This window comes from Aulonocara sp. 'chitande type north' Nkhata Bay, linkage group LG15 (genome assembly GCF_057382095.1).
Source record: "Aulonocara sp. 'chitande type north' Nkhata Bay isolate Kocher_YH1m ecotype deep benthic linkage group LG15, A_spYH_male_GT1.1, whole genome shotgun sequence".
Lineage (NCBI taxonomy): Eukaryota > Metazoa > Chordata > Actinopteri > Cichliformes > Cichlidae > Aulonocara > Aulonocara sp. 'chitande type north' Nkhata Bay.
In genome coordinates, this window is record NC_141358.1 from 27,384,591 (window position 1) to 27,436,873 (window position 52,283).

General features: G+C 44.2%; 2 protein-coding genes across 4 annotated transcripts; one reads left to right on the plus strand and one right to left on the minus strand.

Moving 5' to 3' along the window:
• Positions 1 to 12,043: 12,043 nt before the first annotated feature.
• LOC147313266 (pleckstrin homology domain-containing family G member 3-like) lies at positions 12,044 to 41,857 on the minus strand. Of its 3 annotated transcripts, XM_086265314.1 has the most exons (21): positions 41,721 to 41,857; positions 40,324 to 40,400; positions 40,138 to 40,189; positions 34,476 to 36,478; positions 31,692 to 32,164; positions 25,742 to 25,851; positions 25,036 to 25,105; positions 24,906 to 24,952; positions 24,660 to 24,810; positions 22,632 to 22,763; positions 21,820 to 22,002; positions 21,633 to 21,725; positions 21,460 to 21,546; positions 21,346 to 21,379; positions 21,146 to 21,247; positions 21,034 to 21,066; positions 20,619 to 20,629; positions 20,152 to 20,406; positions 17,357 to 17,458; positions 15,711 to 17,169; positions 12,044 to 14,824 (listed from the first exon to the last, which is right to left on the minus strand). In XM_086265314.1, the coding sequence occupies exons 4-21, from the start codon at positions 34,633 to 34,635 to the stop codon at positions 13,953 to 13,955; spliced, it is 4,374 nt and encodes a 1,457-aa protein (XP_086121440.1). In that variant the 5' UTR covers positions 34,636 to 36,478; positions 40,138 to 40,189; positions 40,324 to 40,400; positions 41,721 to 41,857; the 3' UTR covers positions 12,044 to 13,952. The 3 variants fall into 3 exon arrangements, with proteins under 3 accessions (XP_086121440.1, XP_086121438.1, XP_086121439.1); XM_086265312.1 differs by lacking the exons at positions 20,152 to 20,406; positions 34,476 to 36,478 and having other exon boundaries at positions 41,721 to 41,856; XM_086265313.1 differs by lacking the exons at positions 20,152 to 20,406; positions 34,476 to 36,478; positions 41,721 to 41,857 and having other exon boundaries at positions 40,324 to 40,595.
• Positions 41,858 to 44,092: 2,235 nt separating this feature from the next.
• Positions 44,093 to 44,800, plus strand: LOC147313267 (uncharacterized). The gene has a single exon (XM_086262927.1). The coding sequence runs from the start codon at positions 44,093 to 44,095 to the stop codon at positions 44,798 to 44,800; it is 708 nt and encodes a 235-aa protein (XP_086119053.1).
• The last annotated feature ends 7,483 nt before the right edge of the window (positions 44,801 to 52,283 follow it).

A 52,283-nucleotide genomic window follows, 5' to 3' on the forward strand; every position in this document is an offset into this window, starting at 1 on the left:
AGCATCAGTAAATTATAATATATAGAGAGAAAACCTTTTCTTTTTTTATTCTTAATGCATGCCTCCTCTATTTTTGTTAATGGTGGAAGTTCAGCAATCCTTTGCAGTTTCGATGACAAATAGTTTTTCAATTGTAAATATTTAAAAAAGTGCTTTGGGGGTATTAAATATTTTTTTACATAACTGATCAAATGTGAGCAGCATGCCGTCTGCATATAGGTCTTTAAAATTTTGAATGCCTTTATTTTTCCATATTTTAAATCCTTCATTACTTTTACCAGGCGTGAACTTTTCATTTCCCCAAATAGGGGTAAATTGCGAAAGCGATGGAGGATCGCCCACATATTTATGAGCTGCATGCCAAATTATAATTGTATTTTTCAAGAAAGGGTTCCTTGTATTTTTTCTTAATGTCTTTGTCACGGCTGGGGTAGCAGTCGTGTTGTGGAATGAAAAGGACCCAAAATGCAGGCAGCTGACTGATGAAGAGTGTGACGTTTATTTACAAGTGGCAGTGGCAGAAACAGACAACGAAGCATGAGAAATACTAACAGAAACCTAAACTGGGAAAAACTAAAGAGCAAACTTGAAATCCTCAGCAAACGGGTTGAAAGGCAGAGAGACGCAGACCAACGAATAGGACACCAAGAAACGCAGACGAGCCAACAACGAGCACAGACCGACACCCACTGAATATACATACACAAGGTAATCGGGTAATCACACACAGGAGGGGAGAACAGCTGATCCTAATACACACGATGGCTGTGTCCCAATTCAGGCTCTGCACGCTTGAAGTACGCATTTTAAGTGCGGTTACGTCACCGCCACGCGACGACGGCTGTCCCAATTCGAAGTGTACTTCAGATGCATACTCCAAATGCGCCGTCAATTTCCCCAAATATCAAGCGTGGTCCGGTGCACGCTTCATGGTCCCATATATCCCACAATTCATAGCGCGGCGGTGGGTGTGGATAATTTTGCTGCAAAATAGGGCTTTGGAGTTGACGTCACGCCGCAGTGCATTGTGGGATCGCGGCGCCATGTCAGTAGGCCAGAAAGCAAAACAAGCGCACAGTGTTGGAGTGTTGGATTCGGGACTGCCAGAACCATGCTCAAAATCAGCGCAAAAGACAAAGGGCTGTATCGCGACTGATTGTGCCCAGACGCCAAGAGACGGTACTTTGAAAAAATTGCGTGCATTGGTAATGTGGACCCATATGAAATAAGGAAGTGGAGTGGAAACCCAGACGACCTACCGCCTTTGTCCTATCCCGATATCTTCGCATACCTTGTCTGTGGAGTCAGCGCATACACAGTGAACCAGTTTAAGAATTATAAATCCCTGGAGGCCCACATCCAATTCACGAACGGCTGGGTGCAAGATTTGTCCATCTTTAAGCCTCCACGCTGCGAGTACGTTGTCGTTAAGACAAAGGTAAGTCGCTTTGAACTTGATAACTTTCTAAACAACTTCCTTGTTACAGTTTTTGATTTGCACGTACAGCCAACCCATCTATATTAGCCTCTGTTAATTACAGGCCTTTTATTAATCCCTGCTGTGGATTTCTGGCAACCGCGCTTAAAGCAAGCACAAGACTTCTTTCGTAAAGTGTGCCTTCCTGAAGTTGTTGGGAAATACTTCTGGAAACAACGTGCTGCTCTAAATAGCCTGTAATGTTTCATGTTGTGCTTAAAGATTGATGACAGCTGTGTGGTGCGATGTAAATAGTTTGCATTTCATTTTTATGTGATTGCTGTGTACATGTGAATAGATCTATAATAAAGAAAAACAAACAAATATACTATTCTATTTTGTTTTATTAAAACAACTTCACACAAAGTACAACTATTTGCAATGTACTGTACATAAAAAAAAAAACAGCTTTAAGAATACTCAACAGGAGCAAGTGTCATTTGGCCCTGGTTTGACAACAACACTGGGGCACATATTAACAAAAACACAGCAAACCTTAACGATCTTATCAAGAAGTGTGGTGTCTTCAGCCTCACATGATAAGAGTAATCGGATTGGCATTGTAGTGTGTAACATTTTGAACTTGTTGTGCAAACTACCTATTACTCGAACCATAGCTGAAGCTGTATCCTTTGTCTGGCCTACTGTCATGGCGGCGGGGGGCGTGGCCCGCCTCCTCTGACATCACGCTCCAAAGCCCTATACGGCAGAAGGGAGCGGCCGAAGAGGTTTTTTTTTTTCCCCCAAACTTTATTGAAATTATAAAGCGAACAGTCAGTCATTCCAGTTCAGTTTGTACAGTAGACATACAAGGCAAATAAAAGTAACAATATACAGTACAATGAAATAAGAAGGATAAATAAATAAAGGATAAAAAAGAAAAAAAAGGGGGGGAATGTGACAGACTTCATAACAACTTTGTACTTGACAGTTGTGACAGCTCATTCGTTGAACATTTCTGAATGAATTTCAATCAATGATAAACCTTTAAGAGAGTTTAAGTAATATTCAATTTCAATCAAAAACAAATTAAATGATGGGGTTGAGTTTTGAAATTTACATTTATGTATATGGAATTTCCCTAATAAGATGGAGCGGCCGAAGAGTGAACTGTCAAAAGTACTGAATATGACGTCACTTATTTATGTGCGAATGTTTAATAATTAAAGTCAGTCATATATCCACAAACACAACAAGCTGAAAGTCAATGATATATGCATATGTGTGTATACATATATGTGTGTGTGTGTATATATATATATATATATATATATATATATCTCATAATAATCTGACAATGCTATAATATTGGCCATGTTATATTTACATTACCACAGTGAGATGACTTTAGTCTCATGAACAACATTAACTAATTGTTATTTACTAACTAATCTTAAATAACTGTTCAGCACAGAAATGAAGCCCAACAATCATGTTTTCCAGTCCTGTGGTCTCAGCCTCAGATACTCAACTAATCAAAGTGATGTCATGACAAAAATGAATGACCAACAAAACATTTTTCTCCTTCATTTCTGTCAAACAAAGCTGTATGTAACGTGTCTCGCATTAGTATCATGGTTGCTAGGCAACCTGAACAGCTCGACGAAGCGTGTACTGTCCCATTTCACAAGCCTCTCACTTCCGTACTTCTCGTACTTATAGTACGCACCGTACGTAGTACGCATAGTGCGCGTACTTCAAGCGTGCAGTCTCTTAATTGGGACACAGCCGATGACTGGAGAACACAAGCTGAACACAATGAAAACAGACACAGACCTTCAGAATAGAACAGGAAATCCAGAACACGGGCCTTCAAAGTAAAACAGGAAACACACAGACTGATTTACAACACAAACACGGGGACATGAACAGAGCACCGAGGACAGACACAGGTAGGGCTGATAAAACACTAAACTTCAGGTTCAACCCTAAACTAATACAAAATCAGAATAAACACAAGGCACAAAATGAACTTCAAGGAAACACAAAACGCTGGGTCAAAATAACCCAGGATCATGACAGTCTTAGTGTCTGAAGAATATAGAAAAGTGTGTAAAGGAAGATCTGGAACAGATTTTTGCTCAATGTCAACTCAGGCTGTAGGTGTTGTTAGGCAGAAGTAATGGGTGGCTGATGTTAGTTGGGCAGCCATATAATACCATCTGAGGTTGGGGACTTGGAGACCTCCTCTTTCATAAGGCAAGTAAAGTAGTTGTAAGCGGAGCCTTGCCTTCCAAATAAATTGGTTAAATAGTTTGTTTAAACTCTCACAATATGAAGTTGGTAGAGGCAACGGAAGTGTTTGGAAGTAATATAAAAATTTGGGTAAAATTGTCATTTTTAGATAGATACAGGCAGGTTTTTCCAACGGTTTAGCATTTCCGTGACCTCTTCTACAAGGGGATCGTAATTTATTGAGGTTATGTCCTTGAGGCTTGGGGTGATCCTAATGCCTAAATATTTAAAGTTGTAGTTGTTTTAAATGGGGTGGCCACCACAGGGCTTCTTCTTTCTTCTTCATTAAGAAACATTAATTCTGATTTAGAATTGTTAATTTTGTATCCTGAAAATTCTCCAAATATTTTTATTAATGTTACTAAATTAGGGATACTATCTTTCAGATTAGTCAAAAAATAATAATAATATCATCTGCAAATAAAGAAATTAGATGGTCTCTTCCTCCAATTCTTATCCCTGATATTCCTGCATTTGCTTTCACAGCTATGGCCAGAGGTTCTATTGCTAACACAAAAAGAATTGGTGACAGGGGGCAGCCCTGCCTGGTTGATTGCTGTAAATTAAAGGGTTTTGATACGTTATTATTAGTTAAAACTTGTGCTGCTGGATGTGTATACAACGGATGTGTCTCGTTTTAACAAAACCTTGTTGATCGTCTGTTATCAAATTAGGCACATATTTATCTAGTCTCCTAGAGAATGCTTTACACAAAATCTTTGTATCACATCCCATAAGACTAATTCCCCTATAAAAGGAGCATTCAGTCAGAGGCTTATTTGGCTTCAATAAAAGGGTTATTGTAGCTAATCTCAGTGAGTCTGGGAGTATTCCGGACTTATATGACTCCTCATACATGTTAAGAAGTGGCTGTATTAATTTATTTTTAAATGTTTTATAGAATTCCATTGGAAGTCCACCAGGACCAGGCATTTTACCGCTATTCAGGTCGTCTATGGCTTCTGACAGGTCTTTTATTGCTAAAGGACTATCAAGGGCTGTTTTATCCTCTTCTGAAATCCTCTTTGAAATTTTAACTGATCAAGAAATGTTTGTGTTTCTCTGTTTCCTGTATATTCAGATTTGTATAAAGATTGATAAAACTCTCTGAAATTTTTGTTTATTTCTAAAGGGTCTGTTGTTATAATACCCGATTTGGACTTTATGTGGGTGATGGCTTTTTCTGCTTGCATCTTTTTTATCCTCCAGGCCAATAATTTTCCTGCCTTCTCTACTTAGTTATAAAATAATTGTTTGGTCCACATTAAACTTTTTGCCACTTTCTCTGTTGTTAATTTATCATACCTGGCTCTTAGAATAGTCAGATTGTTTAGTTTAGTGGGATCATTGCTCTGGTAAAATTCTGTTTCATTAGATTTAATTTGCCTTGATTTTAATTCTTGGTTATATTTGTTAGAGTGAATTGTTAAATGTTGTCATTTTTATGCTTGCCATCTCTACAAAAGGAATTCCACTGTCCCCCTCCCCAGATTCTTGAGGTTCTGGGTGGGGGGCAGTAGTGTTTTATTGCAGATACATCCTATCTGGAAGATCTGTTTCTTGTGATGTTGCTCCTGCTTTTATGACCCTTTGGTCAGCAGGAGGTCACACACACACATTCTTACACACACACACGCACACACACATTCTCACATAACACACACACCACATATACATACAATGCCTTGTCTTAGAACCATGTGGGCATTGCATTGCTGTGATGTGTTTTGTGTGAACTGTTTCTCAATAAAAGGCAGCAATCGGAGGCTGGATTTGGAGTCATTTTTGTGGTGAACACAAACAAGGCCTCCCTTGCGAGTAATCGATCGATCGCTGATTGTCTTGTTTTCTTTCATGATGAATAAGTCTCTAAAACCAGCGGGGCTTGTGGAAACACAGACCCAACAATATTGCTTAATCTTGTTGCTACTGTAGCTTATAATTTCCCCTCTTATGTAAGCTTTAAATGCTTCCCACCTAATACTAGCTGTGGTTTCATCTTTATTTATTTGAAAATATTGATCAATGCAAGTTTCTATAAATTTGACAAATGATGGGTCCTTTAACAAAAATGTTTGCATCCTTTGGGTGAAGTTGATCAAGGTGCAATCTAATTGATAGACATACTGCTGCGTGATCACTAATCACAATGCTGTTATACCAACAGTTCTCAACACATAGTAGTAACTCTGTAGAGATAAGAAAGCAGTCTATCCGCGAATGACTTCGATACGAACTAGAATAACATGAAAATTCTCTGTTATTTGGATTCCTTGTCCTCCAGACCTCATTTATTCTCAAATCTTTCATATAGTTAAAAAGTATTTTTCTAGTCTGGTTATGAGTAGTGTCAGTATGAGACGACCTATCCAGGATAGGGTCCAGGGTGCAACTGAAGTCCCCTCCTACGATATAAAGGCCCTCCAAGGTTGATATTGTGAGAAAAAGATTTTCATAGAAGGATGGGTTATCCTCGTTGGGGCCATAGATATTTATCAGGTTTATTTCTAACATGGAGATACGGCCCTGCACAATTACATATCTCCCATTTGGATCTGTAATCACCCTCGTAGATGAAATGGGATTGGCTTATGTATAAGAGTAATGACTCCTCTGGCATGTCTAGTAAAAGAAGAGTAATATACCTGACCCTGCAATCCTTTGGTTAATAAATGTATCTCTGATGCAGTAAGATGAGATTCTTGTACGAAAATAATTCTAGAGTTAAAATGTTTTAGTTGGTTTAATACTTGTTTCAGTTTAACTAACTTCCGTATCCCCCTAACGTTCCAGGTCGTAATGTTAACGTTCAAATGTTTTCTTTAGTTGTCCTCTCCATAAAATATTGTCAGACTGTTTACTTAAATAAACAAAGTAAAGGAAAAATTGAAGAAGCAGGTTTGCACATACATTCACACACTCACACATACCAGATAAAGAACTTGTAAACAATTTCTGATTGAACATTTGCATTTCCTTGTTGGAAGGAAATGCAAATGTTCAATCATTAGAAGCACCAGTTCCCCCCTCCCTTGAACAAATTATTTGGAGGGCGTTAATCCACATCACTGAGGAGTAACTAGTCAACGCGACCTCTCCAAAACCCCATAAATCAGACAGTGTACACTAACCATATAATGATAGTGATTTTTCCCCATAATAAAGTAAAGTTTACCCTTGGTAGGACAAAACAAAACAAAACAAAAAAGACTTAGAGCTGTTAATATATAACCCAAAAACAATTGCGATTAAACTTAGAACGAATATTTATGTTAACATAAGTTCCACATAAATTCGAGCTCAAAATTGTATCTGTCTCTTATCAGTGACTCAATTACTGGTCGGTTATGTTGAAGCAGAGGCAGTCTTATGGAGTGTGTTAATGGTTAACCTATTATTTAACAGACTCACTGGTGATGAGCATCCTCTGCTGTTTCCTTCGGCAGATTCTTGTAGAATTTTTCAGCTTCTTGAGGTGTTGAGAAGAGGTGGCTCTTTCCACCGTACAGGATCCTGAGTTTGCATGGGTTGTGCTGGAATCCCAGCCACTTAGGTAGCATGATGTTAATAAAGTCGAAGAGTGATTGTTGCCCCTCTGCTCCCTCTTTTATGCCGAAGAAACTGCATTTCAGTACGCTGTATACTGTGTATGTTGTTGTACTGACAATAAAGACCTCGAATCCTGAATCTTTATAATACTGGTGGTATAATACTGGTGACAGTGCAGAAAACACACATTCATCTGATTTTCTTTTAAGGCCCCACAGAGTTGAGATGTACAGGGTGGGCCATTTATATGGATACACCGTAATAACATGGGAATGGTTGGTGATATTAAAGTCCTGTTTGTGGCACATTAGTATACAGTAATATCCGCCGAAGGGATGTTCGACTAATGCTACTCTCCAGTGACATGCGGCGAGTGCTACGCTGTGGGCTCTTGCTGAATGAAGCTAGGTCAACCACTGATGTTTCTTCATTAGTGACAGTTTTCTTGCGTCCACATTTTGGCAAATCCAACACTGAACCAGTTTCACGAAACTTAGCAAGCAGTTTGCTGACTGTAGCATGGGAGATGGGTGGTCTCGTAGGGTGTCTTACATTGAAATCTGCTGCAATGACCCGGTTACCGCGTTCACCAGATATCAACACAATTTCGATCTGCTCCTCACGTGTTAACCTCTTCGACATGTCAATGGCTGTGAACAAAGAGAAACTTGTAAATAACTCATGAAAGAATAAAGTTACATCGAAACCAAGCACACCATTGTTTTTCTTGTGGCATTACCAATACGTTCGATGTGTCACATGGCCCTCTTCCTATTGAAAAAACAAAAGTTGTATCCAAGATGGCCGACTTCTAAATGGCCACCATGGTCACCACCCATCTTGAGGAGTTTGCCCCCTCACATATACTAATGTGCCACAAACAGGACTTTAATATCACCAACCATTCCCATGTTATTACGGTGTATCCATATAAATGGCCCACCCTGTACTTTTGTATATTGCATTATAGTTGAGCTGTGTAAGTCAGGCTTCCACATGATTCCTCTGATATTATCTGTCAACGTTGGTGAGTTTGGACAGTTAGTGAGGAGTACTGTCACTGTGCTTGTTTTTATTACTAAATCATTTAAAATTAATCAATCTATAGCTCTAGTTTTCATGTTTTGATATTATTTGCTTGTCATCCTGTGAAACAATTGATCGTTCAAATACCAGCTATAGCTGGTCCAGAACCAGCAGAACCAGCCCTCAGTGAGTTTGTTTCTGGGATGAATTTCTGATCCAGCACTGATTCTAGCAAAGTTTCCCACCACAAGGTCAATCTACCCACAGACTTACTGCACGATGAGGCTAACAGATGCCTGTGTTAGGCCGAGACGCTCTGTGGAGGACAAATCTACTTTCTTACTGATGTCTTTTCAATGCTGAGCATATTAGCCTGTACAAAGGGAATAAATGGGCTAAACTCCACTAGAAGCACCAAATCTGTGCCATCTAACTGGCTAGCTGGAGGCAGGGCGACTTATACTATTGTATATTCAGTAAAAAGGACTAGATGTTACAGTCCCTGTTAGTGCATTGCTTTAAATGGGGAGACTCTTGAGGAATGGCTGTTATGAGGAAAGGCAGCCCAGAACCTTCACCAGTAGGCTGAAAATAAAACATTTCATTTAGTTTAAAGGTTTATGTGCAAGACAAAAACTGAAAACACTGAAAGTCACAAATGTAATGTGCATAAAACGAGAATTCAAACGTGGTGATAGCGCCAGGTGCAGATGTGTGTCACAATAACTCTGATTATCAGGGCTGAACGGGACAGGCGAAAAAACCCCCCAAAAAAACAAAAACAAGAAAAAAGAGAATAACACTGAATGTATTTAAGCATTTACAGAGCTTGTGCAAACTGCTGGATTAACCAGTACAAAAACATGAACGTTACTAATGCTGTTACTTTAGGGCAGCTGGGGTGTAAACTAGGGGTGGGTTTTGATTATCGATTTATCAATTAAAATCAATTCTGACTTGGATAACGTGATATCAATTCATTAAAATCCTGAATCGATTTTTAAACATAAATGTATTTTGCCTAAAACGCCAGGATCTCAGGTTAAACCTCACAAAATTTCTACAACCACCAAACAGCAAAAACAGTAAATGAGAGCAGGTACATGGATTCTGCACAAAGACATAAACACAAAACGCGGACCCAACGCTAAAAATCTGTTTTTTGCATTATTCGCTTATTTATTAGCAGTGTTGGGTAAGTTCCTTTAAATGATTAACTTAGTTACATTACTAGTTACTTCTATCAAAAGTAACTCAGTTACTTCAAGTTACTTGTTACTTTCAGAGTAACTAGTTACTAGGGAAAGTAACTTTGGTTTTACTCAGAATTCTCTTGTTAATGTGTTGCTTCCGTAACTGGATACCCAACAAGATTACCAGTCCTCTAGCTTGTTACTCGCCACAAGTGCACTGTGCCACCTACCAATAGAAAGGAAAAAATAATGTGCATATTTCCACGAGAGAAATCCCACGCCTGGACCGCCGTTGACTGTGCCAGACCCGCCCCTACGCAGTTACCAGCTGTCAGCTAAGTAAAAAGAAGATCCTGGTGTTATTTGTCTCTCTAAAACAGTTCATAACTTCCCTTCAGCTCATTCATGTCACCCAAAAGGTAAACCTATTTCTCCATCACCTGTTCAGCTCTGATGATTCAGTAAGGACATCTCCTGGTCTCCTGGGGTTTGGAATATGGGGCCTCCCTGCTGCTGCGGAGTCGGAGTGGTCTGTTTCTCCCCACCCCAGGGAAAAGGGTAACACCACCTGGGTCTGGGTGCAGCTTCCCCCTCCAGGGGCAAGGGTACCTAGACCCGGGGCTTAGAGTACGCTTGGGGAGTGTGATCGTGTGTACAGCGTCTCTTTATGTCTGTCTCCACGTTGGGTGAGTGCTGAGTAATTGCATATGAGAGCATGAGGGTGGGAATGGATGTTTGTATCTGTGTGTGCCTGTTTGTCTTTGTCCATATGTCAGGTCGGGTATCAGACGCCACCTCTCTGGGGACATCTCGGGCCCTCCAAGGTTTGGAGGCCTATCTCCCCCCACCACTTCCCCTGCCAGTGGCGGACTTCCTCAGACATCGGTGCGTTGGTGGTTCTTTGTGTCCAGGGATGGGCGTCCAGGTACACACCGGCTCACTCCTTGGTGGCTGCTTGTTGGGGCTCACTCGGGCCACTTCGGGGGTGGGGTGCCCTCGGCCTCTCGGCCTGGGGCTTGGTCACTCTGGCACCGCTGGCTGCCGGTGGAGCTGACGGGCACGTCACTGCAACCCCCCTTGGCTTCTGCTGCTGAGTGAGTCCTCATCTGGGACTCTCCTCAGCTCTTTCTGGGACAGTGGCGCGGCTGCCCCTCTGTTGGTCTTCCTTGGTCTCTTGTGTTCTGGGGGCCTCTGGATGTCTGGAGTTTTGATCGCCTCCATATCTGCTTCATGCCCTGGAGGACGGGGCTGTGCCCCCCCCCCACACACCCTCTAGCAGATCATTACATGAAGGAACCTTTTAAAAACAAGCGCGTTCATGCTCACAGGTGTACACACGGGTGCTCACACACACAAACTACACCCTTTTTGGCTCCTACCTCAAAGCACACTGTGCGCTGTCGATCTTGCATGCTGCAGAATGTTTAATATTTAGTATTTACTTTTTTCTTTCTCAACAGGTGATCCAGGTGATTGATATATGTATTTTTTTTGTCTGCTTATTTTGTTGTTTTTTGCCCTTTATCCCCGTCCCTCTTCTCTGCTGTTTTTCTTTCCCTCTTTCTTTCTCCCTTTTCTTTTCCTCATTCAAGTCTGTCCCATATCTAACAAGTGAAAATGAAAAATAAAATAAACAATAAAAGGTGAATCAAATAGATATTACGGCAAGGCTGGGATGGTCCATTTGGTATAGTAAATCCGTTGGGCATCTTTCTTCCCCTTTAGACAATAATTCTGATGGCAAAAGAACCAAACGGGACAGGCAAAAAAAACAAAACAAAAAAAAAACAACAACTTTGCTCTGCTTGTCTTCGTTTTTGACTGCACAATATTTTTAAGGTCATCTGATATAAAAACCGAGACCAGGAAAACCGCCTTCATGTTTTTCCTGTGTTTTATCCTCAGTTACTTTGCAACAAAGGCATCTGCTGTGATGCTTACACCTTTGATAAAGTCTCACAAGTATCAGCTTTCTTTTTATCTATAAAAATATAGATATGTACTGATAAGTACAGAATTATAATATTTCTGACTGTCTGAGGCAAAATTTCCCCTATTCAAATCGAATCAAATCGATTCAGGACCTTGTGAATCGGAATCGAATCAATTCTAGAAATCAGTGACGATACCCAGCCCTAGTGTAAACCTTACACACTGGGTGTGTAATAAATGTCTGTACAGGCTTCTTTTACAGTATTGATGACAACCACCATCATCATCGCGGAGGGATGACGCAAAGTAATTGATGATGGTTGTCATCAATTACTTTACGTCATTCTATCATACTTAAAAAAAACAACACAAATTTAACATCAAATTATGGCGTGCACAGTGTTTATCAGCATGATAATTCTGGGTGAGTAATGTGAGAGGAGCAGTCTGAGCGCTAACGTTAGCTGGCTGCACGACTCTGAGCTTCTTCAGTATGAAATCGAGCCTGCATCCATCAACCAATGAGCAGAGTCGTTGTGACCGACAGGGATGCTGCAGGAAGAGAACTGTGTGCATGACACCAACACATAATACTGTGTACATGTAAAGAATGTACGCGCTTTTTCTTCTATATTTAGTTTTAATGCAGAACAGACGTCATACAAACACATTTGTAGACACACACGCACACATTTATAGAAAGACAGGTGATGTGTTTCTATTTACATCTGATCAAATAAATAAGGAGTAAATGACATCGTCACATTACTGTTGACAGTGGACTGAGGAGCAGGATATGCAGGTGGGAAGTCACATGTTGAAATCTGCCATGTGCCTCTGAACAAAGTGCTAGCAGCAGAGTCCAACACATGACTTATTAGGAAAATATTGACTTACATAAAATATGATGAAATACAACAAGGCACAAAAACTGAAATTCCTTTAAATATCAATTATTGAATAAACTACTAATGACTTTTACAGTTGAATATTTATGATTGTTAACAGGAAAAAGAGAACTTGGCCAAACAAAAAAAAAATCATTTGTACTTCACTTATTTACAGTTTAGTAATTACTGGACAGTTAATAAATCCATCACCTGTGTTTATTTATTTATTTTTTCTAATGAGGCAGGTTTGGGGCTCTGTGCACTGCTCTGGCTGTCGTGAACAATTACTCGTGGTTATGTCTTTAAAGTTCTAGTCACTGGAAGGAACAGTCTGACTTTAACATGGTGACCACAATCAATCAGTGTGACTGGAAGCTGATGATCAATAACTGACACTGTGTGCAGGTATCAGGTGCGTTCATGTTGGCTTCACTGAACCGTCTTCTAGTCTCAAAAGTCTGAATCTATAGCAGGCGGATCCGGGAGAGGAAGTCCTGATCGTGACGAGGCCTCTCACCCCAGCCCTCAGTCACGACCAGCTTGGTCAGCTCCTCACTCTACTAGTTACCAACTCACAAAGTGCAGATCACACAAACTCTGAGGGGCTTTTCCTCTTCTTTTGGAGCCAACACATCCCCCTACAGACAGTCTAAACGCAGCCAGTCACAGAGAGTTCAATATAAAGTACCGCTCCTTTAAAGGACGGTTTGGTCTTTGTGGTTGTGTGTCACGGAGGGATTAAAGCTGCCTTCATATCAAGCAGACATTAACACAAAGAACAATCTGACCTCACCGAACGGTGGCGTTACCAACACCCCGCTGCTCCGGGTGGTCCAAATACCCCAACCAAGCTCTGGTGATTCAGAGGTGACTGTTCAAAGACTCATTATCACCAAGGAATGGGTGGTCTCTGATAAAATCACCATCAAACAAGTGAAATATGAAGGCTGTAATTTCTGCAACAAGACCTCTGAAAACAAAGAGGTGAGTCTGGTGCTGACAATGTAGACCTCCATATTTTTAAAATCCAAAAATCCATATTCTGAAATTTAAAATCAGTGATCGAGTGCTGCAGTAATTCCAAACGACTGCATCAGTCTGACCTCTGAGTCACAGGAGTTGGGGCTTCAGGGAGGTCAGGTGAAGAGGTGAAATGCTTGGCACACAGCACACACTCAACCTGGTCGCTTTTTACACCGGGAATGAATGTGAGTTTAGTGGTTAGTCCTCTCACAGTGGAGCTTTAAAGTTTAAGTTTAAGTGGCTGCAGTTTGGAGCTTTAAGCGATCCCTTAGTGTAGTCCTGATTCCACCTGGACAGAAAATGATGTAATAACCCTGTGTAAAACATGGCATCCTGCACAGAAAGGTGCTCCCATCAAGATTTCCAATAAGATATTTACATTTCTCAGATAGAATTCTTTCTGCTAACTGCAGACTTTATATACACATATGATAACTTCTTTGTTTTAATATTTCACCCCCCTGAACATTTGTGCCATTACCACATGCTAGAACAGCTTTTCCTTTCATGCTCACATAAATTAAATAATTATGTCATCATTAAAACTTGAGCAGCTTGTCATTGTTACATCTTTGGTTAGAAACTGAGAGTCGTAACATGTAGAGGAGAGCTCGGACAACTCTCTCTTCAGCTCAGGCTCTGAAACCTTTCCCTCAGGTTCTTCACGATGCTCTGCTGACCTTCCGCCTTCGGTCCTGAGGTTGATCTCGTTTTCTGGGAAACATCTTGATCAGCAGACAATGCTGTGGACTTGTTCTGCTCGGTTTTGGCCTTCAGTTCCTCCCTCTGTTGGTATTCGTCAGACTCCTGGTAGGCCCGGCACCGGTCGATGACAGCCATGATGGAGATCTTCTCTCTGCTGGTGGGTGAACGGATCTGGACGTAACTTTCATCTGTTTTGTCTCTGGCTGTTTCTTCTGGCTCTGGAAACTTCTCCATGACAATGATCTTGTGTTCGGGGTCGTTTGTTAGGGGGGCCTCAGCTGCAATGTAGTAACCGTCGTTTGCCACCTGGTCCTGGAGCTTTTGCAACTCACTCATCTGAGATTCACTCAGCCGAGGATCCAGGGAATTGGCTCTGAGGAGCCGTCTGCTGCGTTCCTCTTGGCTGGCGTTTCTGTGAGGCCTTTGTGAAGAAACCCTTCTGGGAGCTTCATCAGCGAGGAAGCAGCCTGAGGAGCAGCTGGAGTGCCTCCTCAGACTGCTGTCGAACTGCTCCGGGATGGATCGACTTCGACTGACTGCGCTCTTCTGGGAGCAGCTGTTGGCGGAGTACTTGGAACGGAGTTCCTGGACATCGGGCCAGTTGAAGCCTTCGAGGGGAGGAGGTGGACTGAGGGGGCTGCGAGAGTGAGGCCGGCCCGAGGAGACGCCCCTGGAGTTTCCCGCTGAGCTGGAGGTGAAGCCGAGGGTTAAAGACCTCACGTGGTTTACGGGACTCAGCGGCAAAGAAGTTGCCTGCTTATGAGAAACCAGCGGCAGAGTCAGGCTGGATTTACCTGCCAGAAAAAAACAAAACAAACGAAACATATTTAAATCACTCTTAAATTTGATCGTTACAGTGTTCCGATAACTGACAGAAATGATTAACAAAAGCCGTAATAATCCATAAACATATGTTTGGCTTCTACATAAATCAAACAATGGTACCACATGCAGCTGTGATATTTTACTTCAGCTTCAGGAAAGATGGGCTCATCACTTTAGGCTGTTCAGATTATAATCTGCCCCTAAGCAGCGCATTTTACCATCTTTACCTGAAGGTGGCAGTACAGTGTTATAACTACATGTGGTACCATTGTTTTTTTGTTTTTCTTTTCATGCAGCGGGTGCAGACTAAGCATGTGTGGGCAGGTTGGACTGATCGGTTGCTCAACAGGAAATGGTTTATTTAAAGAAGCAGAGTTTGCTGAAGGCAGGGCAGGCTCAGGCTGAGCAGGACTGAATATATACCCAGTTTTGCAAACACACAGAACAAACATTTACAACAATTAATCTCTTAACATCCAGCAGGTCATCGAGCCCGTGCAGGACTCAGAGTATGGTCAGGGTTAACATCACACTTTTCCCGTACATGGTATATAAAAAAAGATACATTTTTAATCCAGTCTCTCCTTTGTGTTATCACCTTACAGGTGTACTATCTGATTTTCTAAATTAGAATTTCATATAAAATGGATAGGTTGACGATCGATAACCCTAACTGTACCTCAAAAGGTCACTGATGATCTGGTGAATGTCAAGAAGTCAAAAGAGAATTAAATACAGTTTCTGAATTGCGTTGATTGAAGATTTAGTGGTCCTATGGTCACATAGACAATCAATAGATAGATTTCCTTGAGGATTGCTGGTTTGAAATGTTAAGCAGTGTGCAAAGTGACGTACCCGAACCTTCCCTCTCCTCTACCACACTGGCTAAGCTCTTCTTTCCAAATAGGAGACCCTGACTTCGCTGTCGGACCATCGGACTGGAGGTTTTGATTCGCTGACTGTACTGACGAGCCAGGTGGAGGACTTTGCTCGCCATCTTGTCCACTTCGACCACCTGGTCTGAAGCGCTACTGGGGTGGTCCTTTTCTGCCTCCACCTTCAGCTGGTTGACCTGAGGCACTGGAGCCCTGAGGACAGCAGCCTCTTCCCCAAACATCTTTAGCGTGTCCCTCACGCTTCCTGTCCGGTTCACCTCCGAGGCTTTGGGCTTGAGGGGCATAGGGCTTGTCAACTCTTCTTTGATTGTTCTGAGATCAGAAGCTCTGCTTTCTTGGGAAGAGTTTTTGGTTGGGAAAGAAAGGCCGGAGGTTCTGGAGGTTACTGCAGCTTCTTTGGTTTGATCCTGCCCTCCATCTTCACTCTGGGATCTTTTGATGTCTCGCTCCATCGCCTGCCAGATCTTAATCATTTCAGATGAAGGTTTGAAGTCTTCATCATCAGAGAGATTATCCTGCACACTTTGAGACCTGGACCCCTGGCTGCCTTCTGAATCTTCTGGATCAGTGCTTCTTTGTTCAGACTTCAAAGAGTCCAAAGAGCCACTACAGCCCATAAGATCCTGGGTGTTTTGGGGTAAAGCAGAGTGTGACTCTGCATAAGTAGGGTCCACAGTGGAGGTGGAGGAGGTCGAGGTGCTGTTGAACCGGCTGACGGAGCTCCTGACCAACCCAGATGGTATGTATGTGAGGCTCTCTCTGCGCCGAAGACTGAAAGTGGCATCTTGGTTTTCAGCATTTTCATAGTAACTTTTGATTTTCCCAATGAGCAGCTGGTCCTGCATGGACAGCATGGAGTCCCGTCTTCGCCTAATGCTTCGGTCGCTGTCAAAGAGACTGTCATCTCGAGGAGACAACATGGTCAAATCGGACCCACCGAAGGTCTCTGCAGGATCGGCAACAAAGCTGCAGAGCCGCGGAGGTCGGTCGTCTGCTTCGGCACTCAGGCTGAGGCTGCTGCCACTCCTGCTGGGTAACCGAGGTGAAGGACAACCGAGCGAGCGGGCGTCATCCTGGGCCACGGTGCCTCGCTTGATGCTGTTGGTGAAGTGCTGGGCGATGGAGCTAGCTTTGTCCAGGACGGAGGACGGGAGGATGCTGGTGGCTTCGCCTTCCTTCTCTGCTGTCTCCTTCTCGTTGTCCTCATCATCAGAGGACTCCCCACTGCTCAAGGTCTTCAAATCTGAATCAGGTGTAGCTGAGGATGGCTCCTCTGTGGGTTCTGGATCTACTTCAGGTTTCAGGTTGTCTGAATTTCGACAGGAATTGGAGATGTTGGAAGGGGTCGGATCAGTGAAATGTTCTGGTTCTGAGATTGGTTCAGACATCTTCTCCTGTGGTAGCTTCTCTACTGCTGGCTGGACAGGACAAAAACACAGAAGCAGTAATTAGAGGTGGGAAATACAGCCATGATGCAAGAGATTACGACCACCTGCAAACACCCCCCACCCCTCAAAATCAACAAGCACTGACAGCCCAGAGATTGGGCGATCTGGAGATGGAGATGGCCTCACAACTGCAAGTCAGCGACTGAGTGTTACTTACCTGCTTAGGTGTCGGCTCGGTGCCACCTGGCTCTTCTTCTTCAGGGAGTTGTCCATTTTCTTTGTTAGAGTTGTCTGAAGAGACGCTGCCTCCCTCTGTCTCCTTCAGCAAAAAACAAACAGAACAGGAAGTCAAGAAATGCTGGAGGAAAAGAAAAGTTTTTATAATATGATTTAAAAAAAATCAAACCAAGAAGTCATTAGTGTCGTTCATGGAAAAGCTTCTTACTCGGTTTTAAAGAGTGTTTGTTATTATTGTGTGAACTGAACCTTTATTTATTACATGATACAGAGCAGCCATCAATGCAAATCAATGCAACAAAACTTTGAGAGGCAGCAGCAAATGTCCAGTTCATCCAACCACACCTAGAAACACGGAATCACCAATCGTATTCATGCTCACAGCACTAAAGACAAAGATGGATGTAAAGCTGCAGGACGAATGTTCGAAGAAGCTCCCAGAGGAAAAAAAACAACAAAACAACAACTTTTAAACTTTGCAAAGATAAAAAGCCAAAATCAGTCAAAGAGCTGTTCTCATTCTTTAATACGACAGGAACAGTTTTTGGGAAGTCTTTGTTTGTTTGTTCTCCAGAGTCGGGTGTTTCAGTGCATACAGACAACCTTCGCTTAGCAAAAACATTTGATCCAAGAAAAACTGTCAGTGTGCCTCATTAATCTGCTCACATTTCACATTTCTGTTTACAATAAACAACTTCTAAAGTCAATGTCCCCAACTGAAGGAGGCACTGAAGGAGGTACTGACGGAGACACTGCAGGAGGCACAGAAGTCAATGAGATTATTTCTCAGTGTGAAAATGTAGAGCACTCGTGTTGTTGGAAAACATAACAGAAAATGCTTTTGTGGTTAAAGGAGGTTGTTTTTCCCGCTGCTGTGGAATAATGTGCACGCCCGGGATTGCTACAATACAGCGCTGGTGTCCTGACCTGGTACTGATGTCATTCAGACATCAAACTGATGTCATGATCAACAAACCAAATAATGTTCCAGACACTGACCACAGTATGGCCTTCAGTGAAAAGATTACGGTGGGCAGCTGGGTATTTTTCAGCTGAAGCACTTTGCATGAGGTATGTGGCATGGACCTGTTCTTTATTTCCACCTTTGAAAAGCAAACATGGGACATAATATTTGGGCAGCTGGCTCAGCGACTTTGGGCTGTACAGACACTGTGAGCTGCATTCATATCAGCAACCAACCTAAAAACAGGACCTGGTTGCTCACGTCCTCACAGAGACTCTCACAGACTTCTTCCTAAGTTACACCTGTTGGTGTCATGGTCCTGGGTCGTGTGACCCAGTGTGTTATGTTTAGCCTATTTTGATGTTTATTGTTTGTTTAGGTTCTCTAAGGTAGTCCAGCCATTTGTATATATTACCCTTGCATTAAGTCTCCCTTGCCCTTCGTGTGTTTATGTCTGTGTGTCTTGTACTGTCAAGTTCATGCTGTCAGCTATGTCATCTCCCCTGTACTAAGTTTCCCTGGGTCATGAGTCCTGTCTGCGTGGTTATGTTTAGTTCTTGTCGTGTCTAATTTCCATGTTTCCTGTTTTACTTTGTAAGTCTGTATTCATTGTCAGTGTATTCAGTTGCACCCTCCTGTCCTGTCATTAGGTTCATGTGTGTCAGCTGTGATCCCATGTGTGGCCACTTCCCCTGATCATCCCTCATGTGTATTTAGTCTCTGTGTTTCATGTAGTCTGCGTCGCGTCATCTGTGTTATCTCCCCTACCCCTTGTCATAGTTCCCCAGCCTTAACTAGTCCTAGTTTGTACTTTGTTTAGCCATAGTTTTCCCAGTCTATGTTCAGGTTTTCCCTCAGTTGCTTTGCTGCCTTGTTCCTTAAGTCTTCGGCCCTCAATAAAGGCTCGCCTTCTGTTAAGTCCGGTTTTGTGTCCTCACCTCTGTTTGCTCTTGGGTCCTCCACTCACTCCACACGGTCTGCCCCGGCGGTCCGTGACAGTTGGTGTGTGAATTAGCTAACCAACTAGCCATCAGAACAAGAGCATACTGCTTGTTTTTAAGTCTCTTATAATGGATTAGAACTAGTAGAACGCTTAGGTCAGGTGATAAGTTGCTTCTGATTGTTCCTAGAAGCAGACTAAGACACAGAGGTGACCGGGCCTTTGCGATTGCTGTGCCTAAACTTTGGACCAGTCTGCCTCTTCAAATTAGGATCTCTCCAACACTCGACATTTTTAAATCCCGTCTGAAAACACATCCTTACTCCCTAACTTTTAACTGTGACTGAGTTTTTGTTTTGTTCTCGTTGTGTCTTTGTTTCACTTTTTAGTTTGTACAGCACTTTGGTCAACTGTGTTGTTTTTAAATGTGCTTATAGATAAACAGATTGATAAGATTCACAGAGGTTAGGACTTTAGAGATGATGACTGAGGTCATGAGTGCTCATAAAACCTCAACATCTTTCTGATTTGATATATGTGAGGTTTTAACAAAGCTAGCCTAGCAGTTTGCTGTTGCTTCCAGTCTTTGTACTAATCTAAACTAAACCTTTTGCAAAGAAAGTGACCCATCTGAAACAATCTGACTGAAGGAAAACAAAAAACAATGAATTTCATCCAAATATTGTCAGTTCCTTTAAACGCTGCCCCATGTGGTCACCCTGCGGTAGTTAAGTGTGTTGAACCCAAGCATGCAGCTCGGCTAGTGTTAGATGCCCATGAAGCAGTTACTTTGAGCTCCACAGCAGCATCCTTGTAGCGCATTACAGGGGCTGTGGGTGATGAAGACTGGGCTGGCACCGGAAAGCCTCACCGTCCCCGCGGCGGAAAAGAAGGCCTGGACAGTGACGTGCCAGCAGGAGATGGCAGCGAGCACGGAGCTAGCAAAGTCGTCTACCTGCTTGTCCTCCAGCAGAGCATCATCCAACTGACCCGCCTCTTCCACGCTGCACAGCAGGCGCTCTAGCGAGTCCTTCCTGCTGCCGAGCTCCGCCTCCTCCTCCGTGACAGACTCCCCCAGCATGCTGCTGCTGACGGTGGCCCGCAGAGAGCGCCTGTCATCTGAGCACTGCAGGACGTCACACACTATCATGTTTCTGCTTCCTAAAACTAAAGTGTGGCTCTGATAGCAGGACTGAGCCTCAGTAACCCTCACCGAAACATCGCTCATAAGAACACATCAGAAAGTTCACAGAGTCATAAACAGAAGAAAACAGAAGAAACAGTCTTTAAATCTGAGCAACAGCAAGCAGGCGTGTGTTCAATGAGTTTGGGTCTTACCTCCAGCAGCGCTGAGAGTCCAGCAGGGGATTCAGCAGAAGAACAAGAGCAAAAAGATTTGTTAGACACAACAGCTTTACCGGTTAACATCTGCAGCTTTAATCAGCCCAGAGAGCAACAGGCCTCAGAATCCTCACAGTGTTTTCTACCATGCTAACCCTTATTAGGTCCACAGCGGGTCAATCTGTTAGAGTCCAGACATTTTATTGAATTTTGCCCGAAATAAACATCTGCAAAATATTATAAGAGATAACCTAGAGGTCCAAATGCATGTCTGAGAAGGAAATCTAAAACCTGGGCAGAATACAACCTAAACAAAAACGTTCCAAGAGAAACTACTATGAGGACAAAAGTCACAAAAGTGGACATACTGATCAAAGATTTATCAAAATCGATTTCAATGAAATGACTTTACCTTTGTTGCTTTTCAGGGTTTGTTTGATTGGCTCTGGAGAAGAAACAAAACTGGTCGTTACACATCAATAACAACAAGATACCTTGATCAGTAATCCAGGTAATCTGATTACCTGACTGTCGGCGGCCCTGACGAGCATCTCGTGGGAACTCGTCAGAGTGGCAGGATGTGGCTTTCTTCAGGCGCTCAGGACTGTAACGGTACTTGGAAGGATCTACAGGGAAGCAACAACAACACAGAGGAGCATTTCATCACATCCTTATTAATCTTTGCTTTTATTAATCTTCTACAGCAGAAGAGATGTTTACTCACAGATGGAGTCCATCTCCAGGATAGCTTCTTTTGCCTGAAAGACACAACTAACCATTACTGGTGTCTGCACTGGTCACCTGGAGCGAAATGGGTGAGTATACTGATGCTTCTGACCTTCTGTGGGATGATGGCTTGGTGGTTTTCCACAATGATGCGTTTGATGTGATGAGCCCAGAGCTTCTTCTCCTCCACCGTCTTAGCCTGAAACATTAAAAGACAAAAACACGGAGTGAACTCCGATCCTCTCAGGCTTAAATATGTTGGCTGGCGGGTGGAGGTCGACTCACCTGGACGGTGTGAGGCTGTTTGGGGTTTTTGTAATGCATGACGCTGAAACTCAGGGAGTCTTTGGCGTTTTCGTTGAGCGTCAGTGTGGAGCACTGAAACCAAGAGACAGAACTAAGAATCAAACCTGCACTTAAAACAAAGACCTGAAAACCTGCAGCTCTTAGATGTTTGTCTGCTGCCACTCACAGAGATGTGCGTCTTGTAGACATAGTGCTCGCCGCGACGTTTGGTGATGAGCAGCACCCGGTCAAAGAGAAAGAGCGTTCTTTCATTTCTGGCTCGATGGACCTTGAAGTTTCCCTCCAGAACTAATTCTCCGTATGTGGTGAGATCAGGACCTTTCCAGTTTAGCAGCAGTGACTGAACCTCCTGAAGAACCAAACACAGAAACACTCAGACACTCCAGCCTTTGGTTGTTTTGGTTTGTTTTTAAGGAAGGAAGCCCTGAAACAACTTTGTAGAAAAAGAAAGTTCAACCTTTCCAGATTTAATTTCCTTTATCAGAGCAATTCAGTGCAGGGCTTCCTGTTTGAAAATGTCACCACTGGGAGCAAACTCTCTCTAAACTGTCACAAGATGTCAGAGCTAATAAATAGTTCTTATCTGGGACACGCCTCTCTTACATTTACCTTCTGATAAGAACTTCATCTGCACAGCCTAAAAACAGGAATGTATTCATTTAAAGTTATTTTCTATAATAATAATAATAATAATAATAATAATAATAATAATAATAATGTATACTTTATTGATCCCAGTGGGGAAATTCCTCTTTGCATTTAACCCATTCACCATTGGGTGCCCGGGAACAGTGTGTAGGGACGGTACTTTGCTCAGGGGTACCTCAGGGTAGCCGTTCAGTGGATTCAAACCCTCAACCTTCCGATCGTGGGGCCGCTGCTCTACCTACTGAGCTATCCCTACCCCAATATTTTCTTTTCACTTTATAGTCATAATTACAGTGTGTATAGAAAAAACTTTGTTTTGCCATTAGTTACCTGGAGTCGGACAGCATGTTCGTGTTTTCTCTTCATGTCATTAATGTACCATGCCACTCCCGTCATAGTGTAGAGAGCCTCCTCTACCACCTCATAACCGTCATCCTCTGGGTCAAAATGCTTCTCTATCTCCTAAAGAAAACCATTACAAACACCAACAAATCAGCATAAAGTCATGTTCAGTTTAACCCGTTCATGCATGAATTATGACAACCTCAATCTGGATATTTTTTTTAAGTATTTTTATTCATTTTTAGGCATGAAAAAAAATAATTTTGAACTTCATTATTTTTTAAACACTTAGGTGGACAACTGTGTATGGAGTGACACATCAGTGTCTAATGTAGTGGTTTATGTGCAAGTATACCATCAACACTGACACAAATACCTGAAAACAGCCTTTGGATAGCTGTCCACTGTAGTCACCACTATACATGAAAAGGTTAAAACATACAATTTTATGCAGATGATACCAATTTATTTATGTAAAATGAAAGAGACACGATCACGCTGTAGCTTCAAACCAAATAACCAAAAAGTCTGACAAATATTCCCCAATACATGCTTGAAAGTATATATAGTCTAAAAAATAAAAGAAGACTCCCAAAAGGTTGATTCTGTTCATCTGGACGTTTTCAGTGGGAGAAATCATCACTTATCCAAGTGACTTCTTCAGTCTCAGCTGACTGCAGGTTTCCCCAATTTTATAAACAGTACATTTGCACAATAACTGAAATGTTCACTGAATGAACAATGGGCTGTGAGGTCAGTTCGTTGATCATTAATATGAAAATTGTCATGACCATGGATCAACAACCATTAATCAATGAACACTGATCAAAACCTATTGATCAATGGCCACAAGTACCATTCACAGAGAGTTCGGGAATGGCTGCAATCACAGCATTGTAAGATGGTGACAGATGTACCTTTAGGCCCCCTCCTCAATTCAGAGATGGGCTTTCCCTTTTCATGTGGCCTCCTTGACTCCCCGCTCAAACCAGCATTCCTCCCTGTCCATGATGTGTACATCCTCATCTTTTTAATGAAGACTGAAGGAGTCTTCATTAAAGAGACTCCCTCTTATTAGATTATTCTGTTATTATATGTTACCTTATATATGTAATCAAAGTAGTTGAATTAGAATACTGCTGTAGATCATATTATACCCTTTAATATAGAGTGTGTGAGCTGTATGTAGTTTAGTTCTCATTATACTTTTGAGTTAACAGAACATATTCACATATTAGTTCATTAGATAAATGTGCATCACTCTGTATCCTTGATCTGCTGGGAATGTGTTACACTGTTTTCTTGACATGTTCTATTGTTGAATCATGAAGAGAAGGAGACTCTGTGTCTAAGACAGGGGAGATAGACAGACCACATTCCATACCCCCACCTTAGAAAGCAGAGAAACAACTGCCGAGGTCATAACTTAGGCGCTGTAACGGAGAAAGAATGTGATGTTTTGGCTTTTACGACTAGATGGGGGCCACTAGAGACTATAAAAAGCTGAGCAACCCGTCACCATTTTGAGACTTGCTGTGACCCTCTTCAGGCATGTCTCCCCATCATGATGGTCCTTATGCTCTTAAGTGTTGAATTGTATGGAAATAAATGATTGTTGATTGAGCATAAATACACCGAGTATTGTCCTTCCTTCAGCCCAAAGATTCAAAGAATTGGGAGATTTCAACACTCTCAACCCAAACGAATCATCCACATCTGGAAGTTTTTTCCAAATACCGTGGATATCCACTCAAAATTCACTTATGTGTTGCTCATATAGTTTTCAGTTAGTTGGCTAAAAAAAAATATAACTAAGAAGATAACTTCTGCTTTCACACCAGGAAATGTCTGAAGACACTTTAACTCTGACTGATCCTCCGGGAATGTGTGTGTGTCTTCGTGTGAAATGTGATGTAAACGTGGCCTTAGACATATTTGCTTCATCTCAGTCCTCTGGTCTATTTCTACAGGTTTGGATGCAGGTGTAACTGGTTGTCAGGTGTGCTGGTGTGGTACCTGTAGCAGCAGGTGGTATTTAAGGATCCTCTGAACAGGTTTGAGCAGGTATGAACCCAGAGGCAGCGAACGTTTAAGCGAGGACTGGCGGTCCCGGAAAAATTTGGCAAGAGATTTGTTCCTCATGCACTCCGTCAGCGCCGCCACCGAACTGCAACAGGAGAGAGGAGACAGACAAGTGTGGACAGGTCAATGTGAATGAGACAAGGTTTTTAAAATGTGCTCGAAACCTAACGTATGGCTTACTTTGGGTAGTTGGTGCAGTACTGTGTGTAGATGTCAAAGTACTCGCTCTGAAATACAACAAGCCAAGAGTTTTATCAGCCGCTGCTTGTACGAACCATCCTCACCCAAATCCAATCAGATCTGGTCTCACCTTGATGACGAAGCACCTGGCGATGGCGACGGGGTCGTTGTCACACTGGTCGAGATCCTGAAGCAGCTCGCTGTGAACAGGAAACACTGTCACCGTGGCGACCCCAGCAACAACAACGCTTTGCATGTCACCAGGAGCAAACCAAAGGAAACCTGAAGTTTTTCTCTCGTTTCAGCAGTTTCCTTGGTTCTCACTTCAGAGTCTGAATCCTAACGCTCATTTTAATATTTCATGATGTTTTTCTGATGTTTTGGAGTTTTTACCTTTAACCATGAAGGCAGACAAGAAGGAGGGAGGAGAGCAGACGAATGACATGCAGTGAAAGTCTCTGTTACCTTCTACTCGAATGACTCGACTAACACTAAACCAAAGGCTGACATCATGGTGGTCATGGTTATTTTTATATATACGATCTGGTTTGTGTTACGGTGTTCGTCTGTGGCTGCACCGTTCAGGAGTGAAAATGGGTGAAACGGTTTGTTCATATTTAACCTGCTGAATCGTTCCTAAACATGAAGGCACTCAAAGTCACAGCAAACAGAGCACTCCATGTTGTGCAGTAGAACAGCGCCGGTCTGCAAAGCAAACTCACCCCTCGACAGGAAACAGAGAGCGCTGACATGGGGGAGACGTAACATCAACGTTAACCGTTTTAGACAAAATATCGTGCTATGATAACGGACACATTAAACTTTATCTTCTTCACCTGTTGAACTCGTAGATGTCCTCGATGTTTCCAAAGAGAGCGCAGACCAGCTCAGGACGGATCGACAGATCCGACTGGTCGGACTGATCGATGATGTGAGCCAGGTAGTCCTGCAGGGTAGGAGGGAGAGGTTAGTAGAGTGGACGGAAGGAAGGAAGAGACAAGCAGGGAAGAAGAGGATAAGAGGAAGTGACAGAAAGGTCAGGGGTCACTTTTTAAAAAGCTCAGCGTCAAATAAAACACCCTTTAAAATAAACTGGAATGTTTCCATTTCTCCAACAGGAGGCAGACTGAACGCTCACTGAGCTATACCACAGTAATCTGATTACTTCTGGCTTGATCAGAGATGCAGACTGTTTAACTCCTCTCTGGAGGGGAGAGGGAGGGGAAACAGGAGGACAAAGGAGGGGGGAACAACTAAGCTGTAGTGCCTCTTCACTTCACTGTGCAATACCTTTTGTGCAATACTTTTGTTAATAGTCAATGGTGCAATAGACTCCAAACTTGAAATGTGCAATTCACTTGTATCTTTATTTTTATTCCTATTTATCCCCTTCGTATATTTTATTTATATATGTCTCTGTATTTATATATATATATATATATATATATATATATATATATATATATATATATATCTCTATCTCATGTCTGTATCATGTCTGCTAAGCGAGCCTACCGCAGACATGAGCGAGACAGATAAATATGAAGGCATGCCGGCTCGGACGTCGCCCGGATCAACAAGGTCCGCGTCAGGTGTTGAGGAACCAGGGCACCCTGACGAAAAGTGGGCTACTGGAACAAGAAGGCATCGTTGTTGGAATGCTACTACGCAAGTAACCCCGGCGGAAGGGGCTACATGAATAGGATGACGGACCTATGGATTCTTCGACTGCTCTCACAGCTAGAGATTGACGAGGTACAACACAAATGCTACGGCAAGGAGGAGTCAGGACGCCAGGTCAGGGGGGAGATATCATCACCCCCACCCGAGATTGGGTACATAGCCCCTCCATGGAGAAGGAGGCTAGATCAAAGTAGCACGGAGGGAGGTTAGCCAACTAACGGAGTTGCAGAAAGGTGCGACAAAGAAGGTGCATAAGAAATACAGCAAGCTGTCCATACCTGAGGCCTTGGAAACTGCCAAGCAAAGACTCACAGCCTTGGCCAGCCGCTTGAGGAGGTACACCAGAGAGATAGAAGGCAGGAGAATAAACCAGCTGTTCTCCACAGAACCAGCAAAGGTGTACTCTCAGTGGCAAGGGAACAATAATAAGAGAACAGCACCACCAAGGCTGGAGACGGAGCAATACTGGAAGAGCATATGGGAGAAGGACGCAACCCATAACGGCAATGCTCAGTGGCTAGTGGATCTGAGGGCGACCTCCCTGAACAGGGTCCAGTAACCATCACAGTGGCAGATATCCAAGGAAGGGTCTCCAGTATGAAGAGTTGGACAGCACCAGGGCCCGACATGGTTCACGCCTACTGGCTAAAGAAGCTGACTGCATTCCACGAGCGTCTGGCAGCACAAATGAACCAGCTGCTAGTTAACGAGAGACACCCGGAATGGCTAACCGAAGGTCGGACGGTCCTGATCCCCAAGGACCCCAAGAAGGGACCGGTCCCCTCCAACTACCGACCAATAACCTGCCTCAGTACTACATGGAAGCTCCTGTCAGGCATCATATCGGCTAAGATGAACAGGCACATGGGTCAATACATGAGTGGGACACAGAAAGGAATTGGCAAGAATACCAGAGGCGCAAAACACCAGCTACTGGTAGACAGAACAGTCAGCCGAGACTGCAAGACCAGACTGACCAACCTGTGCACTGCCTGGATTGATTACAAGAAGGCCTATGACTCAATGCCCCACAGCTGGATACTGGAATGCCTAGAATTGTACAAGATCAATGGGATCCTGGCGTACAACACTAGAGGCCAACTCCAAGCCCATAGCACAAGTCACCATCAAGTGCGGGATCTACCAAGGAGATGCTCTGTCCCCACTGCTGTTCTGCATAGGCCTGAACCCCCTCAGTGAGATCATTAACAAGACTGGATAGGTAGTCAGAACTGAGGGGATTGAACTACCAGAAGGCAACATTGCAGACATAGAGGACAGTTACAAGTACCTGGGGATCCCGCAGGCAAATGGGAACCATGAAGAGGGCGCTAGAAAGGCTGCAACCACCAAGTACCTGCAGAGGGTCAGGCAAGTCCTGAGGAGTCAGCTGAATGGTAAGAACAAGATCCGGGCCATCAACACGTACGCCCTGCCCGTGATCAGGTACCCTGCTGGGGTAATAGGCTGGCCAAAGGAGGAGATAGAAGCCACTGACATAAAGACAAGAAAGCTCCTTACCATGCATGGAGGGTTTCACCCCAAGTCCAGCACCCTGAGGCAGTACGCTAAGCGGAAGGAAGGGGGCCGGGGACTGGTGAGTGTCAGCACCACAGTCCAGGATGAGACAACGAACATCCAAGAATACATTGGGAAGATGGCCCCAACTGACCGAGTGCTCAGTGAATACCTCAGGCAGCAGAAACCCAAGAAAGAGGAGGGAGACGAGGAACCATCATGGAAGGACAGGCCCCTGCATGGTATGTACCACCGGCAGATAGAGGAGGTGGCTGATATCCAGAAATCCTACCAGTGGCTGGACAAAGCTGGACTGAAAGACAGCACAGAGGCACTAATCATGGCAGCACAAGAACAAGCTCTGAGTACAAGATCAATAGAGGCTGGGGTCTATCACACCAGGCAAGACCCCAGGTGCAGGCTGTGTAAAGATGCCCCAGAGACAATCCAGCACATAACAGCAGGGTGCAAGATGCTAGCAGGCAAGGCATACATGGAACGCCATAACCAAGTGGCCGGCGTAGTGTACAGGAACATCTGTGCCGAGTATAACCTGGAAGTCCCGAGGTCAAAATGGGAGATGCCCCCAAGGGTGGTGGAGAATGACCGAGCTAAGATCCTGTGGGACTTCCAGATACAGACGGACAAAATGGTGGTGGCTAACCAACCGGACATAGTGGTGGTAGACAAACAGAAGAAGACGGCCGTAGTGATCGATGTAGCGGTTCTGAATGACAGCAACATCAGGAAGAAGGAACACGAGAAGCTCGAGAAATATCAAGGGCTCAGAGAAGAGCTCGAGAGGATGTGGAGGGTGAAGGTAATGGTGGTCCCCGTGGTAATCGGAGCACTAGGTGCGGTGACTCCCAAGCTAGGCGAGTGGCTCCAGCAGATCCCGGGAATAACATCGGAGATCTCTGTCCAGAAGAGCGCAGTCCTGGGAACAGCTAAGATACTGCGCAGGACCCTCAAGCTCCCAGGCCTCTGGTAGAGGACCCGAGCTTGAAGGATAAACCGCCTGCAGGGGTGTGCTGGGTGTTTTTTTTTATATATATATATATACACTCAACAAAAATATAAATGCAACACCTTTGTTACTGCTCCCATTCCCCATGGGATGGACGTAGAGACCTAAAATTCATTCCAGATACACAATATAACCATCCCTCCCAAACAGTGGTCACAAATCAGTCCAAATGTGTGGTAGTGGGCACATCTGCTTTATTGAGATAATCCATCCCACCTCACAGGTGTGCCACATCAGGATGCTGATCTGACATCATGGGTAGTGCACAGGTGTACCTCAGACTGCCCACAACAAAAGGCCACCCTGGAATGTGCAGTTTTTTGTGCTATTGGGGGTCTGGGGACCCAGAACCGGTCAGTATCTGGTGTGACCACCATTTGCCTCATACAGTGCAACACATCGTCGCATGGAGTCTATCAGATTGTCAATTGTGGCCTGTGGAATGTTGGTCCACTCCACTTCAATGGCTGTGCGAGGTTGTTGGATATTCGTGGGAACTGGTGCACGCTGTCGTATACGCCGGTCAAGCACATCCCGAACATGCTCAATGGGTGACATGTCAATGGGTGAGTATGCTGGCCATGCAAGAACTGGGACATTCTCAGCTGCCATCTGCCCTGAACAATGTGAACCATGATTCATCCGTGAAGCGCACACCTCTCCAACGTGCTAGACGCCATCGAATGTGAGCATTTGCCCACACAAGTCTGTTACGGCGACGAGCTGGAGTCAGGTCAAGACCCCGATGAGGACGACGGGCATGCAGTTGAGCGTCCCTGAGACGGTTTCTGACAGTTTGTGCAGAAATTGTTTGGTTGTGCAAACCAATTGTTCCAGCACAAAAAACTGCACATTCCAGGGTGGCCTTTTGTTGTGGGCAGTCTGAGGTACACCTGTGCACTACTCATGATGTCCGATCAGCATCCTGATGTGGCACACCTGTGAGGTGGGATGGATTATCTCAATATAGCAGATGTGCCCACTACCACACATTTGGACTGATTTGTGACCACTGTTTGGGAGGGATGGTTATATTGTGTATCTGGAATGAATTTTAGGTCTCTACGTCCATCCCATGGGGAATGGGAGCAGTAACAAAGGTGTTGCGTTTATATTTTTGTTGAGTGTATATATATATATATATATATATATATATATATATATATATATATAATATTCTGTAACTGTAACTTCTGTCGGTGCTGTGCTTTTGGAAACTGAATTTCCCAGAGGAACCCACCCGAGGGATTAATAAAGTTTTATCTTATCTTATCTTTCTGTTTGATTAAATATATATATATTCCATATGTTTGGTATTTATTATTGAGGTAAGTACATAAACACATTTATTGTTTTAAATAAAAGCGATTACGTAATTATGTTTATTTTTATAAACTGAACTTTAAAATCTGTGTATCAGTTTATGTTTAATGTGTCAGAGTTTACTTGATTTTTAAATATTTAAAAAAAATGGAGAAAACTCGTATGTCTGATGTGTTTACTGATTTCATATTACATATTCTATCTCACTTAGAGCTTTTTTAGAGCCTAAAACTTGTTATTATTTTATTATAAGGACAGGTCTTTGTTATTCTCTGAAACCTTGGTAAATAAATCATAATAAATATCTGTTAGAGTATTTCCGTTTTTCCGTTGCTCCTTCACTGGTTTGTTTTTTGTTTTCCTAAGTTTTTTAAACAGCCTGGTTTGATTGAGTCGTACTTCAGACACTGAAACAGGTGCGTGCAGCTCGGTGAGCCTGTTACATAAGCAGCTAATCCCATCACTGCAGAACGTCTTAGCTTGTTAATTATAGTCTGGCACTGAGTCATGGCCGGGGTAACGACTGACACCGCGAGCTGTCCTCTGTACGTGGAGATGCGTTCAGGAAACGCGTATGTTTCACGAGCCCAAAATGTTCAGACTAAGAAAAATGGGTCAATTTTTGTCCTGAGTGCTTTCAGAATAGAAATGAAATGTTTGAAGTTCAGACAGTTTTACCTTGGTGAGTTTAGATTAAAACTAAAGGATGAGAAGCTCATGCATCAGCAGCTTAAAAACCAAACCCTGTCCAGCTCCATGGTCACTGATCATCGTTTGAAAATAAGACGCCAAGGATGGAAGTGTTTCTACTTCATGTTCTACACCATGGAAATGATCCTGGGATCATCCACCGCCACCCTCTGTGGACATCCAGGTGTTTTCATGAGATCACAGACTAGACTTTCAGAGAAAAGCTTAGCGCCTGAAGTTACTTTAGAGATAGTTTCAGGATAAAGCGTCAAACCATCAGCGAGCGTGATCAAAGCAAACTTGACTCGTCCTGAACCCGCCGCTAGCGAGCAGCGATCGATGTTCCAGGTATTCGGCAACAGAATTCCAGGAACTCAGGAGGTGGTACTGAGTTAAACTACCAATGAGAATAAAGGATATGGTTGGACAGGTGGCTACCTAGGCAACCACAATGACCAACCATCCACATCAGTGAAAAATTTGAGCCCGTAGAGCCCACACCTGTTACCATGACACCTATAGGGTCACGCAGTTAGGTAACTCACCTCCACGATCATGCGCAGATCTCTCACATACATCCTCTCTGTCTCGATGATCTCCATGACGACGCGGTCTAGGTAGGTCAGCTGAGGGTTGGGCGCCATGCTGGCGCGGATAAACGGTGAAGCCGGCTGCCGGCGGCTCAAGGTACGACTCGCCTTCCAGTCTTTGTTGTTGTTGTTTTTGTTGTGAATGAAGCTCCGCCCCTTCCTGTTGGGTTGGGGGCTCGACCCCTGGAGGTCTGCAGCGACCTCCTCGGGGCTCAGGTTAAGGTTGATGTCAGGGTCCGAGGAGGAGCTGGTGATAGATGGAGGCAGCGCAAGGTTGTCGTCTCTGGAAGATCCAGACCCGGAGGACAAAGTGGAGATCAGGCTCACGGGGCGCCGGTAAGATGCCAGCAGGTCGGAGGAGTCGGAGGGTGTGGACGATGGAGCACGCTCATCGCTGCTGATGGAGGCGGTGGACAGGCGGGGGGACTCTGAGGAGGGGAGGGAGAGAGATGATGTCACTGATAGCAAACTTCTACATCATCACCTTTCACAATAAAAGCACTGAGCTTTTTCCACTGTCAGAGTGAGAGCAGAGTTTCACAATAAAAGCTTGTGTAAGGAGAAGTTAGAACATGATGAATGTTTGTCCGCAAAGACAGATAAAGCAGTGTGTTATTTTGGTCCTGGAGTCTGAATTCACTTTGAGGAAACACTCACGCCTCACATCCACAGCTGCAAACATCTGGACAGGTTGTGGCCTATTAACCACACCTGAGGAATGTCAGGAATCCAAATGTGTTTAGATGTTTTTACAGTGAAGAAACAGTTTGTACTGTGTGAAGCAACTGAACGAATGAGCAACATTTCAACATGTACATGCGGGCTGCTTGGCTGGGAATCAAATGTTCAGGAACTGACTCATCAGGTGGTTCGAGCTCCGGGAGTTTCAAAGTGAAACGCCTCAAACGCCCATTTCTTCCATCGACCTATAGTTCCTCTGGTGTCCAGCATAGGCAGCAGTGAGTCAGTCCCCATTGACTCCCATATTAACATAAACATGTTTACAGCCTGTAAAAAACACTTTGATCTATCTTCAAAACACCTGTAGTCAATAACTCACCTGTTTAGTGTATGAAGACTGAGAGTTTGCATTATCAGGGGCGTGGCCTCTATGACTTACAGGTGCATGGTTACACAGATGGGTGTAGCTGCTAGCTGTCTTATTTGTGCTGTTTTATCCTTTAGGATGAGTTTCATGATATCATCATGACAATAACAACATGGCTGCTGTGCAGTTACTTGCTGATGCTGGCAGATGTTTACAGGTATGACACTGTGAGAAAGTGGAAGCTACACATTCGTGTTTCATGTATGTAACCAGATTCTCGGATCAGGTGTTCAAGCATGGTCCAACCAGCCAATCACAGCAGGTTCCCACAGACTCTTTCAGTGAAATCAGCATGTAGCAGATCAGCGATAGTCATTTATTCCTTTTGGATTAATTGGTTTAGCTTCATTGACAGATTTCTTGGAATCGCATACTGAGAGATTTGGTTGGCGCACGTACCGGCTAACCAGTCCTCTGAGGGTTTGGCTAAATATCTGAAGAGCAGCGACACCGACAGTCCACCTGAGACACAGACACACACATTCAACATGTGGACGACAACAGTAGGACAGCAGAGCGCTCCTCAGACAGGAAGTTCCTGCTGCCACCGTCTCTGATGTTCCCATTAAACATGCACAGAACTATCAAACCTGACTTCAGAACACAGACAGAGCATGCTCCCCAACAGGTGGAAAAGCAGGCACACAAAGGCAGGGGGTAACCAGCTTTCGGACCTGTCCTCTCTGCTTCGCTGCACACACATTACAAACTGCACTTGAACACAACAGCAGCTCAGGTCTGAATCATTTCAAACGGATCCTCTGTCCAATACTCAACAAACTCAGACACAAACACAGTTTCCTGAATTTCCTTCAGAATAAAAGTCAGTTAAAAGCCTTTAATGTGAAGCTGTGGGTGAAGTAAATTAACCCTGCAGGACTTTCAGCGGGAGGATCAGACGGACCTCTTCCGGCTCCGAAGAGCAGCTCAGCCGGAGGGTTTCACGCTGTGTTCACTTCCTCCCACATGACAGGAATCTCAGAAGCCAAAACACAAATCCTCCTTGAGAGGGAACACAGGAGAAGGAGGGGAGGAGGAGTGCGTGTTTGAATGAAAACAGCTACACACACACACACACACACACACACGCGCACACACACACACACACACACACACACACACACACACACACACACTAGTCCGTTAGCTCTTTGGCTTCCTGCCATTCTGCAGCCAGGGAGGCGTTTACTCACCAGACAGGAAGGGAGTGAGTTTATGGATGTGATATGAGGCCTGGTGGGCCAGTCACAGCTCAGAGTTTACATTCAAACACCTTCAAACACACACAGGGTTGACCTTTGACCTCTGCAACCGTTGGACCAACAGGAAGAGCAGCTTTTCTAGGACCCTGACCAGAGTTTGAAACCAGAATAAAAACTCAAACAAACAGGAGAGAAATGTGCTGAAAACATCTGAAACCTCTTCACCTGCTCCGTTTAACACCTGTGAAGAAAAACGTGTTTGTTTAAAAATAAATAAATAAATTATCCACTCCGCTCATAGCTTTAACACTAATGAGCTTTATTCAAACCTCTGACACTAGAAAACAGTCTCTGAGACCTCACTCCATCCAAAATGCTGCATCAGGAAAAAAGTCTGAGATTTTCAGGGACCATCTGACGGCGACTCACCAAACCAGCGGCGCACAAACACTCGTCTGAGCCGCCGATCCTCCTCCACACTCCTGAAAGAGATCTTCACCTGTTTCTCTGAACAGAAACACCTGACCACAGCTACATCGCCTCCTCCTCCTCCAGTCAGACTGCGCCACATGCTCCTCTGATACCCCATTGAACCTGAACGCTGGGCTCAACAAACGTCCTCAAAAACAAAAAGCGGATGAAAGAGAAGAGGTTGAGTTTTCCTGCAGCTCTAAAGTGCCCTGAATGCCCCACATCTGTAAACTGTGACTGCAGAGCTGAACAGAAACATGAGGAGGAAGAGGAGGAGGAGGAGGAGTTACAGGAGGAGGAGAAAGGGCAGACAGCAGGAGGAGTTGCTGAGGGGAGGAAAAGATTTAAAAAGTGAGGAAGATGAAGGTCCTTCCTCCTCTCTGTTTGGGTTCAAATGAATAAAAAAATATTTTAAAAAAAAAAAGAATCACAAAGAAACGCTAGCAGAGGGAGGAGCTACAAACTGACCTGACATGAGCCAGAAATACACTAGAGGGCGTTACCGAGCAACCACAGAGACTCGGGATCTGATCAGAAACATCTGAACAAACACAAGAGCTCACGATTTAATGATGACATGCAGCAACACAGACACAACAACACGGACACAGGCAGCAACATGGCAAAACAGACACACAACAACACAGACATAAACAACACAGTCACAGACACACAACAACACAGACACACAGGCAGCATCAAGACATCACAAAACACAACATTACGGCAACAGATACACAGGCAGCAACACAACAACACGGCAGAACCACGGCAACCTCGCCGTCGGCTCCGATTTACTTGTCGCTTGCAGGTTGGCCCTGCCCCTCTGGACAACTTTAATCACTGTACTCGACTGAGTGCCTTCCTCTGCGCCTCCTCACACACTTTCTCTTCAGCTCTGTTCAATGGGACCTGAACTGCAGTCTGAAGATTACCCAGCTGCACCTGAACTCATCACTGATGTCATCCGTTTCTGTTCATAAAAAACTTTATTAGCATCATCATTTATTTTAGGTCCTCTTTTATTTCATTTTAAAGAGTCACATGTTTACTGGGGATGGAGCCTGAAAGACATCACTGAGTGTGGTTTCATTTCAAATACAAACGGAGCTCTGTCTTAACCTGCTAGGAACTGGCGTCCACATATGTGGACATCACATTTGTGGGATGTCTAGACCAAAATAATACATTCTGCTCTACAAGGGCTTGATATCCAGTTACGAAGACAGTATACTGCCACTGTTCTATCAAAATTTAAAACAAATGTCCTCCTATGTGGCTCTCATTTCTCTCAGAAACAAAAATCAGGTCAGTCAGAATTATAAAGCACTTTGGGTGCCCAGAAAAGCGCTATGTAAATGCAATCCATTATTATCATCATCATCATCATCATTATTATTATTATTATTATTATTATTATTATCCCCTCCATTTCCCAGCTGACCTGAAGTAACCACAAACCCTGATCAGCAGATGCTGAATGGAAACACAGCGATTCACAGCGTTTCCATGAATCAAACGTCCCTGCAGCCACGAGACGTTTAGGGTGTGAAAATTCAAAACATATTATGGAAATGGAAATGCTTTGAATGAACATTTACATGATCCGAGTCACGTTCGTCCTCTCCAGCACGCTGCGTAGCTATGAATAATTGGACATCATCTTCTCCTTGTCGCTCCTTCAGCTCAGCGAGGTCAGAGCTGAGATGTGTCTTACTTTCACTGACATTGATGGCTCAGCTCCAGTTTGAATGTTTTTATTCCTCCACCTCCTGCTCCTCCATTTTGTTTCGGTCTGTTTGTTTGTGTCCTGAAGCGTCTCGGGGGGGGAAATAATGGCCAACTGTTCTTGAGACACAACGGAGCCGTTTAACCACAGTGTCTCGCCATGATGCCACAGACACACGCCACTTGTAACCAGCAGGGGTGGACAAAATATCAGGAACAGGAACAGATCAGTGCTGCAAGAAGTGTGACACTGTGAGTCGTGAACGGCAGAGTTACGGTTTGTATCATACAAGAAACATGTGTGAGAGGAAACAGTGAGTGAAGCATTCATCACGTTGAAGGTCCTGATCTGTGCAGCTTATCCTCTTTTAGAGGAACCAGATCTGATCTTCCTAAAGATCCTTCAAACCTCACACAGCTTCAGCCCAAAGTACTAAAACTTTTTATTGTTTGTTGTGATGAAAGAAAAATGTGTGAGTTCAGACAGCAGGGGTGCTGCTGCTGCACTAGTCAACATCAACTAAAAACCTTAGTTTCCTGATATGTTATTTTTATTTTGATTAGGTTTTTTTTAATCTGCAGACGAACACAGTACAGGAAGCTGAAGAGCTGACTGGCTAAATCTGTCTCACGTGTGGCGTTCCACAGGGTTCAGTCCAAGATCCTCTGATGTTTCCTGTTAAAATATTTCCTAATGTAACACTCAGTACTTTGTTTTACTGGTTTATAAAAAAAAAATCTGACATCTGAGATGACTCATGATTGGCTGCTTTCACACAATAACTTAGGAAGTGGTGTCTGAGGATATGCATCACTTCCTGTCAGAGTGCTGAGTCAAACAGCAGGTAAACAAAACATCTTCTCCCTCTGCGGGGAAGAGAGTAGGATTAACGTGGAGCGTCATTGTTCCTGCACACCTCGAATGCCTCATTCTAACAGGAATAACCCCTCGTTTCCCATAAGCTCCTTTCACCTCCTGAACCCCGACCACAAGCACGGAAACAAAATCTATAATCTGTCGGTGTGATCGATCAGCAGCTGCACAATGAACAAGTACAGTGACATTTACACCTACAGATTAATCATCTCCTTATTGATAAGCATGTTTCCTCAGCTGGAGGCGTGTGTGTGTTAATCTGGAGTAATGGGGATTAAAGTTGTGAGTTAATCCATCACAGATTACACACTGGAAACAACAACAGGAGAAGCAGAGCTGAACACTGTGGACCTGAGCCACTGTAATCTGCACAGGTGAGCTCACTTTAAAACACCAGCAAAGTATAAACTATATTCCGCACAGTGGCCATACTCTCAGGTACGCCCAGGACTACTGGCCTCACGTTACCTGTTACTCAGACTCACACCTGCTGACAAACAGCTTTATTTGACGTGTTTTTCTTAGCTGATGTCGGTGAGCCTTGTGGCCAGTCGTCACTCACTTCTCCCGTTTTTAATAATCTGGGTAAATGTTGATGTTTCACACTGTGATGAGGCTTTCAGTGATTATTACCGTGCTCAGGGTTTCTGTTATTGAAGAACTCCTCTGATGTTCTAGTTTATTCATGTATGAGTATTTAGGTCAGTCGTCCACGGAGACAAACCTGCTGCACACACACTGAGGTCTGACAGACAGCAGCTAGCACATGTTCATACCAGCGTTTCATGAACATGAACATGCACAGCTCTCTGAGTTAGAGCTGTGGGACAGACGGCCTCACGCTTACTCCACTGTGTTTACAGAGAAGTTGATGGTCCACTCTGATCATCACCGCTGGTCTGAGGTGTTTGATTCTGTCCATGATGGACCAACACCTGCACTCTGGTTATGTCTGTTCCTCTGGGCTCTGTTCAGGTGCAGCTGTGCTGCCCTGTTCTTTCACAGAGGAGAGGCTTTCTCCCGTGAAGTCCTTCCAAGCAGTTGTACCCGTTCAGTCTGATTCTCAGAGTGCTGTCATGAACTCTGACCTCAGAGTAGCAACGATGTGCTGAAGTACGTTGTAGTTTCTCCACCTCAGAGCACGTCAGTAAGATCCAGCGAGTGCGAACAGCCGGACTCCAAACTTCACCTCCTCACACACAGGAGCCAGTCTGAACCAGTCCTGTGTGGACCAGAACTGCCTCAAACCAGTTTAAACAAAGCAGCATGATGATGTCATCGCGATAACCCCACCACCTATCTTATGCAACACATCAGCTGGTTCCCATAGTGATTAAGAGGCAGGTGACTTGAGATCATGTTCAAGTCTGACACACACACACACACACACACACACACACACCTCCTGCTGGGATCAAAAATAATCAATAAGAACTACTCGGCAGACTGAATCTAGAGACTTCAGTTCCCATGATGCTCTGGGGCATGGCTGCCACATTCAACTGGTTTGAATCACACAATCAGGTTTAATCAGCATGTTTTCTACCTGCTGCTCCTACACGGAGTGATTTGAGTGGCTGTTAAACAGAAAGGTAACCTTCACACAGTTGTTTCTACAGCTGATCCAAGTCAGAGACCAGATTCCTACACAAAAAGCTGAGTCACCTCTGCAAAAAAACCATCTCTCAGCACTTCACCTTCACTTGCAGAAACACCTGAGATTTGTGCTGAAACTCTAGAATCCCAGCCTACCTTAAAGGGAGCGAGAAGCAGAACCCAAAAGAGGATGTCTCCAGACCGAGTCTCTTCAGGACTGCCAGGTCTCACTGATCCACCTGCCACCCTGATGCCAGGGGGTGGAGCCTAATCTAATTAGGCTCAGAGTAACGTGGAGCACCAGATGCCACGTGCTGGTGACTGACCTGCCCTCACACACACAAACACACGTCTCATTTTGATAGCTTAATGAGGACATCTAATTGACATAATGTTTTCCTGCCTAAACCTAATCATAACCCTGACACTAAAACTGCATTCTGAGTCTCAAAAATGTCTTCAAACCCATGGGGACAACCGTTTTGGTCCTCATAAGTAACTGTTTATACAAAGACACACACCCTTACCCACACACACACAGTCTCTTTCATTTCTCTTTGTTCAGGTTTAGTTTTAGAAACATCACTCTAATTTTTTATTTATTTTATTTGTTATATTATTGAAAATCAGATTATTGTAAATATTAAAAAATATATTAAATGTTTTAATTATTTATTATAATTATTTCAGTTATTTTTTCTTTTTATTTATGTGGGACCTTTATTTATGTTATTATGTTTTTTTATTTATTTTTTTTCACTTTTTCAATTCATTTTAATACTTTTACTTTGCGAACTGTAATTTTGTACATTCAGTGTTCTTCATTCTCAGGTTTTTATGTTATTGTTTACAGTCATTAAATTAATTATTAAAAGATTTGTTTTTATTATTGATGTTTATTTTCTTTTTATCATGAGTCGGTGGATGTTTGTTGTTTGTGAACGTGGCTGATTTTAATCTTGCTTCTGCTTTTTCACTTTTTGCTCTCCTGCAAATCGGAGCACCGCGCCTCGAAGGACGCAGCGTTCAATTGCAGCTTCGTGTGCGTGCAAACAGGAAACAACAGGCCTGACGTCACTCTGAGGACAGACAGCCTTTGTCCTCCAACAGTGCCGCCAGCTCGCTCCAGCACGCAGAAGAAAGACACCTCACATCCACTCTCGCCAACAAAGACTCATCTGTGGTTGACCAGGACCAGAATCAGGACTGGGACCAGAACCGGGACCAGCAGATAGTCCTCAGGTCCACCTGAGGGAGTCTCACAGGGACACCCTTCTACAACTTAAATAAAGTTTTTGCCAACTGGAGCAGCTCCAGAGAGTGCCCCTACAGAACGGGAAGTCCAGATGCGTTCAGGGAGCTCATAATTTAAGTCAGAACTAAAACCAGGGTCCAAGAGGAATAGGAAGAGCGTCTTACCTTCATCCATGGGGAGATCTGAGGAGGAGCAGAGAGATCCTTCAGGCATCACCTGCAAGCATCCACGTGCACACACACACACACACACACAGGAGACTGATGAAGACCTTCAGCTGTTTAACATAAGCGGCAGCAGTCAGTACGTGCATCATCTGGTGATGGAGGAGGTCATGTGATCAGACTCACCTGAGTGTGCAGAGTGATGATGAAGGCAAAACAGAAACCGAGCAGAGTGAGGACTGAAGAACTGGACCGACAGAAACCTGCATAGACATCAGGAAGTGACACGATTCAGAGTTCACCTGTGATGCATCCACTGATTCCTGTGTGATGATTTTATGTATAAAGCTTTTGAAGCTTCCTGTTCACAAACTTATTACAGTTGTTATTTTTACTGCTCATCTGACTGTCCACAAACTCAAATATGAACATAAGCACCAACAAATTCAATTAAAAATAATTTAAACAAAATATAATATAGTAAATAATTTAATTAATGACTTTGTCATTTCTTAGGTTAACAAAATGACTTGTGTGGAAAAAAACCCAGGATTTAGAAATGTATGTATTCAATGAATTCAAATTTTTACTCTTACAATTCCTACAAAAATAAATGAAAATTTTAATAATTTAATCTGAAGTCTTTCAGCTAATTTCAGTTATTGGATTTGGTTGATTTGATGAATCTAAGTTATTCATCAGAAATAATTCATTAATAAAATGATTAAAAAAAAGAAAAAGTCTCATTCCTCAGGCAAAGAGACAGAGCACGTGCAGACTGCGGCACTGCGCAGGTATGAACCTTGGATGGTTTCCATGGCAACACATGAACGCGCACTGGTCGACTTTCCTGTCATGGTTTTCCAGGTAAGCCTGATTTGAATAAAGTTTTGCTGTTTATAACCTTTAGATGAACAAAAGCTCAAAGTGTTTATGAAACAAACACAAACAACCAAACATAAAGAAAAAAAGGCACCACCGAGGAGCAGCTGTGATCTGAGCTCATTAAAGCTTGGGCAACGCAGCTGTTTCCTTCGCGCGGAGCTCCGTTTAAAGGCGTCTAATTTGGTGTTTTCTGATTTTCTCTGCAAACACAAACATGTCTGAACTTGATCGTGTACTTTTTCTCAAACACCTGGGCCCATCTTTGTTTTCGGCTCCTCGTGTTTCATCACACAGCCTAATCTGGACCGATAATCTGTGCGCAGTACAGACTTGCTCCCTGGTCTGACTGCTCCGACCGACAGCTGTAAAAGTTGAAACATCCAGAGGAGACGCGGTGCCATAGATTTGAGGTGCCCCCGCCCTCATCATACCCCCACCCCCGAGTGTCTGTAATACGATTTGCGTTGATCAGCTCATCTTTAAATGTGAAGACTTCCTAACGGACTTATGACTGAGAATCCCACCCACACGCTACGTGCCTTTGCTGTGATGAAGAGGATCTGAGCTGAGCCCGGGCTCTTCCTCTGAGGCAGAACACTTCCGCGAGCACAGCCTGGAGAGTGACCCGGAGCCCTGGCAGGACTCGGAGCTGCTCCCGGAGGAGTTTGTGAGCCAAAAAAGTTAAAGTGTGGACTCACCTCAGCCTCATTTATAGCCGCCACAGCCCTCCAGCTGACCCCAGCACTTTACAGGAAAAATAAACTCTGCAGCACGGCTTCCTTACGGTCTGCGCCGACTCCCGCTGCGCATGCGCACGCGCTCCCTTTGAAAAGTAGAAAAACGACTGAAACTGCGCTGACGCGTAAAATACACCTGAGAAGCGGAAGGTGAAAGAAATGAAAGACAGAGACACACGTGCGTTAATCAGTAAGAAGGGGACAGAGGAGAACAGAGAGTTGAAGGGTGAGGTTACTACCTGTCAGCGCAGGTACCTCTACATTTGGATGGACCGAAGGTGATAAGCTTAGTGCTGTCTCTGTTTTACTAGAGAATGTTATCAGACATCACACATCGCCATTATAAAACACATCAGAGCTCTGCAGGTAAATACAGGAGGCAAAATAGATTTGCATAAACGCAGCGTGTCATTCAAGCAGCAGCAATAGAGGCTGAAAACGAGCCTCATCTGCATTTCTGCGTCATCGATTGAAAATACGCCGCGGAAGAGAACCTCGTTCAGCTTTCAATTTGAAATCTGTGTGTTTCAGTAAGATTCAGTTATCCCAATAACAGCAGCACAAACAAATCATATTAATAAGAAAATAATTCATGAAGTAGAATAGCTCAAAAAATAAAAACATAAATAAATATGACAACCCCATCAAAATAGTTAAATCTTAAAAAATGAGAGAAAAAGGAAAAGAGTAAAACACACGCGCACAGACACACACTGTAAATGTGTGCACGTATCCGACACACCCAAACTGCACTGACCACTCGGGGGCAGCAGAGCTCCACAGCACCAGAGGAACCAAATCTGTGCACTTGTTCATTACTGGCTTAGAAACATGTTTGATTTTGATGTATTCGTGCCTGTGTTTTCCTGCTCGGTGGACTCGGACCCTCACAAATGTTTCCTCTGATGTTAGTAACAGTTTTAGTGCAGCAGGCTTCAGATCTGCCGATTAGTGAACTCAGACACATTCCTTCAGGTGGAGATTTGAGTCAGTGACTGCTGTGCAAGTCTGCAGATGTCTGTGACTCACAAAACCGCCAGTTACAGAACAGCGAGCCTAAAACGAGTCCCGACCTGTCCAAGGGCAGAAGAACAGCTCGTGACTCTGGCTGCAGCAGTGTCGAGTGTAACGTCTGAGAGCGCAGGCAGAAAAGTTTTCACCTCCGTTCTGGAGTGCAGTCTGACATGAGGCATGAGATTTGGTCTGATTAAAGTGAAATCCACAGGCCGAGCTCTGGATCTTGACCCTGACCCATATCCACGCCTGTCACCCTGTCTGTAATCAGTCCAGACTCGACTTCCTGCAGCTGCTCGTTTCCACATTCTTCCACCCCATGATGGCTCTGGGAGATGTTCATTGGCTCCTGGTTCAATCCGATGTTTCAGCGAAATTGCTGAAGGACAGTGCTGATGTGACTAATGGAAGGAGTTGTAGTGATGATGCGAGAGGCGGGGTTTGGGGCCAGCTGCAGGTATGTATGGGCCTGAGAGGAACACCACAGAGAACACAGTTCGAGTCATCGATGTAACAAAGGAGTGAAAAAAAAAGGCAGTGCTACTGGTTGTGACAGGGGCCCAGACTCAAAGCCGTCAACGCCATGCGTATCATATATGTTCTTTTTCTAACTTCGCTCGGTGTTTCACTATGAGAATCGCCTCGGCGTGACCAACTACGGAAGCTCCAATGACACCACGTCTGTCTATGACAGACCTGTCGAGCCGTGCTCAGGGCTCCACCCCCTCATACTAACACGGCCGACCAGCTCCTCCTAACTCATTCTCGCTTTCTTCCCGTGAGAAACTACTTTGAGCTCCCTCAGCACATCCAGGCTAACTTGATTAGCTGCTTAACAGTTCTCAGGCGTCCCGTGTAGTAGTACGTCGCCGAACGCAGTTTTTCCGGTTCCAGTTTGGATCGTGCTGAGTAGGTCCTTCGAAAGAAGTGTACTTAGAGTTGCACTGTGGAACAGCAACCGCGTCAGGCGAGCTGTCCCAGCGGTTCCTGGTTTTAGTTAGCGAGGTAGCCGACATTGTGTGACTCTGGCTAACACGTTACAGCGAGTTGTTTGTTCAGTGTCCGGCTACCATTAACTTGTTAGCAGGCCACGAACCACATTAGCGTCTCACTAGCATTAGCTTGTTGGTCGACCTAGGGTTCGGTTAGCATTAAGTTGCTAACGATATTGGCTAGCGGAGTGCAGCTAACGTGTCACGACGAGCTGACTCCCGCGGCGACTAGATCGGATTTAACACCCACTGCTAGTCCTAGCTCCTTATGGGCTAACGTGTCGAGACGAGCCTGGTGTAGCCTAGTCTCACCCCTTTCCGCTAACCATGTCTACGGCTCCTACTCCCGCCAAAAGGTCGGAGTCGAAGGCTAAAGAGGCTGCTTCCCGCCCGTGCCCCGCATCATGCGGTGCCACCATCTCGGGCAGGGACCCTCATCCAATGTGCATCGTCTGTATGGGTGCCAAGCATGCTCAGGCTTCACTGGCGGACCCTCAGGGATGCCCACACTGTGCTTTGATGCCAGAGAAAGTCCTGGAAAGGAGGCTGAGAGTAGCAGTAACGAAAAGTCAGGACCCCTGCCTGTCAGCTGCTACTGCTACGAGCGATATCTGGGCGGACATGATGGAAGAAGAGTCCCCGCTCATGCCCCCATCATTCGAGGACCTCCTCGATCAAAACGTGGGCGAGCTGGGTGGCGAGGACGCGGAGGGCGATGCCGACTCCGACCTCCTCGACCTGGAGGACATGGATGAGGAACAGGAGGATGACTCTACCTTTCCTCCCCAGCAGTCCAGGCCACCGAGTGGGGCTGAAGCTGCACCCCCGGTGGACAGCAATTTGTACGAGGTCTGCAAACAGGCTGCTGCCAAGCTAGGCATCCCATGGCCAGCCGCCAAGGATGCCGAAGGGGCAGAACGCGACCTGTATGATGGCAAGAGGCTCCCACCAGCCTTGCCTCCATCGAAAGCAGCTTCTGCCAGCAGTCCCGGCCTGCATGAAAGAAATGAGTCGCTATTGGTCAAGCCCTTTTAAAAGCAAGCTTCTGACCAAGGGCTGATCTAAGCTTGAGATCCAGGGGATTGGGTGAACTGGGGCTGACCGAATCCCCAGCAGTGGAACCTTCAGTGGCGTATCACCTTCACCCTAACCGCAGGGCAATCTCAGCTTCTTCTAGCATTTCTTTGCCCAACAAGATAGATCGCCTCACGGCATCTATTTATCAAAGGATGTACAAATATGCTGCACAGTCAGTATGCTCGCTTAATGCAGTCACACTGCTATCAGCATATCAGGCAGAAATTCTGGAAGACATGGGTCGTCAGCTTGACTCGGGTTCCCCGAACCCAGCCCTCTGGGATGAAATCTGCGTGGTTAATGATCTCATTCTTCGCTCCTCCAGGGGAGCAGTCCAAGGGTGTGGCCGCGTTATGGGCCTTGCAGTCTCGGGCGAGAGAGCCTTGTGGCTAAACCTGTCAAGCCTAGGTGATGCTCAGAAGGCTGAGGTCATGGATGCAGCCTATGACCCAACCAAGGGTCTCTTTGGCCCAGCCCTGGAGAGAATGAGAGAAACAAGCACCCGCAGAAAGCAGGAGGGAGAAGCATTCAACCTCTGCTTACCCAGAAAACCTAACTCTCAGCCCTAGCAGGTGCCAAGAGCTGGCTTTTGCAGCAGCAGCTGTGAGAGGGAGACAGAGTGGGGTCAGAATGCAGAGAGGAGCAGGAGGCCAGCAGGGTGCCCTCCAGGCCAAGGTAGAGAACCAAAGACCTTGGGGCATGAGGAAATAGCGGGAGTAAAAACCCTGCTGAGCTTCTTCGCTCGGAACCACTCTGATCGCCTGTTTGTGTAACAGGGAGGATATTTCCTCCTCCAGCACATTCGCTGAATCACCACTGGCCACAGAAGCTAACACTCAGCTGAATCTCGGTGGTTTTGCCGCAAACTGTAGTCTGTAACCATGGGAAATGGTTGACAAGACCCAGGGATGAACTGCGCATGCGTGCCACCGCTCCAGCCGCGCTGTGAGCGGGCCTCTGAAGACGCGGTAGGAGAATGGAGGCTTCACCCACAGGTGGTGGAGCAGATTTGGCAGAGATACGGCCGGGCTGCCGTAGATCTCTTCGCCTCGCGAGAAAACACACAGTGCCCTCTGTTTTTCTCCCTGTCAGACGCACATGCACCACTGGGCGTGGATGCGCTGGCCCATCCATGGCCAAAAACTCTGCTGTATGCTTTCCCTCCCCTCAGCCTGATCTCCCCAACACTGATCAGAGTGAGGGATCAGGGGCTGTCACTGATTTTAATAGCTCCACGGTGGCCATCCAAACACTGGATAGCAGAACTCATCCAGCTTCTGGTGGACGAGCCATGGCAGCGCGGGGGGAGATATACCATCCCCATCCAGACCAGGTTGCTCTCTGGGCCTGGCCCGTGAAAGGTGGAATTTGAAGGCAGCAGGCATGCCCCCGAAAGTTATTGAAACCATTCAGAATGCCAGAGCCTCCTCCACTCGTTCCATTTACAGCAGTAAATGGCGTGTTTTTGAAGAGTGGTGCCATGAAAAGCAGATTATCCCTTTTCAGTGTTCAGTGGTGGAGCTGTTGTGTTTTCTTCAAGACTTGCTGGACAAAAGGAAAGCTTTTTCCATCATAGAGGTCTATTTAGCAGCTATTTCAGCCTGCCACGTGGGGTTTGGTGATAAACCTGCCGGGCAGCACCCCCTTGTATGTCGCTTCACGAGAGGGGCGCGTCGAAGGCTCCCAGTTTCTAGACCACTGGTCCCTTTATGGGATCTGTCAGTCGTTTTAGACGCCCTCTCCCACCACCCCTTTGACCCTATTGGGGCAGTGGGGTTGAAGTTTCTCTCTCTTAAAACCACTCTGCTGTTGGCTCTAACCATAGCCAAGCGAGTTAGTGAATTACAGGCTCTGTCTATTCACCCCTCTTGTCTACAGCTGGCCCCGGGACTCACTAAAGCACTCCTGAGGCCTAACCCAGCCTTTGTCCCTAAAGTGTTGGAAACGTTATACAGGTTCTCTACAGTAGAGCTCCTAGCTTTTCACCCCCCTCCATTCTCTTCAGGGAGGGAGCAGAGGCTGAACACTTTGTGCCCTGTCCGGGCCTTGGGGACTTATGTTGACAGACCAGCTGGATTCAGGAAGTCGGATCAGCTGTTTGTTTCCTGGGCCTCCCCTCAAATCAAATCAAATCAAATCAAATCAAATCAAATCAAATCACTTTTATTGTCACATCACATGTGCAGGCACACTGGCACAGCACATGCGAGTGAAATTCTTGTGTGCGAGCCCCACAAGCAACAGAGATGTGCAAACACAACAACACAAACGAGCAAAATACAAGAATGGCCAACCTGAAACTAATAAATATATGTACAATATATAATAGTGTATGCATTTCTGGATGTGTATACTAAATATTTTCCTACGTGTGTGTGTGTGTGTGTGTGTGTGTATACACATTTTTACAAATTAAATAGTAAAAAAATAAAAATAAAAATAATAATAATAATAATAATAATAATAATAATAATAATAATAAAATATATAAAATATACAGAGTTGAATATGTGCAAAACAAGTGGCATTTATATACAGTGTGGAGTGCACCCTCACAAGGGAAGGCCCGTATCACGCCAGAGGCTAGCTCATTGGATTGTAGAGATTATAGAGCTGGATGTTGCACAGTAATCCCTGGCTCAGACAGTGCTGGATTCTGGTGCCTCAGGTTTGACCTGAGATCCTGGAGTAGCATTGGAGAGTAGCTTCGGGAGCTGGCGCAATCCAGGAGTGGGCCATATCTCCCATAGTGAAACACCGAGAAGTTAGAAAAAGAACGTTGGGTTACTTAACGTAATCCCTGGTTCTTTGATAACAGAGTGAGGTGTTTCACCAACACTTCCCTCCTTGCTTAGGCACGGAAAGAAATCTGCTTGGAATGAGTTAGGAGGAGCTGGTCGGCCGTGTTAGCATGAGGGGGCAGAGCCCTGAGCACGGCTCGACAGGTCTGTCATAGACAGACGTGATGTCATTGGAGCTTCCGTAGTTGGTCACGCCGAGGCGATTCCCATAGTGAAACACCTCACTCTGTTATTAAAGAACCAGGGATTACGTTAATTAACCCAATGTTTTAATACATTTTTGAGACTTCGACATCATTGGTGTGGGGTTGTAAATAAATGGCACAACACGTTTTAGGTGATAAATTGCAGGAAATGTGATAGAAATTAAAGTTTATATAAGCAAATTTGTTCTATCGAAGCCACATTTAGAAGATTTATTGATCATTCTGAAAAATAACAGTGGTAATGTACAGATCACAGCTGTTGTTTCAGGACAAAATGCCGCTGTACCTTTTGAGTTAGTGAGGTCGTACTTTCGGTTTTAGTAACAAGGAAGGAAACGATTTGTCTTTGGATTACATTTGGATTAGCAGTATATTATATACTCTTGCAGTATATTAATAACTAACCTTGTATTGTGGATGAATAATCTCAGTTGTTCTCCTGACTGAAGTTTGGTCCGTATATAGCATCCTGCTATGCGATTGCATTTGTCCCTAACCACCAGAATCCGCCACATTAACTTTTATCGAGTGGAAAAAAAGTTGGCGTTCATCCTCCAGCTTCACTGTGCTAATGTTATGCTAACATAGCTGTGTCGCTAGCAATCACGTAGCACAACATTATATACCAGGTAGTCCAACTTCAGTAACCCTGCAAACGCCACTGCTGTTTAGGTTTCTGTCTTCATTTATGAAGTGGTAGCAGAGCTGTACGTTTTAATTAGTTTCAAAAATCTCTCAGTCAGAACATGGTATGAAATGTTTAGGTGTAAACTAGCGAGCTAACTTCCTGTTAACTTCTAACTCCGTTAAATTTAATAAATTCTGTTTTCATGGATGCATGGATGTAAAACTTAATTGTTACACCCGATAAAGCAGCAACGCTGATGATAAAGATGAAAGAATTTAGACGGTTTTTAACTCTTAGTGTTCGTTTGACTTTGGGACCTGAAGGGACGGAGTTTTGGACCCAGATTACTCCGCGAAGCTCCTCACTACGACAGCCGTAATGCTCTGACAATCCATCAAGCAGTGTACTAAAACATTTTTTTAACAGATTTCTGCACGCCAAAATCGGTTTGACGTCAGTAAGCACAGCCAGAATTCATACATAGGGCACACTCTCGATTTTTGAGAACATTAAAGGTATTTAAGTGTGCCTTATAGTGTGGAAAATACGTTATACATTTTAAAAATCCTGCTGCAATGCAAATTAGCCACACCTTGGGATGTAAGGAGCTCTCAGCTGTCTGCCTGGATATTTCTATCTCATAGCTTTGCCCTGCTAACAAGCGTGTGTGCTTGTACAAAGGCCGTTCAGCCTCGGGATTTACACTCTGATCGACACGGATATTTGAAGAATGAAGGGACCCTGCAGCAAAATGGAGAGCTGAAGCTCTGACTGTGCGCCTCTTTACTCAGTCTGACCACCTGTTGAAGGTAACGTACTAACATGGCTAACATTAGCATCACTGCACATAGCCCTGTTATTTTAAGGTAATCTATGGCAAGATATCAGGGCAAAAATTCGCCACTTTTCTAACCTCTTTGGTTAAGAAATGGCGTAAAAACTGCGTTTAATTATTCAAAAGGCCATAAAAAACGGCGTTTGTCCCAACAGAATGCTGTTTTTCACGCCACAGACTGGTTCCTTGAACGCCCCATCTGAGTGGCATTCTTTGAACGCCGCTTTTTGCATCACTCGGCAGAAAACGGCGTTCAAAGACGGATTAAAAACAGCGTTGTTTTGTTTTTGTTTGGGGTTTTTTACAGCGTTCTGTGTCAGCGTTTAAAACGCCTTTTTTCTTGAAATTATGCAGGGCAGTCCTCATGGTACCCTCATCCAATTACTTTCAACAGATTTCACCCAATCAAAGAAAAGGAAGTGCAGACCATACTAATTCATTACAGATTCACCTTGCTGCTAAGTGATTGCCTATTCGGTACCAATGTTTGTCACAGTATTCACTTGTATTATAATCCCACTATGCATTTTGATATGTTTAAAGCATAATCTATCAGACAGAATGCTTTTTCTGAAACCTTAACTGTGTCTGTTACGACATCTTGATGCATGCTCAATCATCCAGGTAAGTAAATCTCCAAAAGTTGATTCTGTTCATCTGGACATAGCGTTTTGTGGGAGAAACGTTTCGTCAATCATCCAAGTGACTTCTTCAGTCTCAGCTGACTGCAGGTTTCCCCAATCTTCTAAACAGTACATTTGCATAATGACTGAAACCAGCCCACTGAAGGAACAATGGGCTGGGAGGTCAGTTACGACAGTTCTGCTCATTTCTGAGCTTTTTTAATATGTTCCTCTTTACTTCTCTTAACTTTTAACTTACATCTTAGCAATTAGATTCTGCCACCATGCACTACCATTTCGTGCTAGTTCTGTTTACTTTTCTCTTCTTTTGTCTCCACTTTTTTTCACCCGTATTTGGAGACCCTGCGCATGGCTCCTTTGTTTATGTTAGGGATCAGCTGTTAGCGCTGCGCCCTGCAGCTGCGCTACTGGTGTTCTACGCATGCGCACAACACGAAATTCAGTGGCGAACCATCCTACCTATGTGAATATAAGCTACTAACATACTCTGATGGGTACAATTAAGTGCCAAACCGTCCTACCTTTGTAAATGTAACGTACAAGCATACGTTAACAGCTAAAATTAAGTGGCGAACCATCCTACGTCTGTGAATATGAGCTAGAAGCATAATTTTACAGCTAGAATTCTGTGGCAAATCATCTTACCTTTGTTAATAACAGCTAGACACATACTCTGACGGGTAAAATTACGTGCCAAACCATGCAACCTTTGTGAATGTGACCTACAAGCATACTTTAACGGCTAAAATGAAGTGGCAAACCGTCCTGGCTTTTTAATTATGAGCTACAAGCATACTCTGATGGGCAAAGTTAAGTGGCAAACCGTCATACCTACTTACATTTGTGCTGGAATGGACACTGTGACAGCAGAAATGTGCATAAACTACTTACAGTAGGACGTTTTGCCAAAATAGGACGTTTTGTCAGAACACCAGCAGACAGACCCGACATCCCCAGTGAGGGGGAAGAGATGGGGGTGTCGTCGCTCGAGAAGGAGACGTTACAGACCATCTCTCCCTTCTATCCGGCCGTTAAGTCTGACGTCACTAGCCGTGTCTGGGCCTAAACTCCGCTGCAGGTCCATATATCAAATGATCACTATGGCATTACTGAGAGTTGAAAAACTGTCTAAAGTCTTTCATCTTTAATAAAATGATCAGCGTTCTGCTCTACCAGGTGTAACAATTGAGTTTAACATCCAGGCATCCATGAAAACGGAATTTATGACATTTAACGGAGTTAGAAGTTAGCAGGAAGTTAGCTCGCTAGCTTCTATCTAAATACAATATAGCATGTCCAGACTGCGGGGTTTTGGAAACAAATTAAAACGTACAAGCTCTGTTATCACTTCCAACATAAATGAAGACAGAAAACTAAACAGCAGTGACCTTTGTAGGGTTACTGAAGTTTGGCTAGCTGGTATATAATGATGTGCTACATGACCGCTAGCGACACAGCTATGTTAGCATAACATAAACAGGAGAGCATGATAAAGCAAATAAATAACAGAATGATTTTTTCTGAAATAAGTGGAGACCTTAACTTTTATCAAAGTACTGTTTTGTATTCGGAGCCATTTGTCATTCTTTTCCCATCCAAGGCAGAGAGCGTTAGGCGGCTAAGCACTGCAGTGAAAAGGCACTACAGCGTAGTTGTTCCCCTTTGTCCTCCTGTTTCCACTCCCTCTCCCCTCCAGAGAGGAGTTAAACAGTTTGATGGCATGTGGGACAAAGGAGTTTTGAAGTCTGTTGGTTCTTGACTTTGTGAGAAGCAATCTGTCACTGAACAGACTCCTGTGGTTGTTTATGGCCGTGTGCAGAGGATGCCCAGCATTGTCCATAATGTCCAGCAGTTTCTTTAGTGTCCTTTTCTCTGCCACTGTCACCAGAGTGTCCAGCTTCATGCCGACCACAGCAGTAGTAGTTTTTCTTAATAAATTTGATTTGTAAAATTGATCTGCCTCACCTCTGCTTGCTAATAACGAGCCTGTGGGACAGTGTCTAGACACAAGCCTTGTTAATGGAGTTTTTTGCAGATTGATCAACCTCTGCCCACATTTCCTTCAGAGCAACTCTGCTTCACTAAGATGCTGTTTTAATATCGAATCATGTAATCAGCCTTTTCTCGCCCCATACCAACTGTTTTGATACATATTGCTGCCATCAAAAGGAGTTATTTTTAACGACATAGTCCAGGTTTAGACATTTGACATCTTTTCTATGTTACACTGTGAATAAATAATGGCTTTGAGATACGCAAATCACTGCTTTCTTCTGTCTCTCTCTCTTTTTTTCTTACAACACACCCTCTGGCAGACGCCAACTGAA

What these genes read in the sequence shown, in the direction of transcription:
- LOC147313267 (XM_086262927.1), top strand. Translation starts at nt 44,093, where the DNA reads ATGTCTACGGCTCCTACTCCCGCCAAAAGGTCGGAGTCGAAGGCTAAA.
- LOC147313266 (XM_086265314.1), bottom strand. Translation starts at nt 34,635, where the DNA reads ATGGGGTATCAGAGGAGCATGTGGCGCAGTCTGACTGGAGGAGGAGGA. An exon ending in AACATGCTGTCCGACTCCAG is followed by an intron (nt 22,003 to 22,631) that starts GTAACTAATGGC and finishes TTGGTTCTTCAG; the next exon opens with GAGGTTCAGTCACTGCTGCT. An exon ending in CCTGGAGATGGACTCCATCT is followed by an intron (nt 21,248 to 21,345) that starts GTGAGTAAACAT and finishes GCTTCCCTGTAG; the next exon opens with ATCCTTCCAAGTACCGTTAC.